We start from the raw sequence: 72,089 nt of genomic DNA, 5'->3' as shown, positions 1-72,089 counted from the left end.
ATGGGAAGCAGTTATAGGCACATTGGGGATGTGTTCACTGCAAGAGAACCAACAAAAGGCAAAATACCCTTGTGCCATAGGTACTGTATAAGAGAGGAATGCGGGCACTAAGCAATTATTAGATATTTGTTTCTTTTTTCCTCCTGGAAAAACATTTTTGACGGCATGATAGGCCATGTGAAATGAGGAGTAAATATATCATACATTGGTCTCAGTACATTTTACTTGTGTAATAAACAACCAGACAATCCTGTAGAAGGTGTGTATCAGGCATCCTGACTCCTTACTGAAATGTAACATAAGATATTGGACAATAAAACCTGAGTATGGATCAGCTACCTTTTTCTAATTCTTATCATGTGCATCCATTCCATCCTTCAGCTACCTAATAAACAAAGTACCACCAAAAGGCTAATTATGCAATTTAGCAGAACTTTATTTGCAAAATAAGTAATTAACCCAGGGCTAAGGTAGTGCTGTTTTTTTATTAAAAGAATTTAAACTAAAATTATTGGTTTAATTATTTAGAAAACTTGGCCTTGCTGGGAAATTGATTTTTACTTCCACACATATCAGATTTCTTCCACACATAATGAACCTTACACTGTTTTATATTTATAAAATGGTTGACTTACATAGCACTGACATCACAAAAGCATAGGCCATGCCACTATTATTGGCCTTGTCATCTAATGTGCCCTAGGCTAAATTCAGATTGATGATGGGTAGGACTTTCCATGGGGCTCTTTTGAAACTTGATGGATTGCTAGAAACAACCTCAAGCAGCTGCCAATAATTCAGATGACTTATTCTACATAAACATTTTAATGTTTAATTTTTTTTATTGTTTCCTGAACTATTACAGCTTGGTCACAGAAATCAGTACAGATGTATGACGTATAAGAGCTCTTAGCCGTTAGCCAATTAAATTTGCGTAGTAAGCATAAAGCTGACCAGCTGGTAGATTTAATACAGTCCACTGTAAGAGTTGTACATTGAATACAGTTCACTGTAAGAATTGTATATATTTGTTCCCTACACAACCCCCAATGTCAAAGCTGAAACACAGAAAGATTAACCATGAAAAATAAAGTGGGCCTCACGTGCAAGGCCTAGAGCAAGGTGCATAGCACCCTGTTTTATAATGTTATAATAAATAGAACAGCAAATCAATGTTTAAAGGGTTGGGCCAGCCCACTGGGAAACCAGGAAAAAACCCAGTGTGCCCCAGTCCTGCTGAGCCCTGGCCCCCAGGCTAGTTCTGAAGCCCATCCCTGCCACCAGTCATCCTTCTGGTGGCCTTGGTTTGTGCAGCAGCAGGGTGGTAGTGGAAGCTTGTGTGGGGGGTTAGGGCAATATTTTGCGGAGGTGGCATGGTAGCAGTGCCATAGAGGTCTACAGAACACCAGTCCAACATTGTGTTCACCTGAAAAGCCTGGGCTTCCAGGCATATCTAGGGGAACTAAAGGCTAACTAACTGGCTTTCAGACAAGTTCACCCAGTCACTGCTCTAAATTCTCAGTTTGGGATTGCCATAAAGAGTTAAAAATATGAAAATATTTCCTTCCAGTGCATACAGTACATTCTGTGTAACAAAACATGCTGATTGTACTTTGTTTGCAACCCCACCTTTTATCTATAACTATTATACAGTTGCATTGCTTCTTTTAGTTTCTGTAAAGGTGTTCGTGACTGTGTTGCACAACACGGCAATATCCAAGATTGCCAATGTTTTCCTTGTCTTCTCCCAAAGGCCTCCAATAATTTTTTTAACCTGCTTACAAGAAAATAAAAAGGTGCATGGCCTAGCGGCCATGATGCCAGTTATGGGGTGGCCAATAAAACATAGCTGAACATGAAATAATGAAATAATATAGTCTTTTTGTAGTCAAGTTTATAAAAAAATAGCATCAATGTAAGCAATATTATAACATTTAATCATGGTGGTACAGTGGTTAGCATTATTAACCTGCAGAGATGGGGATTATATGTTTAATTCCAACCACGGCATTATCAACAAGGAGTTTGTATGTTCTCCCCTTGCTTGTGTGATTTTCATAATTTTACTCTATGTTCTTCTCCAGGCCCGGATTTGTGAAACGATCTGTTCTAGGCCCGTTCTTCTCCAGGCCTAGGGTGGCAGGATTTCAGGAGGCAGCATGCTACCCAACCACACCCACACTGTTTCAGAAACACTGGGGATGCGCAGGAGAGACAATTGTTTTTTAAATTTCCCATGTGCCAATCGCCATTGCTCCCGTCCCGGTGAAAATTTGGCCGAATAAAGGGGAGGGGACATAGGGCGATGAACGGCACTGGGCCTAAAGGCGCCCACTATGTAAATTCGGCCCTGTTCTTCTCACACATACATGCAGTTAAGTGCCACTGGCATGTAATTATGTGAATGATGTATAATAAAATAATAATAATTATAGGAATATGATATATTAAATATTTCAGCTAGAACCTATGGTATTTAAAAATAAAAGCATTTATGATTACCAGAATCATTTAATGCATCAACATTTTATCAATTTTTAAAATAGATATGCCTGATTAGATTCTAATTATCTATACCATGACCTCCCCAGGGGGAAGCACAGATCCCAAGTTTTACCAGCCCCAGGGATCAAAATGTGCCACAGGATAAACGATTCAATCTTCCCCTACAGAAAACAATATAGCAATTCTGATGATGTTTGGGGAGGAAAGGGTTTACAAACAATAATGTTTGTTTCGTTTTTTTTTTAATTCCATTGCTTTGGCTGTCTTTTCAAATATGACTGACAAGATACTGTGGGCTGGTATAGTTGTGTTATTTTAGCGCAGATTTTCTACCGCATATATATACAGGACAGTACAGAACTTGTTTTTCAATTATTTAACATATTCCTTCACATATCTTACAATCTTGTATAATCATATTGCTCTTCCAAATACAGTTTAGCATGGTGTTGTGTACAGTATTTAAGTACATCAACAGTCTGCTTATCTCCTTCTGTAGATCTGTCAGCAGCAGATCGGCCACAACAGAACATACATACATAGTGGTCATTTATCAACACTGGTTAATGTGCCTGTGGCTCATGGCAACCAATCAAAATGTTGCATTCATTGTTCTACCTGCAGGTGGCTGAAAGAAGCCAAGCACTTATTGGTTGCAATGGCTTGCTGCCCGTGGGTAAATCTGCCCACTGTTGATAAATAAGTTCTAGAATCTCTTTAAACTATTTAAAGGTTAAAAAGCAGAAACTAAGAATACAAACAGTGCTTGGATTAAGTAAGTATATGCACACACAAACACACACACACACGTATAAACGCTTCATTTACACCAGCCAGGAAGTCCTTTTAAAAAAAAAAAAAAAGAGAGGCCTCACTAGGGAAAACACCCATACCTCATTACCAATAATATAATTATAAGGTTTCAAAATCCTGTTACCAATTAGCAGGGAATGTGAGTAAAACATATCAGGTAAGGGTTTGCCTCAGTACTCAACCTCCTGCCTATATACTCACAGGCACAATGTTATGGATCGCTTCCCAAGGATCAATGTGTGAAAATACAATAGATACAAGATACAAATTTTCATTAAAACTTTTACTGATGTATAAGTTGTAAAAACAGATGTATGCTCACAAAATGGATAAAAGTGCAAGCAGTAACAATATCAAACAAGAAGATGCTGGCCACTCCTGGCTTACAATGTATTTCGTGGGTTTCCACCTCCATTTTATCAGAAAATGTGACTGTCAGTGCATACAGCATCTTTAAAGTACAGATGGTTACCAGGAGTTGACCCCACCACCTGCTGAACAAGTACGTAACTACATCAATAAAAGTGCATGAAAAAAAATATCCTTAAAGGAAAACTATACCCACAAACAATATAGGTCTCTATACAAATATAATACACACATCAGCTAATATGAAAAACCCTGCTTTATGCAAATAAACCATTTTCATAATAATATACTTATTTACATGCCCTCCCTATTGGTGGGTTGAGGTCAGCCAGTAAGAGTTGACCCTGCCTTAAATAAGCTCAATCCTCTCAAATGTGGGGCCTGAGCCTTACTTAAAGAAACAGTAACAACAAAAAAATTAAGTGTTTTAAAGTAATGAAAATATCATGTACTGTTGCCCTACACTGGTGAAACTGATCTGTTTGCTTCAGAAACACTACTATAGTTCATATAAACAAGCTGCTGTGTAGCAATGGTGGAGATTGAAAAACGGCTATATGGCACAGGTTAACTATGCAAACACAGCAGTTTTACCAGTGCAGGGCAGCACTGCATTATATTTTTATTACTTTAAAACACTTTTATTTTTTTGACGTTACTGTTCTTTGAAGCACTGACCCTGATTCTTGTTACTTTCTCTGGCCTTCGTTTACTCCTTGCCTTGCCTAGTTTCTATCCTGTTCTCTGTTCTTCTGGTTCCTGCAACTAGTCCATGTCCTGTTCCTGTCTGTCCTGCCCCTGTCCTCCTTGTCACCCTTATCCTGACCTGGTTCTTCTCCCTGCTTCACTCCGTTCCTGATTCCGCCAATTTGCCCTCACCGTCCCGTATTTACTACAAATAGTTTATATAAACAAGCTGCTGTGTAGCCATCCGCACAATGTCGGACTGGGATGCCAGGGGCCCACCAGAAAACCTTAAACTGAGGGCCCACTTTACAAACTATTATTCCTCCTCTCCTCACTCAATCTCTTTATTCTCCTAGTCTTTTATCTCTACATACTATACTGTATTCTTCCATTATTAAGCCCCTTAAAGAAATACAGAAATAGTCATGAAATAAGCCAAATGTTTAGCAGCAGGAGGGCCCACTCACACCTGGGCCCACCGGGTTTTTTCCTGGTATCCCGGTGGGCCAGTCCGGACAGTCATTTAAAGCCAAAAAAGGAGAAAAGGCACAGGTTACACAGCAGATAACAGTTCACAATAATAGTATACAATGGGATTCTTCAGAACGAATCTGTTATCTACTGTGTGTCCTGTGCTGGAATGACTGCCCCCATGGCTACACAGCAGTTTATATTGTTTATAGTCATGTTTCTGAACCAAACACGCCAGTTTCACCGGTGCAGAGCAACACTATGTTATATTGTCATTCCATTAGAAAAAAAATTATTTTTTTGGTGTTTCTGTTCCTTAGTTATAGCTTAAGACCGCAGGGATGTTAAAGGAGAACTAAACCCTAGCCAAAAGTCCCCACTGGCCTCCAGTTCTGGTTCGTTACAACTGCGCATGTGCCGAAAGTAACGGAAATTGCCGAAGGGAAGGAAGAAGACCCAAAGAATACCACTGGAAGATGGTGCCCGTGACCTCCTCTGCGCTGACTCTGCATTTGCGGTCAGTATTTTTAGAGGGGACACAATTTAGGGGTAACACTGTGGAGGGGGGCAGTGGGGACTTTTGGCTAAAGGGAGGTTTAGTTCTTCTTTAAGGGGAAAAATTGCTTTCTGAGCACTCAAGTACTTTTGTGCAGTTGGCCAGTTTTACAGACATTTACAGGGATAACATTTTTTTAGTTAGCATCTTTGTTAGATAGTATTTTGTAAATTCTCTCTCATTAATTGCCAAAGGAATCCCTGACCTTGCTCATCATCAAACACACCCCCAGCAACACGGATTAATAGTATAATCCCAGATGCAATTGCTACTTCTGTACATGCAAATAGGTAAGAGGGGGGAAATATTAAAGTAGATATGCCTTACTAAAGAAGAGAAAATTGCAGATTGACAACTTGGATTTTATGTGACCTGATGGTATTTAGAACAATATTTAAAATGTACGTTATTGCCTTCCTAGGGTGAAAACACTGCATCTGTTCACTATGTCCCAGAATGCTTTGCACCCTATCTTAACCTTAACTCGAGGAAGAAAGTACATAATCTATGAGCTGAAATAAAATGAACAGATATCCAAATATTACATGACATAAATATGAATTGTATAATTGGATTTATAGAGCTACAGCTACTTTATATCATCCAATCTGAGACAGGCTTTCCTAAGGGCAACTGTTAAGCGCCACCAAGTGCCTGTACATGTAACTGATCACCAGGGTTTGCATTTATTTCACTCCATGAGTTTGTATATTTATGGTACATTCAGGGCCAGGCCTTTGCAGCGTTTCAAACAACTTAAATATAGCAGATTGTAATATGCTGGTTCTTCACCTGGAACAACATTTATAACACTCCATGTGACACTTTTTCACAAGTAGTCATAATATTGCCTAATCTGTATAACTATGGGGGGGGATTTCACAGAGAGCAATGTCCTAATGTCCCAATTGCTTTCACCAAGGGAAATTTACCTGTGCTGTTATTTTCCTGTCAATTTCCAGGTATGGAAGAGAACCTTCCTCATCTTAGAGGAACAGTAACACCAAAAAATTAAAGTGGTTTAAAGGAATGACAACATATTGTACTGTTGCCCTCCACTGGTAAAACTGGTGTGTTTGCTATAGAAACACAATTTCCATGGGGGCAGCCATTCAAGTACAGGATACACGGTAGATAACAGATAAGTTCTGAAAGGGATACTGTCATGGGAAAACATTTTTTCAAAATGCATCAGTTAATAGCACTGCTCCAGCAGAATTCTGCACTGAAATCCATTTTTCAAAAGAGCAAACATATTTTGTTATATTCAATTTTGAAATCTGACATGGGGCTGAACATATTGTCAATTTCCCAGCTGCCCCCAGTCATGTGACTTGTGCTCTGATAAACATCAATCACTCTTTACTGCTGTTACTGCAAGTTGGAGTGATATCACCCCCTCCATCAGCCTAACAACAGAACAATGGGAAGGTAACGAGATTGCAGCTCCCTAACACAAGATAACAGCTCCCTGGAAGATCTAAGAACAGCACTTAATAGTAAAAGCCAAGTCCCCCTGAGACTGATTCAGTTACATTAAGTAGGGGAAATAACAGCCTGGCAGAAAGTAGTTCCATCCTAAAGTGCAGGCACAAGTCACATGACTGGGGCAGCTGGGAAACTGACAAAATGTCTAGCCCCATGTCAGATTTCAAAATTGAATATAAAAAAATCTGTTTGCTCTTTTGAGAAATGGATTTCAGTGCAGAATTCTGCTGGAATAGCACTATTAACTGATGTGTTTTGGAAAAAACATGTTTTTCCATGACAGTATCCCTTGAAGAATCCCATTGTATACTATAGCATTTTCCTGATATCTGTTGTGTATCCTGTGCCCTTTCTCCTTTTTATAGCTTTGAATGATTGCCCCCATTGCTACACAGCATCTTGTTTTATAAACTATAGTAGAGTTTCCGAAGCAAACACACCAGTTTTACCAAGTGCAGGGACACAGTACATTAAATTTTAAATTTCTTTAGAACACTTTAATTTTTGATGTTACTGTTCTTTTGACTGTACATAGGAACGAGCGTTGTCGTATGGCTTTTTTTGAATAAGGCATTTTTCTGAGATCCCATAGCTGTGTTCAGCAGAGAATACCAAAGCTGATTTATTCATATGACAGTTTCAACAGATGTGCACCCAGCTTATTAATTGTAAGAAAGACCTTCCTAATGTACATGTACTTAAGTATTTACACAAATACAACTTTACACTCTGTTTCATAGTTAATATTTACTATATGGAACATTATTTGTTCACCACTTGCATTCTTATGCTTTTCCTTTAAAATCTCTAGAATTAATTGAATCTGCATAATTACAGAGAGAGCAGAGCAGCTCCCTGCTGTGGTAATTAACAAAGCCAGAATGATTTGCATCCCCATCAAACCTTCCACTCTCCTGCCTCTCATTTGTCCCAAGGTTTCAAACACTAATGGAGTCCAATGGGCAAAAGAGCAGGCCAAGTGGAAAGTCACATGTGTGAATGGCTTTTCCCTTCATGGTAAATTACTTCTGCTAAATCACCCTTGGCATTTAGCAGGTGCACCTTTATACCCCCTGAGGAATGTTTGGGCTTATAATTATCAGAGTCAAGAAACACCCCTTTTTGTTTCTTGCTAGTCTCAAGTGAGCCATCGCTGAGAATTTAGATGAAAGCCCAAAGCAAAATAAAATAGGACAGCTCATTCAGTCCCTGGAAAGTCATTGCAGTTTATTAACTCTGCCCGTTTGTGTTTCTTTTGTCTGGGATGTCATACAAGCAGTGATCCCATCAAGAAAATGGCATAGAGTATTTTTATCAAGATGACATAGTTTGCCTTGTTGTTCTGGGTGCAGTAATCTAGTAGATACATTTAATGTATGGTTTGCATGCTTGGTTGCTTACAAATAGATCTAATCCTAAACAAGCAATATCTTGAAATGTTCTTGAACAATCAAGTGAAACCAATGTGTGTGTGTGTGTGGGGGGGTATGTGAATGAAATTCCCATCTTGAATAGTCAAAGTTAGAAATTCAGCCCACACAAGATCATTGAATGCCAGTCTTGTGTTATATAAGGAGGATCTGAGGGCTCACTCAAATTGAAAGTTGTGATTAGGAAGAGGAAAGCTGCACCGAAGGAACTAGAACTGGGTGTTTCACTAGCTAGTGACGAAAGGAGTCAGCAACCAGAAGCCAAAAGCATATTTCTTTGATCTTTACTTGTCCTTTATGCTTATCTTCCTAGATCATTTATGAATGTTTAGTAGGAAAATGGTAAAAGCAAAAGGGGCTGGGCAGTTATAGTATTAGGTTTACTAATAATTAAAAAGTGTAAAGCAGGTCATCAACACTTGGGAGAGGGCACTCAACATATGGAGCTTTGCAAAATTTGGTCACACAGCTAGTGGCCTCGATCAGGATAATGTGAGTGTTTTGGCTTCTATAACAATATGAGCCTGTTTAGAAGGGGACCCGTCACCAAAAAAAATGATTCCAAATCCTATTTTATTATGTTAGTCACGCAAAATAAACTTTAATTACACTATATAAATTATTTGAATCTTGTTTACTTCGTTCTGGGAATTCATAATTATAGTAAGCAGGCAGGAGCCATTTTGTGGACACTGTTATTAAGACAAGCCTTGTATCATCTCAGAATCTTGTTTGTGCACCAGAATGGGGGACCTGATGTCCATCCCCATGCACTGGCTACACAATTAAATGGTAAAGAGAGAGGGGGAGAGCAATGACATTTATTAAGTGCTGAATGGAGGAGGAGCAGGCAATATTTGATTGAAAGCTGAGATTTTTAAATGAGTTTACAACAGCTATGAATGCTTTAATAATAAAAAAAAAGAATTTGGGTTTCATGTTTAATTTGAAAAGGACTTTTATTATAGCTTTTTATGCCTGGGTGACAGGTCCACTTTAATGCCACAATGTTATTGATGACCAACAGGATTTGCAAACCTGCCCAATAGAAAGTAGCCCATTCTCGGCACGTTATCAGTTAGATAGTCGTTTTGCCTTCTTATACAGTCCAGCAGTCTGTAAGCTATTGCGGAGTGAACCATTTTCTCAATAAACTTCTTTTGAAGTTCTGCTATCATTTTTGTAGTACCGAACAGAGAGTTTTTTTTTATTTTGCAAAAAATCATCATGAACACACAAAAAAAGCATTTATAGCTTCAATAACCTGCCTGTAAAATGAATATGGGGATGCTTCTTTGTCTCTGTGTTCAAAATATTTGCACTTCTGGTTCATGTAAAGAATGAATTATTAAAGTGTAAATGAACAAAAGAAATTATGATGAGAGAGGACTGGGGGGGGGGGGAGTTATCTTCCTTAGGGTGAATAGCATATTGTACCATATTAGTGAAGCTGTCACTACTAGAATGCCATTAGGGCACTATTAATTAGGCAGGAAAGAGGCAGGCTTATTTGCCGTATGTGCCTGACGGCAGATTGTTCTTTGGCATCTCGCCAGTGGAGCATCACAGAGACTTTGAAGAGCACTAGCAGAGGCAGCTAATCACTGCTCAACAGATGAACATGAAAGTCTCATTTCAAAGATTTTTGTCTATGCAATCAGTCACATCTCAAATCTTACTAGCATGAGATACAGAGCATTCAGGAATATTACTTACCCAACCTTCCTTAAATAAAACAACATTGACTTTTACCCAAAGGCTGCTTTGTTTGTCCACACAGGTATTGTTTGTGAATGTGAAATTGTGTGTGTGACTCTGTAGATGCATGTGCGTCACTGCAGCCATCAGGTTCAAGTGTCAGCCCTTAAGAAATATTGTGTTCATTAAGAGCTAAACGACACCGGAGATTTTAAGGGTCAGACTTTATCTGGCTTTTCATCTGACTTTACCCTGCCAGATAAAAACATGAAGATTTTTATATCACCTTATTATTATTTTTAGGCATATGCAACTACAGCCATCTGATCCAACTCCACACTACAAAATATGCGGTTTAGTTTAGCCCTAAGTGTATAACTCACTATAATAAAAATAAATCATTATAATAACAAGTAGGAGAGAGCTTGCTTCCACGGGCACTCTCTGAACTACTAAATTATGAGCACAGACACAAATGCTGTCATACTAAATTGATGCATACTGACACAATTCAGTGAAGGTACTTGCTACTTGCAATTAAAATTGTTCCTTACGCTTCGTTATAGTTTAATTCAGCACAAGTGTGTCTGCCTGCCTCCACTAAATTATACGGAGCTGCAACTTTTGCTGCAGGGGAACCACGTAGCTAGTGCAATCTTCAAACTGAAGGTATTTCCAGGGTTCCCTCTGTAGGCTGCATCAGTAGGTGCAGGAGATGTTCCACAATTGCTTTGTTTTTAATGTATTCGAGAAAGAAATCAGAAAGCATCCCGTCCGCCACAAGTTGTATAAAAGATGACTTTATTTCAGGAATTTAAAAACATCAAAGTCCTGATGCATTTTCGAATCAAAGATATGTAGTCCTAGGCATAACTTATATAGATGTCCAACGACTTTTTAAAGAATAATTCATGAAATTACATCATTAATCAATTAACCCCCCTTTAAAACATTAACTCTTTAACACAACAAAAAAGCTAAGAACTTGTTTTTTTTATACAAACCCATCTGAAATAAAGTCTAAATGAAAAAGCTTCATGTGTCTATAATTATTTATACAAAAAAGATTATAATTCAATGGCAAACTTTTTGCAACAAAAGTAATTTGTAGCTTCAAGTGCTCCCCCTACATTCATTGAAATGTTACTTATCTATTAAAAAATCTAAAATGCTTTGAGCATAGGGAATAATCTCATACAAAGTAAATAAATTCAGACAATCTCCATGTGAACTCATAATTTCTTTCATAAATATGACAGAATTTGTGATTAAGACAATTCATTGCACAGGTATAGACCCCACTTATAAACTCCAAACAAATAAAGCATCATATTATTATTTAAGATGTATGTACAAATCCCATAGGGAGCAACATGAATTATTGCCATTTCATTTATAAATTTTAAAAATTCATGACTAAACAAATGATTTTACAGACATGCACCACATTTATAAACAAATGGAGTCCAAACGAAATGTCTATAGACAAACGTTTAAAAGATTGAATTTCATTGTAGCGACCAGGTTCTTTATGAATGGATTGCTGAACTGAGCTGCACTGATCAATATTTATTGTTTTTAACGTTTTTAATGTATCACATGCAACTGGGAAGCTAAAAACCATAAGCGGAGACTCTGTATTGTGGACTCTTCTTCTCTCAAAGTATTATAAAGGTACCTGGATAAATGGTTTCTGGTTTAAGACAGCTCTGTTTATCGGTGACATTTTAAAAAAGCCTCTTGCCAGATCAGATACATCAAATTATATGTGATTAATATAATACTGAAATTGAATGCTTCTCCTTGGGTCCATCTAGTGGTAGGATGGTTTTCTACAATGGTGCTTTCTGCTGTGCTGAGTCCTTTAGAGCTAAACTACATAGGATATTTTGATTAGATTTTATGAGTCAGATTTCACCTGATCTTGTCATGCAACATCACACAACATGAGAACGGATGCTGCACAATCTGATCCCCAGAGCTGTAATGTTAATTCAGATCAGGTAAAGTCAGATGATGTGTTTTGTTCATGCATCTACATCTGACATTCAGTGTATTTCAATGGGCTAAACTACACAGGAGATTTTGTAGGATTCGGTTTGGCGAGTTGGATAGAGTGACGTGTCAAAATATAATGGAAATGATATAAAAATCCGATGTGTAAACTACATGGAAGATTTGCTGACAAATGCCAGATGTAGATGATTGGAGGGCAGATCTTCCATGTAATTTACACATCAGATTTTTTTGTATCAGTCAGTCTAATTATCTTTTGACCGATGTGACTATGTCCAACTTGTGGGATGTGTTCTGTCAGTCCGACACCATCTACAAAATCTCCTATGTAATTTATCCCTCGAGCTCTCACAATGGCATGCAGGAGCGCTCCTGAGAAACTTGCCCCGGGCAGCAGCTCCTCGCAGGTTACCAGGGGTGGCAAAAAGCCACTCCTCAAAACTTTAAGATATGAAATTCTGGATTCTAAAGCAGAATATTCCACATGCTCTCTGTTCTAGCAATGCACATTGTGTTATTGAAGGCTGAATCACCCCTGGTGGCATGTACTCTGTAAGGTTACATTCACAGTGCACTACTCCAGATTGCAAGGTACCATATACTAATGTTCACTGCTACATTGCATCACGTAGTGCACATATGATATAATCTCAGGCTTAGAGGAAGAGGGCCATATCAAAGGAATTTGGAAGGTAAATGGTGTGACACAGGAGTTCTCTACAAATATATTATTGGTTGGCATGGGTTGCTGTCTAGATGCAAATGTACCCAGTATTAGTATATGAGCCCAACTGCCCTTAAGCTGGCCATAGATGCAAAGATCCGATCGTTCGAATCCTCAAACAATCTGACTTCCCCATCCAAACCTGCCACTAACCATTCAGATCAAATAAAGTAGAACAGAACAGATCAGCCGATGTTCTGCCCCTGACAGCAATCGTACGAAAGTTATGTCCGACAAAAAGTTAGCGACAGTCTCCCACTGAAAATCAAACGATCGACAATACATGCAGAGAAATTATCAGCCGACAGAAATCTTTTAACCTGTCCAATCCACCAATCTCCGCCGGACGGAAAATGTCGGGACTCTCCACACACGGTCCGAAAATCGTACGAATCCTCGATTCGTACGATCGAATCCTCGATTCGTACGATCGAATCTTTGCGTCTATGGCCAGCTTTATGCCCTGCTCATCTGTCCTCCCCCCACTACATCTCTCACATACAGGTCTATCTATCAGGCCCATTTCCTCTCTCTTGTAATAAAAAATATTATTTTAGTGACTGTTAAACACTATGTTTGTAGATTAAGCACATATCTGATTGTGGTTTAAGACATATTAACTGAAAAGATTGCAAAATGCTGTTAGGAAAGACCATAAGGCAGGGGTGAGCATGGCAGGAGAGCCATGGCAGATTTAACAACTTAAGTCCATCAAGTTAAAGTATGTCTAATTCCTGCTAATTGAACTTACTGCTCCTAGCTTTCTGCATCTCACCATCCAACTCTGCTGCAAATCTTTGTACTACCATTGCCAATTATTCAATTGTGGGGTATGTCTAATTCCTGCTAATTGAACTTACTGCTCCTAGCTTTCTGCATCTCACCATCCAACTCTGCTGCAAATCTTTGTACTACCATTGCCAATTATTCAATTGTGGGGTATGTCTAATTCCTGCTAATTGAACTTACTGCTCCTAGCTTTCTGCATCTCACCATCCAACTCTGCTGCAAATCTTTGTACTACCATTGCCAATTATTCAATTGTGGGGTAGGTGTTAAAATGCATCAGTTAACATTTATCTAGCAATTTGTTGCTTGCTTTAGTGAATAGTTTGGTATGTCCATTTTATTGCTATCGATGTCTGTTAGATGACCAGACTCAGAGATTCTTCTGTCTTTAACTTGTCTTAATTAATCAATTGCTGGCCCTCACCCATGTGACCCTCTTGCTGTATATCAGGACATTCATTCTAGGGGAAGCATAGCAGGGGTGAGCATGGCAGGAGAGCCATGGCAGATTTAACAACTTAAGTCCATCAAGTTAAAGTACAGAAGTTTAAGTACAACATATAGAGTTAGACAGAGTTGGACAACAGTTGGATCAGAGTTGAATTGGAATCTCCAAGCAAACATTGGACATCACTGCTCATCAATTCTTCTATCAACAAGATAAGCCGGATTATACTGTCTAACTATGTTTAATTTGATTGCCTTCTTTTTCTCTCTCTCCTCTATACTTCTGCATATATCCTCTGCACTCCAACATCCATCAAACTATCCTGAAATTGAAATCTCCTCTTCACTGCTCCCATCACCCTCTCTCAATCTAAGCACACTATCTTGTATTGTTAAATCTATTATCCCCTCTCATTCCATCAAACAATACACTGCTCGCACTGTCAAATCTAGGTCACACCTTGTCTCACTCTCATTATTACTGTTACTTGCTGCTGGGGACGTCTCCCCAAACCCTGGTCCAACTCACTCATTTGTACCCTCACTTATTCCTACTCTCAGGCATTCAACAAGGTCTTTTCCAGTCTCTCAGACTTTACGTACTTCTAATATTGCAAACCTAATTCACATAAAACCAGCACCCTCCATACCTTTCTCATGTGCCCTCTGGAATGCACGGTCAATCTGCAATAAACTAACAGCAGTCCATGACCTCTTTATAGCTAAATCCCTTCACCTTCTTGCAATCACTGAAACATGGCTCTCACCCTCAGACACTGCTTCACCTGCTGCCCTCTGCTATGGAGGCTTCTCACTTACTCACACTCCTAGACCGGATAGCCGTCATGGCGGTGGGGTGGGATTTCTTCTCTCTCCCAAATGCAGGTTTCAAAATCTAACTACACCGTCTTCTCTCTCCTTCACTTCTTTTGAAGTCCACAGCATACGTTTGTTTTCTCCAATCTCTCTGCGTGTTGCTGTCATATATCGCCCCCCAGGTCCCTACTCCACCTTCTTGGATCACTTTGCTGCCTGGCTTCCATACTTTCTCTCCAGTGAGACACCTGCTCTCATTTTAGGGGACTTCAACATCCCCATTGACAACTCTGCTTCTGCTGCCACCTCTAAACTTCTCTCTCTAACAGCTTCATTTGGTCTCTCTCAGTGGACCGACTCACCTACCCACATCGAGGGTCATGCTCTTGACCTTATATTCTGCCACTCATGCTGCCCATCCAACTTAATAAACTCTCCCTACCCTCTGTCTGACCATCATCTACTCTCCTTTCAGATACTGCTTTCACCTGCACCTTCACAACCATCTCTCTCTACCCATACGTACAGAAACCTTAATGCTTTTGAACCACAACAATTATCAACAGTATCAGCACAATCCATATCTCATATTAATACTCTCTCCTGTCCCAATATGGCAGCTTCTCTCTACAACGATGCCCTTTCAACAGCACTTGACTCCCTTGCACCTTCTACCACCCGTCACAGCCGGCCAGCTAAACCCCAACCCTGGCACACTAGTGTAACACGGTACCTCAGAAGATGTAGTAGATCAGCTGAGCGACGATGGAGAAAGTCACGAACTGATCCTGATTTCATCCACTTCAAATTCATGCTCTCTTGCTATAACCGAGCTCTATCATTAGCCAAAGAACAATACTTCTCTTATCTAATATCTACTATGTCCTCCAAACCACAGCAGCTGTTTGCCACATTTAACTCACTCCTATGCCCCCCTCCACCTCCTCCACCTATTAATGTTACTGCCCAAGACCTTGCTCATTTCTTTAATGAAAAAATCGATCTCATTAGGCTGAGCATACCGTCCGACAACAATCTCAGACCAACGTGCAGTCCACTCACATCTACTTTGCACTCCTTCACCCCTGCAACTCTAGAGGAAGTCAGCAAACTTCTAGCCAGCTCAAAACCCACCACCTGCTCCCTTGACCCCATACCCTCTCGCCTTCTCCACCCAATCTCTGATACACTCTCTCCTGCACTTACCCACCTATTCAATCTTTCACTCTCTACTGGTACCTTTCCATCATTATACAAACAAGCACTAATCACTCCTATCCTCAAAAAACCTTCCCTTGATCCCAGCTCTCCCACTAACTATCGACCGGTCTCCCTTCTTCCATTCGCCTCCAAATTACTAGAAAGGCTTGTTTATAAACGCCTGATCCAGCATCTCACTCACAACTCCCTCCTCGACCCCTTGCAATCTGGCTTCCGCCCATCACACTCGACTGAAACTGCCCTCACCAAAGTAACCAATGATCTTCTATTGGCAAAGTCTAAAGGTCATTATTCCATTCTAATTCTACTAGATCTCTCTGCAGCCTTTGACACAGTTGACCACACACTCCTCCTTGACATTCTACACTCAGCTGGCATTCGGGACACTGCTCTTTCATGGTTTACATCTTATCTGTCTGACCGTTCCTTTAAAGTTTCCTTCTCTAACTCTACTTCTACTACTTTCCCACTCTCTGTTGGAGTTCCTCAAGGCTCTGTTCTTGGCCCCCTGCTGTTCTCGCTCTATACAACTTCACTAGGAAAACTCATTCAGTCATTTGGACTTCAGTATCACCTTTATGCTGATGACACCCAACTCTACTTGTCTACTCCTGATCTTTCTAATTCTGTCCTTTCCCAAGTCACAGACTGTCTTTCTGCTGTCTCCTCCTGGATGTCACAGCGCCACCTGAAACTGAACCTTTCTAAAACAGAACTCATCATATTTCCTCCAAGATCTTCCCCTGTCCCTCAGATATCACTCACCGTAAACAACACCACCTTTCATTCCACCACACAGGCACGCTGCCTAGGAGTTATCTTAGACTCTCATCTGTCTTTTTCACCACACATTCAAACACTTGCAAAATCTTGCCGTATTCAACTGCGCAACATTGCTCGAATACGATCCTATCTCAGTTCAGAATCAACTAAAACACTGATTCAGTCTCTCATCATCTCCCGCCTTGATTACTGCAACTTACTCCTCACAGGTATTCCAACAAGTCACCTTTCACAACTCCAATCTGTTCTAAACGCGGCCGCTAGACTCATTCATCTAGCTCGCCGCTCAACATCAGCTGCTCCCATTTGTATGTCCCTTCACTGGCTCCCAATCTCTTCTAGAATCAAATTCAAATTACTTACACTCACATTCAAGGCCCTTAATAATGAAACCCCTCCCTATATTTCATCTCTAATCTCCAAATACACTCCTTCACGAAACCTACGCTCTGCTTCTGATCTTCGCCTCACTTCTCCTCTGGTCACTTCTGCCCATTCTCGTCTACAAGACTTCTCTCGGGCTTCTGCTTTTCTCTGGAACTCTCTGCCACAAGCTGTCAGACTTTCTCCTTCCTTCCAAACTTTCAAGCGCTCCTTAAAGACCCATCTGTTTAAAGAGGCTTATTCGTTGTACCTTAATTAATCATTGCTGTATCAAAAATGACAAAGTGTTTATATAATCCTAATGTCTCAATTGTACCCTAACCTTTTAGTTTGTAAACCCCATTGTACTCTGTAATCCTTGTCTGTTAGCCACCATTTATTCCCTGTTTGCTATAACTGCAGTAAAGCACTGCGTATCTTGACAGCGCTATATAAATAAATGATGATGATGAAATGATGATGATGATAAGGCCATGGATGTGCCATTCTCCTGAGGCTTTTGCATGGGGCCAGAAAACACACTACATTAGAACATATCTAGTTTAAAGCATTCATATTGCTTGCTTGCGCTTTTGATTTTTAGTGGCCAAATATAGTTAAAGTGAATTTAAGATGATCAGTCACATCAAAGTAAGCCTGATTGGTATGTCCTACCATTAATAACGTGTCAAATGTAGCTTAAAACTGTACATCTCTAGGAAGCAATGGGACCTGTTATACAATGTAGTTACCTGAATACTCTTCCTCAGTTTAGGTGATTAGGAAGCCACCGGACCTTTGGACAGCCCTCCAGAATGTAACAAAGGAGTCCAAGAAATGGCCACCCCACCTCTGCAAACTTGCATATAAACATACATAGAGTTCTGGTAATTAAAATTCCCTGAACGGATTACTTGCAAAATAATTTTTGCACCTTTTCCTCCTACTGCCTTTGTCATCATCATAAATCATTTATATATAATACACAAAAGCCATGAATATCTTGTAAATGATATCCTTATAAACGGTGAGTTCTGATGTCATCAGTTATAAACGGTGAGTTCTGATGTCATTTCTGTCACACGACTCACTGAAATTTGTGTATAATAATAAAAAAAGTACCCCCAGTTGCAAAATAGGAGGATATTAGAAGTTACCTCGGAGTTCCATGACCTGTATAAAAACATATATATTTATATGGTCATGAAACTCCTCGGTAACTTATAATATCCTTATAATTTACAAGAGGGGGTTTTTTATTCCCTATATTATTGAGAACTTTATATTTATACGTTCACAAGGAGTCCTGTAACTTCAGTAATTGTCAGCACCTTGTATGGGAGTTCCAACTCTGCCCCCTGCTGGACTGATGACTCAACAAGCAGCTGTGAGATCACTCAGCAGACGCTATTAGTTAGATTGACCCTATAACTGGCTTTCTGGGAATTCACGGAAGCCGACGTGCCAAACTACAAAACGCGAACACAAGCCAAAAAGCGAGCCTCGTTATATATTCCATACAATACGGTGTCCTTGGGTTAGTGTGTGCCGCCGAGCGAGCCATGTTCTAATACGCGCTATTTCCTCTAATTGTACCATTTAAACGTTTAAATAGAACTAGCGGCCAATAGAACAGCAACGAGCTGTCATCGTTTACATTGTCACATATATGTTAACCAATCAGCGTCAGGAACGCTGAATCCTCAGTGTTTTGCTCTGTGACTGAATACGCGTGAGTCTTTCGCCCTTGCAGGTGACCAATGAGAAGGTAGAAACATTTGTGCTTGACCAATCACCGCTCGCCTTGCCACAGCGCGCGGCTGGTTTGATTGCTGTGTCTGAGAAGGAAGATGGCGGCGAGTTGAATGATGACGCTGTGATTGGATCCTATGGGTCTCCCGTGAGTCCAGTGTGCGGGCCACTGGCCATTACGCAGTTGACATGTCTCCTTCGCACAATGTTGTGCTGTTGGTGGACACTGCGGAGTCTTCAGACAAGAGCCGGCTCAGGCGGGTGTCGCTCAGGCTGCTTAATTTCCTAGCATGCCGTGCGGGCCTGGGTCAGGTCAGGTGGAGTTACCGCTTTCTAAACTCTTTGGGTGGTCGCTGCCGGCCTCCACGTCGCTCCGATTTGCGACAACTTGGCCCGCGAGGTTGGGAAGAGTTTGAAGATGAGCTGGAGTCATGCTGGGAGCGGGCGCAGAACTGCCGGTCATCCAGTACCAAGAGCTCGAGAGCACAGCTGATCCAGACTGCCCTCATGGAGACATTAGCAGATTTCCAGTGGGATCGGCCGGACATTACTTCTCCGACTAAACCCAATCTGCTGAGAAGTCGCAGGGGGCGAATTGTCGCGGCGGACGAACCCCTGAAGGCCGAGCCTCCAGATATTAGTAATCGGAACTGCAGAAACACCATATTCCTATTGTCGCCTTGTCCCCACTCCCGCACCGAGCTCGGGCAATTTGCAGCGAAAAGTGGCGACTTTGAAGCCCAGAAAGTGATGGACAAGCTCCTGCCCAAGAGCCTGCAGAAGATTGTCATCAGCAAGAGAGTCCGTGTGTATTGGCTGGACTGCTCGGATTGGACAGAGGTGATGAGTCGCACAAATATAAAATAGATTATCTAGGATTGACAAATAAATCGCTCCTGCGCAGTTTTATGGGTGTTAGTACTCTGCCTGCTCAGCAGCAGCTTTAACACTTGTCCAAAGCTTTACTCTGCATTGCAAACCCAAAAGTTAAATAGTTGCTGAATAATCATAAACCAGTCCTTAAGTCATTGGCCTTGCAAGTGAGCTTGTTCTATCTTGCACCAACACTGATCATTTCCAGTTTTACACATAACAAATGTTCAGTTGCCACTACAAGGACTTTTTGGACAATGACACCCTTAGCTACTTGTAGTCAGCGACTTGTTGCAGCTACAAAATAGACATAGTAATATTAGCTATGAAGATTTTCATTCACCCAGGTCATGGTGTATCTAAGTAATTATAAAACTGGAGTAATTATTGAAGACGTTTCACTACTCATCCGAGCAGCTTCTTCCATTCAACTGACTGGTGTGGGAAGTTCTCTGCATATAAACTCTTCCACTAATCCAATCACAACAGCACATTGTAGCTCTTCAAGGGATGACATCTGAAATTCACAGCGGTGTTGATTCTGTGTAATTACTGTGATAGGATTATCCAATGTGTCATGCAACTCCTAGAAACGGCTGTTACTTGTGAGAGTTGCAGGAATGGATGTGTGGTGTTCTGAAACCTCCGGGGTACAGATGTTAGAACAGCATTGTATGAAGCAGACAGGTGGTGTCGAAGGTCCCCGCCTCTGTTCAGGGATGGTTTCTCCACCTTGACATGAATCGCCTCTTTTACTCCTCGTTCAAACCAGCGGTCTTCTTTATCCAAGATTTGGACCTTCATATGTTCAAAGGAGTGTCCCTTGTCTTTTAGGTGTAGAAAGACAGCAGAGTCTTGTCCTGTAGAGTTTGCCCTCCTATGCTGAGCCATTTGCTTGGCGAGCAGTTGTTTTGTCTCCCCAATGTATAGATCAGTAGTGAGAAGTGCACAGATCTATACATTGGGGAGACAAAACAACTGCTCTACAGGACAAGACTCTGTCTTTCTACGTCTAAAATAAAAGGGACACTCCTTTGAAGATAGCAAGGTCCAAATCTTGGATAAAGAAGATCGCTGGTGTGAAAGAGGCAATTCGTATCAAGTTGGAGAAACCATCCCTGAAAAGAGGCGGGGGCCTCCGACACCACCTGTCTGCTACATACAATGCTGTTCTAATATCTGTACCCCGGTGGTTTCAGAACACTTCACACATCCATTCATGCAACTCTCACAAGTAACACCTGTTTCTAGGAGTTGCATGACACATTGGATAATCCTATCACAGTAACTACACAGAATCTACACCTCTGGATTTCAGATGTCACCTCTCTGAAGAGTTACAATGTGCCATTGTGATTGGATTAGTGGAAGAGTTTATATGCCGAGAACTTCCCACACCAGTCAGTTGAACTGAAGAAGCTGCTCGGATGAGTAGTGAAACATCTTCAATAATTACTCTGCAAGTCCAGTTGTTTTATAATTACTTATTAGATAGTAACATAGTAAGTTTGGTTGAGAAACGACACATGTACAACAAGTTCAACCCCCGGTTCGGCGAAAATATTTTTTACTTCATTGTTTTGTGACAAAACAGGATCCGGGCCGAATCCTGCTGAAAAAGGCAGAATCCAGAATCGAATCCTGGATTCTATGAATTTCTAGTTGCAATAGCAGACAAACTGTACACCTAAAATATACTCATTACAGAAACAATTCTGATTTGGTTCTTATAATTAGTAATTAGTGCCCATCTGCATGTGACATGGGTGCATAGAAGTAAAAATGTTTAACCAACCAGCAGATCATCATTTTATTGCATTGCAAGGACCAACCATCTGTAGCTTTCTGGCTCCTTGGGAATCACCTGTAATAGCCCTGTGCAATCGAATGCAAGCGAACATCCCTTGAAAATGCAGAACGCTGCTTTTTTTTAAGCAGTCCACTTGACTGCACCAAGTGCCAGTAGGGTTGCCACCTGGTCTGTATTTTACAAAAATTATGCTTGATGCCAATGTTATTAATAGGAAAAAACGCCAAGAATATAGGAAGTCTGTATTTTGTTCCAGAAAAGGTGGCAACCCTAGGTGGTAGCAGGCGAAGTGAATGAGGTGCAGTTTTGAGTGCTTTGTGCCCTGCCAATGGAACGAAAACGTTAAAGGGATACTGCCATGGGGAAAAAAATTTTTTTTCAAAATGAATCTGTTAATAGTGCTGTTCCAGCAGAATTCTGCGCTGAAATCCATTTCTCAAAAGAGCAAACAGATTTTTTTATATTTAATTTTAAAATCTGACATGGGGCTAGACATTTTGTCGATTTCCCAGCTGCCCCAAGTCATGTGACGTGTGCCTGCACTTCAAGCTTTCTGGCAAGCTGCTGTTTTTCCTTCTCAATGTAACTGAATGTGTCTCAGTGGGACATGGGTTTTTACTATTGAGTGCTGTTCTTAGATCTACCAGGCAGCTGTTATCTTGTGTTAGGGAGCTGCTATCTGGTTACCTTCCCATTGTTCTTTTGTTTGGCTGCAGGGGGGAAAAAGGGAGGGGGTGATATCACTCCAACTTGCAGTACAGCAGTAAAGAGTGATTGAAGTTTATCAGAGCACAAGTCACATGACTTGGGGCAGCTGGGAAATTGACAATATGTCTAGCCCCATGTCGGATTTCAAAACTGAATATAAAAAAATCTGTTTGCTCTTTTGAGAAATGGATTTCAGTGCAGAATTCTGCTGGAGCAGCACTATTAACTGATTCATTTTGAAATTTTTTTTTTTTCCCATGACAGTATCCCTTTAAAATTTCCCTCTGCCTTTAAAAGTGATGTAGTGGCAGCCTAATGTCCCTTAAAAGTGAATTATATGAAGTATACTCAAAGCTTAATTCTAACACACTCTCATATATGTATTAAGTATCGTTGTTGTTTTAAAAGGTGCATTTGTTTATCCCTTTTTGTTCTCTAGCTCATGTTCTCGAAACAAAGAAGCAGGAATCGGTTCTCCAATCCGCTGCTTCTGCTACATTGTTTCAGGAATTAGAACCAAGAGCGCAAAGAATGTAAACAGCCAAATAGATACTGCATACTTGTGAAAGTACATTTTTATTTAGTGATTTTGAATGAAGTTTGTATCTGTTGATTGGAGAAAAGCAACCCACTGCCTTTATATATAAACCCTTATCAATGATCTATATTGGAAAGGTGCTTAGAACTGCATTTATTTTTGTAAGTTATGCAAAGTAAACAAACATTAACTTTGAAGTAGGCAGCAAGACCCCCCCCAAATCTTTTAACCCTTTACCTGAAAGTATTTTGCTGGTTTTATCATTTTTTGGGAAAAGCTTTTTGTTAGATAATGTGTTTTCCAGTAGCTTAACAGTCAGCCTTAGCCTTGGCTGGTTACAAAATTGTGATTTGTTTCAAGTGGCATTGAATTTTGAAAAATAACACATTATAACAAGCTGTTTTCGGCTAGAAAAGTGACCTAAGTGTTTTCTTGACTAAATCCACCCCATGGGCACATTGACAGAATGCTGCCATTAACATTAGTTGCTACACGCAAACAAAAGTGAGTCATATTATCACTAAGGGGGCTATTTATCATGCTGTACAGAAAATGTGAAGTAAAACTTTACTGGTGATGTTGCCCATAGCAACCAATTGGCAATTCCATGCTCCCATGGGCAACTAAACACTGTGTGTGGCATTGCCCTTAGAAACTTTGTCCAATGTCACTTGCTATAATATATGTTAAAATATATCGAAACATTGTAAGCAAATGCAAACACTTTCTGTTTCAGTTTGGGAGTTCCTCTGATCATTCTGGTTATTGGACAATGGTGGAGTTGATGCATCTAGTAGAAGGAAGAATTTTGCCATCAGAATCTATACTAGGGTCTTCCTGCCAAAAAGCCAAGACACTTCCTTCATTCTCCGTATCACCAATAAATATCCCTTTCGAGTCTGTTTTGAATTATTTAATCTTCAGTGAAGCGGACTACCAGTTATGGTTTCCTCGGCGTGATGGCATATTATTCTTCACTGGAAAGGGTAATTATTTCTCTTTGTAAATGTTTTATAGATCGGCAGTTAAAATAATTTTTCATGAGAGCTTCTTATTGTGCTTTGGTGTTACAGTAGTATGTAACTGAATTAGGGTTATATCTATTTACATTACCTAGATGCAGAAACATGTGTTTTAAATTTTAAGCAAAAATAGGGATGTTTGCAAAAGGTTGCATATGAATGCTGAGCTAACTATGGGAATTACATTTTTAATCCGTTACAAAGTTTCCATTTGATGTGGGACATTTTCCTAATCTAAGACATGCTCAAATGAACTAGTAATGCAAGTAAAGTAGGCAGAGATGGAGTGTTCTCTGCAGTAATATGTGTAATAGTAAAGACTTCGTAATAGTAGAGACTTATAAATGCTTTGAAGATTACAGGGCACCCACAGTTAAAGGGGACCCGTCACCCACACCTGAAAATGTGTATAATAAAAGTCCTTTTAAAATAATCATAAAACCCAAATTCTTTTTTTTATTAAAACAACCATACTGGTTATAAACTCATTTAAAACTCTCAGATGTCAGTCATATATTGCCTGCCCCGCCTCTATGCCCTAGGCATAGCGGCGGGGCAGGCAATTACTTTCACTTTCTATTCTGCAATTTCTAGATGTCATTGCATTCCTTACATTTCCCCTCCTTCTCCAACATCCAATTTTGTAGCCAGTGCATGGGCATCAGGTGCCCCATTTTGGTGCATAAACAAGATTTTGGCATGATCTAATGCTTGTCTTAATAACTGTGAATTCCATGACTAAAAGAAACACGATTTAAATAATTTATTTAGTGTAAGTGAAGTTTATTTTGCTTGACTTAACATCATAAAAAATGATTTGGAATTATTGTTTATGGTGACAGGTCCCCTTTAAAGGAACAGTAACACCACAAAATGAAAGCATTTTAAAGTAAAGCTGGCCATAGACGTGCAGATTTTAGCCTTGTATCGGAAGTCCCAATATTTCTGACCTGCCACTAACCATTCAGATTAAATAAAGTAGTAAAAAGAACAATCATACGAAAGTTCTGTCTGGCAAATTCTACCGACAGTCACCCATTGATATCATCAGGCAATACATGCAGAGAAATTGTTAGCCGACAGAAATCTTTTAACCTGTCCGATCAACTAAACGAACAATCGTCACGGTACGAAAAATGTTGGGATGATCCATACGCGGTTTGAAAATTGTACGAAACTTTGAGTCGTACGACTATATCTTTGCTCTATGGCCAGCTTACTGAAAATAGAATGTACTTGTGTGTTTGCTTCAGAAACTCTTCTATAGTTTATATAAACAAGCTGCTGTGTAACCATGGGGGCAGCCATGTAAAGCTGAAAATGGAGAAAAGGCACAGGTTACACAACATATGTCAGATAAGCTCTGTAGTATACAATGGGATTCTTCAGTACTTTTCTGTTTTCTACTGTGTATCCTGTGCTTAAATGGCTGCCCCATGGTTACACAGCAGCTTATTTATATAAATTATAGTTGTTTCTGAAGCAAGCACACCAATTTGACCAGTGCAGGGCAATAGTGTATTATATTGTCATTCCTTTCAAACACTCACATTTTTTAGTGTTACAGTTTCTTTAAGGATTTAAATAAATCAGAGCCTTTTTCAGCAAAAGTAGAATTCTGCTGAATCGAATCTGAACCCTACATTGTTAAAAATTTGGCTTGTGTGCTTCAATGCATTTTTTATACATGCATGTCTGTTTGGGCAATGTCAATGTAGATATAGATAGATAGATAGATATATAGATATAGAGATAGAGATATAGAGATATATATATAAATAAATACAAGAGTCCTCTGCACTCAACCCATTATCAATATATTTAAGACAGAGACATTTTGTGCATACTACTACTGAAAAATGCCTTACCCTTTAAACAAAACGGGTTGTTTGTCCATATATTGCAGTATATTTAAGCTGGCCAACTACGTCAAAGTCATCCCATATCTGGCCAGTCCTATGCTAAATTTTCATCTGATTCATTAAGAATTCTGTTGCTTCATTATACATTTTACAAAGGGACTAAGTTTTACCTGCAACTTACTTGCTGCTTTCAAAGTAGAACTCCCAAACTTGGCTGCCCTTTTATTAGACACCAGTGGGATCACCTGACTATAGCTGGGAAGGGTGGGAGCTACAACATGGAGCTGGTCACTGCTCCTGTATAACTATAACAAACAAGGGAAAGTTGTGCTCACCACTAATTTTTAAAACCATTAGGCGGGGGTGCAATGAGGCTGTGACCACAAAATACATATAGACAAATATTATATATATATATATATATATATACATGTAGAACAGGACAGCTCCCACCTTCAGTTAAAGCTACCTCGTAGCTGCCCCTGTGCCCGGAGTAGAATATTGATACAAAACGAACAAAAAACCAGCACCAGGGGTCTTTGCAGTGAAAAAAAACTTGTATTGTCACATTAGTATGTACAACCGACGTTTCGGTCCCTCTTGGGACCTTTATCAAGGTGATATTACATACATAGAAAACCATTTAAATACCCTCCACCCACATCACGTGACTGTGCCTGCATTGGCTTGTGCAAAGTTAACTCTTTATGGCCTTATAAATAGCAGCAGTGAATCATCTTAAAACAATGATTAAAACAACTTCCAGTTTAATAAAATACATTGTGCCTAAAGCACTAGTGCATTAAAGTGCTGCGTGCTCAAATAGTGATTAGGCTAAAAAAGCTTAAAATCTCTAAAAACATATTGTAACGGCACTTGCAGGTTATTACAAACCATGTGTACTTCTAACCCATGTCTAGTTAGTAAAAAATCAAAAACTGTTGCTATGTTACATCTGTAACCAATATTCATATTAACTATTAGCTTGCAACATATAATACATATCTAGACAATGTTTCTAGTCCTAGCAGAGGTTAGAACGAGCAAAGTGATTGCTATATTGTTTCCTATTTTCTTTTTTCAAATACACATCAAGACTATCTCTTATCCAAAAAACTATTTAATTGGAGGGTAGAATTTAGCCCTTTTGGAGCAACACACCCTAGTTCAAATGTCCAGAATGCTTCCTTTTGTAGTAAGATCCGGTCAATATCACCACCCCTCCGTGGGCTTTTTACCATATCAATGGGCATGCATTTAAATGTAGATATGGGGTGATTCGCTTTAAACCAATGTTGGGCAATGGGTTGTTTGGATATGTCCTGTTTCACCTTTTTGCTGTCATAGTTAGTATCTAATGCCGCCCGTATCGTTGACCTATGCATGCTAATTCTGTCCCTTAGTTGTCTCATGGTCTTGCCGCAGTAAAGCAGGCCACACGGGCATTTTATGATATATATCACATTTTGTGATCGACAGGTTAATCTATGTTTTATGTGGTACGCTTTCCCACTGTGTGGATTAAAAAATTGATCCCCAAGTATTAATGTGTTGCACATCACACAGTTATTACATTTAAAAACTCCAGGTTTTAACGTAATGCCTCCTGTTGATTGTACATACTTCTTAGCCGGGTCTGCAGGTGTCAGTAGTTCCCTCAAGTTTCTATTGCGTTTAAAGCCAAAACGGAGCTTCTTGTTCACGAGTTTCGACATGTCAGGGTCGGTGCTGACCAAAGGCCAGTGCTGTAATAGAGATTTTTTGATTAGGGAAGAACATGGCCCATAGGTGTTCATATAGAACAGGTCATCCTGATTCCTATCTTGAGTCGAACTTTTGGCTCGCAATAAGGTCAATCTGTCCAAACTCAATGCCCACTCACTGGCTTGTGCAATAATTTCATAGGGGTATCCCCTTTCCAAAAAGCGTGCCGACATAGCCTGCAAGGCTTCCTTTCGTTCCCCAGGATCACTCGTGATTTTAACCACTCGCAACATCTGTGATCTTGGAAGAGAATTCACCAAATGCTTTGGATGACTGCTCCTGTAGTGAAGCAGCGTGTTCCTGTCTGTTAATTTTTGGTAAATTTTTGTCTGAAGTTTCTTATTAGGCACATCTTTATAAACCGTAACATCCAAATAGTGCATTGATATGTTATCATAACTCAGGGTTAATTTGACTGCAGATGGTAAAGAATTGAGATCATTAGTGAAGGAAATCAAATCCTCAGGGGTGCCGTACCAGATAAAAAACAAATCGTCGATGTAGCGCCTATAGTATGCCCCCAAAACGACGAAATAACGGGTGACACAACAAGTGCTCACTTTCGTATTGATACATGTATATATTGGCATACGTAGGCGCTACATTTGATCCCATTGCTGTCCCCGATAGTTGTATATAGAATTGGTCTTCAAATTTAAAGTAATTGTTAAAAAGAATATATTCCAATAATGATATTAAGAATTCAATGGGAGGGCCTTCATACCCATCACAATTACTTAGCAGATCTCTTACTGCTGCCAGACCTTGGGCATGGGGAATGCATGTATATAAACTTTTAACGTCCATAGTTACGAAATAAAAGTCAAATTTTTCACTTTGAATGCTATTGATTAGCTGTGAGAAGTCGTTAGTGTCACTCAGAAAGGTGCTTAACCCTCGCACCACGGGTTGTAGCCACTTATCCACAAACTTAGCAATGCACTCTCCTAGGGAACCTCTAGCCGAAATAATGGGCCTCCCTGGTGGATGGGTGAGGTTCTTATGTACCTTGGGTAGGGTATAAAATGCTGGCCTTACCGGGTGTTCCACATAAAGATAGTCTCTCGTTTCCTCCAGGATCCATCCGTGCGTCACTGCCATGTCCAGAAGTTTTTTTAACTGTAATTGAAATTTGGAGGTGGGGTCAAACATTACTGGTTGATAACATGAGGCATCAGACAATTGCTGTAAAATCTCCTGGCGATAATAAGCATAGTCCAACACAACTACTGCTCCGCCTTTATCAGCAGACTTAATAATAATGTCCTTATTATCGCACAGATCCTTCAGTGCTTTTCTCTCATCCTTGGATAAGTTATCTCTAAACTTGACCTGTTGCGTTGCTTTTTGTGTCTGGTCATTGATAACCCTGGTAAAGGCTTTGAGAGAAACATTATTAGTGATGGGATCAAAATTGCCTTTCAATTTGAACTTGTTACGCCCAGTATTCCCTTCCATCTGTGACTGCTTATTGTCTGATGCTGCAAAATGCTCTTTCAGTCTGAGCCTACGTGTGAATTTAAAGTTGTCGACCATGGTCTCAAATATACGTCCCCTGTTGGTCGGAACAAATGTGAGCCCCTTAGATAAAACTCTTACCTCCATGTCAGACAGTTGGTGTCCTGAGATGTTAATGATTATTTGTTCCGGGTTGCTCTCCCCCCCCGGCGAGGTGGCTTGCCCAGCGGCACTTTTGTGCTTATGTTTCCTACCCCCGCGTCGTTGTGCCCTCCAGGTTCTATGGCTGCGGCTTGGCCTTGCTCTAAAAAATTATCCGTGCGCTGTGTTGGAGCTGGCGTTGCTTCCGCGTCTCCCTCCGAGTCACCACTGCTGGATTGATACCCCGCAGGCTTCCGTAGTTTCCTGTATGCTGGCTTCCGTCTTTGCGCTCCAAAGGTTCCTCCGTGTCTCCAGCGGTACACGTTGTTCTCCCTGTAATCCTGTGTAACGCGCAGCAACTTGGATCTTTTAAAGGCGAGTATATCTGCTTTATACTGTGTAACCTGTTCCTGAAGGCGCTTGATCCAGTCAGTGTCTTTATCGTTCGCTATGGTGGCATAATTCAATGCTTCAAACTTGTGTATGTCTCCTCTCGTGATTTTTAGCTCACGTCCCGTCTCTTCTATAACTAATAGCATTAATTCCAGTGAGCAGCGATCTAGGGCTGCACACCATTTGTTGCAAAAGTCTGTGTTTGAGCGGCCCAAGGTGGGGACATTATTGATACGGAATCCCCTCGGGATCTTATTCTCCCGATAGTACTCAGAGAGTGAAACTCCGTGTAAGTGCAACTCTACCTCTCTCCTCTTTAAACGTAACAGTTCATGAAATGTTTCACGTGGGCCCAGGTTACCAAACGTTTCTTGAAACGTCTCAGGAAACAATATGCGATTCACTTCCTCAGAGGTATGTGGTCTGTATTCACCTGCAGTAGTCATCACAGGCTCCATGCTTGATGTAGATATTTGGTTCAAAAATACTTGCTTTTCAATTGGGTCAAATGTGAGGGGGTGCACGTCAAATTAGCATTCGTGTGCCAAAGATACATGTAGAACAGGACAGCTCCCACCTTCAGTTAAAGCTACCTCGTAGCTGCCCCTGTGCCCGGAGTAGAATATTGATACAAAACGAACAAAAAACCAGCACCAGGGGTCTTTGCAGTGAAAAAAAACTTGTATTGTCACATTAGTATGTACAACAGACGTTTCGGTCCCTCTTGGGACCTTTATCAAGGTGATATTACATACATAGAAAACCATTTAAATACCCTCCACCCACATCACGTGACTGTGCCTGCATTGGCTTGTGCAAAGTTAACTCTTTATGGCCTTATAAATAGCAGCAGTGAATCATCTTAAAACAATGATTAAAACAACTTATATATATATATATGATTAAAACAACTTATATATATATATATATATATATATATATATATATATATATATATATATATATATATATATATATATATATATATATATATATATATATAAAAACTATTGGAGGCCAGCACAACACGTAAGTAGGTAAATGTTGCCTGGGTGCGATAAGCCCAAAAAGTAGAACAGCAGCGTCGAGGAAGGTATGCACTCACAGGTCTTATGAAGAAAAAATGGTGTTTATTATTCAAAGCAAAGACTGACGTTTCGGCTAGCACTCTAGCCTTTCTCAAAGTGTTACAACAAACAATTACAGGCCCTAATAAACCCTAAAGTGGCGGGAGGGGAGGTAGTGACATCATCGGTGGGGGAAGTGTGGGGGATGTGCACACAATAGAGTGGAAAAAAACAATCAAAATACAGATAATATGTACAGGTTCACAATCCATATATATACACAACAGTCAATCCTGGAGATGAAAGGTTATTTCAATTAATATCAACAGTTTGGCCATTTAGTCCATAAATCACAAAATGTATCAAAACGCGGTTAATCCTATCGAGTGATATTATTAAAGGGAAATGCAGCAATTAATATCAAAAGTGTTGCCATTTAGTCCATAAATCACAAAATATATCAAGATGCAGTTAATCTTCTCGGACAATGTTGCCAAATGAAAATACAGCAGGTCCCAACATGCTGGAAGTCCTTGGAAGTTCGTTAAAAGAAATGGTAGGCGCTATACAATACCTATAGTAAGCGGTTCCTGGCTGAATGAAAACTGAGACGGGAGGTGGGGAGTAACATCACCGTTCTGTAGGGGTTCCATTGGAGTACGTCCATGATCAGTCCGGTCCTCACGTACTACCATTTTCCGCAAGGACACCGATAGAAATACCCTATTACATCATTCATCTTGCCATCCACCACACCTCCTAAGAAGCATCCCGTATTCACAAATGTTGCGGACGGTCAGAAACAACACAGATTCCACACAACTTCATCTTCAATTAGATGAACTCGTGGACCTCTTCCTCCATCGTGGATACCCACTACATGAACTCATGGACAGTTACTACAAAGCTACTCAATTCACACAAACTGAGTTGCTATACCCTATTCATGATTCTAATCCTGCATCTTTGGGAGTAAACAAGCAGGACCGTCTCACTTTTCTCACTACTTTCTCCCCCAACATAAAGTCCTTTACACAAGCAATACATGACCACTGGACACTTGTACAAAAAGATAAGTCTTTACCATCATCTTTTAAATCACCACCACGCGTTGCCTTTAGGAGGGGCAAGAATTTGAGGGACCAACTAGTAAAGACGGACCCTACACACTGCTACCAATTACCCACACCATCAACATGGCTCTCCAACTCCAAGCCCGGATGCTACCGCTGCACAGATTGCACTACCTGCAGGCAACTCTTGACAGGATCTACATTCTCCCATCCGCATTCGGGGAAACAGATCCAAATTGAACATCGACTTACATGTACCTCCAAATTTATTATCTATATACTAAAGTGCCCCTGTGGGTTGATGTATGTGGGCAAGACAATCACTAACTTTAGGGACAGAATGGCGAACCACAGATCCTCCATTCGAGCGGCATTGAATAAAGGGAGCGGTGACACACCAGTAGCGCAACACTTTGTCGAATGCAAACATACATTAGCATCACTCAGATGCATGATCATTGACCACGTCCCCATCCCTCCCCGCGGAGGTGACCAAGAGAGACTCCTACTACAGAAGGAACTGAAGTGGATCCACCGTTTGGACACCCTGAGCCCCAGAGGATTGAACGAACTTATCTCCTATAACCCTTTCTTTTGATTGACCTGTCGTAGTTATTTGTTGCTGCATTTTGATCACAGTTCCAGGCTGACCCTGAGGCTGAGTGTTCTCGATTTTCTTACTCTCTTTTTTCCCCTACTGTACCTCCCTGAGTCACTGGTGGCCTAAATTGGCCGGTTATGATCACCAATGTATAACCAGTCCTTTTTCCCAAGTAATTCAGCAACCACCTGAATCGGATTTCTAAGGGTCCTCATCTTAACACACAACATAGGATGGGCTGAGTGTCGCATCTCCCCTGGGTAACTAGGTGGCAGACCTCACCTACAACTCCAGTGTGTACCTCCGACTGCTTGGGCCTACGCAGATTTTGCGGCACCAAAAAGTAGCTACTTATTGCAGCCTGGAGCAATAGTGCGTATAGTACTGGGCCTTTCTTTCCCCTATCTCTGGCACTAGGGCGGTTACACAACTGCAGATCCGCCATTATTCAAGCAGTCCGCTATGAACTACATATTTTTATCACCAAGCAGACGGTACTACTGAGTGACTGGGATTTTGCCCCTCTCTTGTGCCCCTTTGTTCCCTCTCTTCTACATCTGACTCTATCTTTTCTGTCACTCTGTATATCATTGCTCTTACTTCAGAACCCTCAGATACCCAGGATGTCAAACTGATGCCAAAATCCTTTTTTATTTCCTTATAAGCAGCAGTAGCAACAACAGGTCACCAAGGTCTCAGTCCATAGCAACGGGACCTGGGGAACTCATGCCACCTACAGGAAGTTATGCGAAGGTGCACCACTACCACACTCAATCAGAGCTGTTCAATCAGCACCAAACACAAGGCGACTCAGAATTCGGTTTGACGTGAGGACCGGACTGATCATGGACGTACTCCAATGGAACCCCTACAGAACGGTGATGTTACTCCCCACCTCCCGTCTCAGTTTTCATTCAGCCAGGAACCGCTTACTATAGGTATTGTATAGCGCCTACCATTTCTTTTAACGAACTTCCAAGGACTTCCAGCATGTTGGGACCTGCTGTATTTTCATTTGGCAACATTGTCCGAGAAGATTAACTGCATCTTGATATATTTTGTGATTTATGGACTAAATGGCAACACTGTTGATATTAATTGCTGCATTTCCCTTTAATAATATCACTCGATAGGATTAACCGCGTTTTGATACATTTTGTGATTTATGGACTAAATGGCCAAACTGTTGATATTAATTGAAATAACCTTTCATCTCCAGGATTGACTGTTGTGTATATATATATGGATTGTGAACCTGTACATATTATCTGTATTTTGGTTGTTTTTTTCCACTCTATTGTGTGCACATCCCCCACACTTCCCCCACCGATGATGTCACTACCTCCCCTCCCGCCACTTTAGGGTTTATTAGGGCCTGTAATTGTTTGTTGTAACACTTTGAGAAAGGCTAGAGTGCTAGCCGAAACGTCAGTCTTTGCTTTGAATAATAAACACCATTTTTTCTTCATAAGACCTGTGAGTGCGTACCTTCCTCGACGCTGTTATATATATATATATATCTATATATATATATATATATATCTATATCTATATATATATATATATATATATATATATATATATATATATATATATATATATATATATATATATATATATATATATATATATATCTCAAACGACCGCACTCTGAAGACCGGACTTAGTTTACTCTTTGTGGGTGCAGGGTCCAAAAATTCATATAGAGGTTTGTTTGCAAGGATCCGCACACCAATGTTTTCATCAAAATAAGTGTTTTATTCGGTACATAGATCATAATATATATATATATATATATATATATATATATATATATATATATATATATATATATATACGACAAAAAAGCTGAAGCACACCAGGATTTTCTTCAAGAAATGTAAAACTGTTTATTCCATCAACGTTTCGGCTCTCGAGTGGAGCCTTTATCAAGATAAAGATTACAACAAAGTGAAAACTATTTAAAGACTCACCCAGCTCACTCCCACCTCCCAGTGACGCCCCCTTTCAGGTGTGAGGGATAATTAGAAAATTCATTAGTGTGACTGGTTCTTCCAATAGATACATTCTGTAGAAGCAAATACATATAAAACACAGAATGTGAAATACAGTGTATAACGTGCTATATATAAATATTAAATATTAAACATCAAAATAGAATTTATATATAAAAACACTTAAAAATCCACAAAAAGGATTACCAGTATCAAAACCTAAAAACAAACTGTTTGCAGAGATCGCTATATTATACTTGACAATCATTTTACAGAATCTACCCCTTTTATCTTTTATCCAAAAAAGGAGAAAAAGAGCAATATTCATTGAGACCGCGAGGGGCCACGGTGTCCAAAGTTTTAATCCAATAAACTTCTTTTTGCAAAAGTAACCGGTCCCAGTCACCCCCCCCTATTAGGTTCAGGTACCAAGTCAATCCCCATGAATCTCAAAGTGGGTAACCCATGTCCCTTTGCTAAAAAATGTTTGGGTAGTGGTAAATCCGATTTTCCCGATTCAAGTGCCCGTTTAATTGAGGATCTATGATTGCCCATTCTCTCCCGTAGATTGTTTTGAGTTTTCCCAACATATGTTAACCCACACGGACAAGTTATAATATAGATGACATGTGTTGTCGTGCAGGTAATACGATGTTTGATGGGTATTTCTTTCCCAGAATGGGGGTGTCTAAAAGAATTACCTGTCGTCATCTGTCTACAAGTAATGCACCCCGCACATTTAAAACACCCTTTCTTAAGTTTACTTGAGATGGCACTGCATGTATCATAACATTGAACAGGATCTGTTTTCATCAGTAAACTTCTCAGATTAGGGCCCCTTTTGAATCCCCATAGTGGTTTTTCCTTCACTTTATGGGCCAAACTTTTATCGCTTAATATGATGGGCCAGTGATTGTCTACAATATTTCTAATTGCTGGGGAACCTGTGGTATAAGTAGATGTTACAATGAAGCGGTTTCCTTCATTAGGTGTCTTCTTGCCCTGTCTCGCCCTCTCTTGTGCAATGTGTGCTCGTGCCTTAGTCAAGGCAGCCGATAAAGTATTCTGGTCATAGCCCCTTTGTACAAACCGGTCAAAAGTTTCTTGTAATTGTAACTCACAAATATCTTGTTCAGAATTGTTCCGCATAGTGCGTAAAAATTGAGAGAAGGGAACTGCATTTTTGGAACTTGGGGGATGAAAACTTGTGGCGTACAATAAAGTGTTCCTATCTGTGGGTTTACGATATAATTTGTACCCCAAGCTATTATCCCTTCTAAAAATTTCCACATCTAAAATTGAATTTGTTGCGGATGTATTGTAGCAGTAAACCTAACTGGACTATCCAGCTTGTTAAGGTCTTCGACCATCGCATTCAATGTTGCTTCGCTGCCTCGCCATACAATTAAAATATCGTCAATATAACGTAAATACAGTAACAGGGAATCACCGTATAAAGGGACAATATTATGCTGTTCGTACATGGCCATATAACAGTTGGCGTAGGCCGGAGCCATCGAGGCACCCATCGATGTGCCTGTCTTTTGAAGAAAAAAATGTTTTTCAAACCGAAAGTAGTTGCATTTCAATGTTAACTCCAATAATTGACAAATAAATTCGATTGGAGGGCCAGCGTACACAGCAGAATTTTGTAGTGCCCACCGAACTGATTTAATTCCTTCAGAGTGAGGGATAATAGTATATAAACTGCTTACATCGAGGGAAGCTAATAGTATGGGTTCGTTAGGTAATTTTAAATTTGACACAATTTCCAAAAGTTGTTGAGTATCTTTTAAATAGTAGGGGAGAGCTTGTACGGTACTTTGTAGACAATCATCTAAAAATAGGCCAATGGGATGTAACAAACTCCCACGAGAGGACACAATGGGCCTACCGGGTGGATTCTTCACATCTTTATGTACCTTGGGAAGACAATAAAGTACTGGACAAATAGGGTGTTCCTGAGTAAGGAAAATTCTTTCTCCCTCAGTAATCCACTTTTGGGTTACAGCATGTTTTAATACTAATTCTATGTCATCCTTAAATTTAGATACAGGATTAAAGGTTAACTTTTGATAAACCGCAACATTGTTAAGCTGATTACATACCTCATCACGATAGTCTTTATAATTCATTATAACGATACCCCCTCCTTTGTCTGCTGGTCGTATTACAATGGATTTATCGTTATTCAAAGACTTAAGAGCTCCTCTTTCATCAGCAGACAAATTAGGGTGTACCTTAAATGAAGATTCAGACAAGTTAGAAATTTCGTGAGAAACAGTCTGCAAAAACACCTTAATGTTAGTATTGCTAGAACTAGGGTCAAAGTCACTTTTCGTCTTCCATTTTAATTGAGTGTCGTCTTGTTTTTTGTCCCCATAATGTTCTAGTAAACGTAGTTTTCTGCCCATCTTATAACAATCCACCTCACAATTAAATTTGTTAAATGGTACTGTGGGGATAAAAGATGTACCTTTGCAAAGTAGTGATGACTCGGCTTGTGTCAGCGTGTGTTGCGACAAGTTATATATTGGAGTCAATGCGGGTATCTGGGAGGACGTCCTCCTCTGCTTCTTCCCCCTCCGGATGCGCCTCGGCCTGCTCTGCCTGCGCTCCTGGTATTCACTGGGGAAAATTCCTCTCTCGGTCCTCGGTCTGTGGGTAGGGTGTCCAGCTGAAAATGGATCGCTTTCTGGCTAGAAGAGGATGCGGCTGTGGCAGCGTGCTGTGTTACAGGAACGTCGCGTCCTGATGACGTAGTATCATCTTCGCCGGCTGATTCGCCAGAGCTGTCCACTGTACTGAGAGTACGGATGCGCTGTTTCCGCCATCTTGGTTGTCCTCTCCGCCATCCACCCGTTCCTCCTCCGCCTGCAAGCCACCTGTAAACGCGGTGTTGTTGGTAGTCTTCATCCACCTTGCGCAATTTCTCTCTTTTAAAGCGGAGTAAGTCATTTTTAAATGTGTCCACATTGTTTTTCAATTTAGTGTGGAATTCTGCAAATGTTGCCTCATGTATGGCAATCTGGTGTGTATTTTCTAGTGTGGCAATTTCTTTTCGCACTTTACTTAATTCACTGCTAACTTCTTCAATGACCAAAACCATGAGGTCAAGGGAACAGCGATTTAACACTCCAACCCACTTCCTGCATAGGTCGGGATTGTGTCTTCCAATAGTTGGAGCATTTTTAATGCGAAATCCACGTGGTATTCTCTTGGATCTAAAGTAGTCTGACAGAAATAGTCCGTGCAAGTCTAGATCTACTTCGCGTTTTTTAAGATGAAAAAGTTTGTTATATATATCTTTGGGGCAATCAATGCCGGGTTCTTCAGTATGTGTATTATGCCACAATACCTTTTCAATTTCAGATTCCGTGATGTGCCACGTCTCTGCATACAGAAGATTCTGTCCACTCTTTTCCATGAAATCCTCCATGGCCATGTGGTGAGTAGGATAGCTGTAAGTTACAAATGGTGGTGCTCCAAGCAAGAAAAATTCATACAGTGTAGAAGGCTTTAGCACACACTTCAGGAGTTAGGGACCTGGGTGCAATCCAGAAGTAAAATATCCACGACAAAAAAGCTGAAGCACACCAGGATTTTCTTCAAGAAATGTAAAACTGTTTATTCCATCAACGTTTCGGCTCTCGAGTGGAGCCTTTATCAAGATAAAGATTACAACAAAGTGAAAACTATTTAAAGACTCACCCAGCTCACTCCCACCTCCCAGTGACGCCCCCTTTCAGGTGTGAGGGATAATTAGAAAATTCATTAGTGTGACTGGTTCTTCCAATAGATACATTCTGTAGAAGCAAATACATATAAAACACAGAATGTGAAATACAGTGTATAACGTGCTATATATAAATATTAAATATTAAACATCAAAATAGAATTTATATATAAAAACACTTAAAAATCCACAAAAGGAGGAATTTTCCCCAGTGAATACCAGGAGCGCAGGCAGAGCAGGCCGAGGCGCATCCGGAGGGGGAAGAAGCAGAGGAGGACGTCCTCCCAGATACCCGCATTGACTCCAATATATAACTTGTCGCAACACACGCTGACACAAGCCGAGTCATCACTACTTTGCAAAGGTACATCTTTTATCCCCACAGTACCATTTAACAAATTTAATTGTGAGGTGGATTGTTATAAGATGGGCAGAAAACTACGTTTACTAGAACATTATGGGGACAAAAAACAAGACGACACTCAATTAAAATGGAAGACGAAAAGTGACTTTGACCCTAGTTCTAGCAATACTAACATTAAGGTGTTTTTGCAGACTGTTTCTCACGAAATTTCTAACTTGTCTGAATCTTCATTTAAGGTACACCCTAATTTGTCTGCTGATGAAAGAGGAGCTCTTAAGTCTTTGAATAACGATAAATCCATTGTAATACGACCAGCAGACAAAGGAGGGGGTATCGTTATAATGAATTATAAAGACTATCGTGATGAGGTATGTAATCAGCTTAACAATGTTGCGGTTTATCAAAAGTTAACCTTTAATCCTGTATCTAAATTTAAGGATGACATAGAATTAGTATTAAAACATGCTGTAACCCAAAAGTGGATTACTGAGGGAGAAAGAATTTTCCTTACTCAGGAACACCCTATTTGTCCAGTACTTTATTGTCTTCCCAAGGTACATAAAGATGTGAAGAATCCACCCGGTAGGCCCATTGTGTCCTCTCGTGGGAGTTTGTTACATCCCATTGGCCTATTTTTAGATGATTGTCTACAAAGTACCGTACAAGCTCTCCCCTACTATTTAAAAGATACTCAACAACTTTTGGAAATTGTGTCAAATTTAAAATTACCTAACGAACCCATACTATTAGCTTCCCTCGATGTAAGCAGTTTATATACTATTATCCCTCACTCTGAAGGAATTAAATCAGTTCGGTGGGCACTACAAAATTCTGCTGTGTACGCTGGCCCTCCAATCGAATTTATTTGTCAATTATTGGAGTTAACATTGAAATGCAACTACTTTCGGTTTGAAAAACATTTTTTTCTTCAAAAGACAGGCACATCGATGGGTGCCTCGATGGCTCCGGCCTACGCCAACTGTTATATGGCCATGTACGAACAGCATAATATTGTCCCTTTATACGGTGATTCCCTGTTACTGTATTTACGTTATATTGACGATATTTTAATTGTATGGCGAGGCAGCGAAGCAACATTGAATGCGATGGTCGAAGACCTTAACAAGCTGGATAGTCCAGTTAGGTTTACTGCTACAATACATCCGCAACAAATTCAATTTTTAGATGTGGAAATTTTTAGAAGGGATAATAGCTTGGGGTACAAATTATATCGTAAACCCACAGATAGGAACACTTTATTGTACGCCACAAGTTTTCATCCCCCAAGTTCCAAAAATGCAGTTCCCTTCTCTCAATTTTTACGCACTATGCGGAACAATTCTGAACAAGATATTTGTGAGTTACAATTACAAGAAACTTTTGACCGGTTTGTACAAAGGGGCTATGACCAGAATACTTTATCGGCTGCCTTGACTAAGGCACGAGCACACATTGCACAAGAGAGGGCGAGACAGGGCAAGAAGACACCTAATGAAGGAAACCGCTTCATTGTAACATCTACTTATACCACAGGTTCCCCAGCAATTAGAAATATTGTAGACAATCACTGGCCCATCATATTAAGCGATAAAAGTTTGGCCCATAAAGTGAAGGAAAAACCACTATGGGGATTCAAAAGGGGCCCTAATCTGAGAAGTTTACTGATGAAAACAGATCCTGTTCAATGTTATGATACATGCAGTGCCATCTCAAGTAAACTTAAGAAAGGGTGTTTTAAATGTGCGGGGTGCATTACTTGTAGACAGATGACGACAGGTAATTCTTTTAGACACCCCCATTCTGGGAAAGAAATACCCATCAAACATCGTATTACCTGCACGACAACACATGTCATCTATATTATAACTTGTCCGTGTGGGTTAACATATGTTGGGAAAACTCAAAACAATCTACGGGAGAGAATGGGCAATCATAGATCCTCAATTAAACGGGCACTTGAATCGGGAAAATCGGATTTACCACTACCCAAACATTTTTTAGCAAAGGGACATGGGTTACCCACTTTGAGATTCATGGGGATTGACTTGGTACCTGAACCTAATAGGGGGGGTGACTGGGACCGGTTACTTTTGCAAAAAGAAGTTTATTGGATTAAAACTTTGGACACCGTGGCCCCTCGCGGTCTCAATGAATATTGCTCTTTTTCTCCTTTTTTGGATAAAAGATAAAAGGGGTAGATTCTGTAAAATGATTGTCAAGTATAATATAGCGATCTCTGCAAACAGTTTGTTTTTAGGTTTTGATACTGGTAATCCTTTTTGTGGATTTTTAAGTGTTTTTATATATAAATTCTATTTTGATGTTTAATATTTAATATTTATATATAGCACGTTATACACTGTATTTCACATTCTGTGTTTTATATGTATTTGCTTCTACAGAATGTATCTATTGGAAGAACCAGTCACACTAATGAATTTTCTAATTATCCCTCACACCTGAAAGGGGGCGTCACTGGGAGGTGGGAGTGAGCTGGGTGAGTCTTTAAATAGTTTTCACTTTGTTGTAATCTTTATCTTGATAAAGGCTCCACTCGAGAGCCGAAACGTTGATGGAATAAACAGTTTTACATTTCTTGAAGAAAATCCTGGTGTGCTTCAGCTTTTTTGTCGTGGATATTTTACTTCTGGATTGCACCCAGGTCCCTAACTCCTGAAGTGTGTGCTAAAGCCTTCTACACTGTATATATATATATATATATATATATATATATATATAATTTATTTTACAATTGAATACAGGCAGATGCTGCCAATTTGCATTTTTTTTTAATCTGTTTTCATTTTAATTAATTGCAGATGGGACACAACAGTGGAATTGTGCTGTTTCTTTAGATCCTGTTTCAGTGAGTCGGAAACTGTCAACAAGTTTAATGACCATTGAATTAAAAGGAACTGTGCAAAACTGCAACCTGCACCAAGCAGGTTTAAGATTGGAGACCTGGCTGCTTCATAATTCAGATTGTGTCCAGCTTCAGAAATTGGCAAAGGAACTCATGTTAAAAGAGCTACATATGGTAAAAACTGTCTTATTCAATTGATTTAAAATTATCCAAAACCTAATTTTATCCCTATCAAAGTTAAAGGAACAGTAACACAAAAAAGTGTTTTAAAGTAATGAAAATATAATGTACTATTGCCCTGCACTGGTAAAACTGATCTGTTCTCTACTATAGTTCATATAAACAAGCTGTTGTGTATCAATGGTAGAAATTGAAAAAAGCTATATAGCACAGGTTGAATAGTGGATAACAGCCCCATTATGTTCTACAGAGCTTATCTGCTGTGTAACCTGAACCTTTTCTCCTTTGAATGGCTGCCCCCATTGCTACACAGCAGCTCATTTATGTAAACAATAGTAGTGTTTCTGAATACACATCGTTTTTACCAGTGCAGAGCAACACTGCATTAAATTTGTTTTACTTTACTTTAAAACATTCATTTTTGATACTACTGTTCCTTTAAATTGTTAGCTTAATTTACTTTACATACAACTGCTTTTATGCCTCCATAAGCATTTGAATAGTTTAATTTCCTATTTTCCTACCACTTTTTCAGTGCATTGTGAGCAATAATCAACCTCTTCATTGCTTCTAAATAAATCATACAGTCATATGAAAACGTCTGGGAACCCCTTTCAGCCTGCATAATAATTTACTCCACTTTCAACAAAAAAGATAACGGTGGTATGTCTTTCATTTCCCAGGAACATCTGAGTACTGCAGTGTTTTCTGAACAAAGATTTTTAGTGAAGCAGTATTCAGTTGTATGAAATTAAATCAAATGTGAAAAACTGTCTGTGCAAAAATTTGAGTACCCATGTAAATTTGATAATTTGAATGCATGTAACTGCTCAATACTGATTACTGGCAACACCAAATTGGTTGGATCAGCTCATTAAGCCTTGAACTTCATAGGCAGGTGTGTCCAACCATGAGAAAAGGTATTTGAGGTGCCAATTGCAAGTTGTGCTTCTGTTGACTCTGTGACTCTCCTCTGAAGAGTGACAGCATTGGATTTTCAAAGCAACTCTCAAAAGATCTGAAAACAAAGATTGTTCAGTATCATGGTTTAGGAGAAGGCTACAAAAAGCTATCTCAGTATCATGGTTTATGGGAAGGCTACAAAAAGCTATCTCAGAGGTTTAAACTGTCAGTTTCTACTGTACGGAATGCAATCAGAAAATGGAAGGCCACAGTCGTTGTAAAACCCAGGTCTGGCAGGCCAAGAAAAATACAGGAGCAGCATATGTGGATGATTGTGAGAATGGTTACAGACAACCCAAATATTTTCTGTTAATCCAATGAACTTTGTCACTATTGAAATACTACTGTTTCCTTAAGGCATGTTATATATTAAAAGGAAGTTGCTACTTTGAAAGCTCAGCCAATGATGAACAAAACTCCAAAGAGTTAAGACAAGAGGCGTTCCCAAACTGTTTCATATGACTGCATCTTTAGCAGAATTATGTTTGCTATATTATGTAGCTTTCATGACTATGTTAACTTTATGGCATCACGCAGTAACTGGAAAATGCAACCTCACCAACATGTATGTGTGCACCTTTATCCTTGATATGCAGGTATAGTAACTAAGCCAAAATGCTCTTAACTGCTTTCACGATTCTATTATTTAAATGCCTGATGAGCCTATGATTAAGTGTCCTGTGTGGACACGAAACGCGTCAGGCTTTTGTTTTTTATACAAGATGCAATAAAACTTTTTGTATTTCTTTATTAATATTTTGTGACTCCTGGATTCCATTTGATTAGATTATATTTTTGGGATACCGGAATAGTGCCATCTCTATTTTTCGTGTTTGCCTACATTTTTCCCCCTTGCTGAGGGTTTGGAGTATGAGCACCCGGATCCTACATGGAAAGCGGTAAGCTTCCTTATTCATATTTTTCCTAATGTCCTTAGCTTTTTATTTAGTTTTTTCTTTGGTATAGTAACTAAGCCAAAATGCTCTTAACTGCTTTCACGATTCTATTATTTAGATGCTGAGGTCTTTTTGTAATGCCTTCTTGGTTATGCAGATTTCAGTTTATCTGGCTGAGAACAATGTTCTATTGTGGCAGTTAAACGTTATTTTATAGTTTCCCTATTTTCCTTTAACAGATTGCAACTGTAACCTTAGAGGATAATGTGTTGCCCAGGACTGGAATACTCTCCCCACTTTCAGAAACCGCTACAGTGCTTAATGTGATATGTAGTGAAAGAACTCTGGGACTAGATAGACTGCATGGACAATGCTCAGCTAATGAAACCGATAAGCAAACCTTCTCTGACCTGCCAGATATTGTAATGAGTGTACTAAATCATGTATACAGCTCTGAAGATAACACATTAGCACTTGGTAAGTGAAAACAGCAGAACCTTTGTTTATGATGAATATATATTTTCTGTTTGATATATTGCTTGCACATTTGTTATGCTTTGTAAGTTATAGTCATGATATATCAGCATATATATTTTTAAATGTGGGCAAACGTTCCTCTGCTGCAAGATCTAAAACCTTTGAAGCAAATGAAGAAGCTCTCAGAGAGCTGAAAAGCAGAAAGTGTTCTGCAGAAAGACATCCAGTCACTCCAGCCTTTATAGATTTCATTTTTGGCTAACTATATTAGAAACAATTTTTTATTTTGCACAGCTTATCTATTTACCCGTATTTTATTTTTACACTGAACTGTGCCACTTGCCTTAGTTGCATGATTTGCTTTGACTTCAAAGCATCCTTACAAGATTTATGGCTTAACATAGATAACACTGTACATAGTTACATAGTTACATAGTTAAATTGGGTTGAAAAAAGACAAAGTCCATCAAGTTCAACCCCTCCAAATGAAAACCCAGCATCCATACACACACCCCTCCCTACTTTTAATTAAAATTCTATATACCCATACCTATACTAACTATAGAGTTTAGTATCACAGTAGCCTTTGATATTATGTCTGTCCAAAAAATCATCCAAGTCATTCTTAAAGGCATTAACTGAATCAGCCATCACAACATCACCCGGCAGTGCATTCCACAACCTCACTGTCCTGACTGTGAAGAACCCTCTACGTTGCTTCAAATGAAAGTTCTTTTCTTCTAGTCTAAAGGGGTGGCCTCTGGTACGGTGATCCACTTTATGGGTAAAAAGGTCCCCTGCTATTTGTCTATAATGTCCTCTAATGTACTTGTAAAGTGTAATCATGTCCCCTCGCAAGCGCCTTTTTTCCAGAGAAAACAACCCCAACCTTGACAGTCTACCCTCATAATTTAAGTCTTCCGTCCCTCTGTAGATAACATATAAGCTGTATAAAATGCATTTTAGTCCATTATCTAATTATTTTTATAGTTACGAAATAAATTCCTGATGTTTTTCCTGTGTGATCAAATATAACTTTTAACAGACCAAAATAATATTTCAATAAGTATATAAAGGCTGTTTTTGCGTATTGTCAATTTTTAATCAATATTATAATGTGGTTTAATGCACCACTTAACCCTTGCGTCATAGATTGCTCCTATACAAAAGGTTTTTAAAAGTGTTTTCTTTTTTTTTTCTTTCATAAGAAACTATAGGCTCTGTTTTGTTTTTGTTTTCTTCAGATTTTTCAGTTCCAGAGTGGATTAAACAAGAACTGTCCCAAAGCAGTAAGTGGACGTCTTCTGTCACTGAAAGATGGTACCCTTTATCTGGAGTCTCTGGTGCTAGCTGCAACCTAATGGAATCTTTCAGGTAAACTGCATTCTAATGAGCTGTTTATGTTTTCCAGACTTCTTTCTATTCCAAAGCAAATTCACCCAGAACCTATTCTGCATATTCGATAAAACCCCACTTTAGCAAGATACCTTTGAAAATGGAAAGCAACACTTTAGAGACAGAAAATTGCAAATAACATGGTGTAAATGTATGTTAGTACAGTTAAACCTAAAATATTTCAGTTCTGGAAATTTGGACATAAATCCCATATACTGAAGTATGGGTTTTATTTCTATTTTAATTTGTACCCCAATCATCTGCATGTTCACAATTATGATAGGAAAGGAAGATGATATTGTGCTTGCCTGAGTTACAGTATTGTCCGTGCTGGTGTTTTGATTTTTGTGGGGGGTTTTTTGTGGTAATGTTTTGCACATGTCTCATGTCTTTGACATTGAAATTCACTGGGATTAGTTAAATTCCTGCTCTCTTGAGAAGGGGAATTATTAAAACGGAAAGGAACGGATAGGAAGATGATATTGTGCTTGCCTGAGTTACAGTATTGTCCGTGCTGGTGTTTTGATTTTTGTGGGGGTTTTTTTGTGGTAATGTTTTGCACATGTCTTTGACATTGAAATTCACTGGGATTAGTTAAATTCCTGCTCTCTTGAGAAGGGGAATTATTAAAACGCCAACATCTATCTGTCCCATGAAAAGATTTCTTGGTGTGTGTGTGTGTGTGTGTGTGTGTCAGCACCCACATCAAAAAAAAATATATATATATATTTCCTTGCAGTGTCAAGATAGAATAATAAACTAATGAAGTTGAACTGCTCTCACAGGTCTTATAAAAAACAAGAGTGTTTATTCAAAAATGGACTAAAGTTTCGGCTAGCAATCTAGGTCTTTCTCAAAGTGACAAATGATAAACCAATAAATCCAAATAAACCCCAAGTGCTTTCTAAGCAGGAAAGACGTGGGAGCGATGTAGTGAAGGCATTGAGACAAAACTTGCATCATTAAGTGCAAACACAATATAAACAAAAACATACAAAAGACATGGGGCCAAAAAAACGAAGTAAACCCCCAAGATTAAAAAACCATAAAGTATCAAAATGATACTGTGTATATATATATATATATATAACTATTACGAGTCAAACGAATGGTTTCAGAGGAGGAAAATCTCACTGAACGCCTGACGGAGATGACAACCAAATTTACACAGAGAGGGTACCCGAGTGCAATGCTTAATCAGGAAGTAGCATGGGTTAGAGAGCTACATCGAGATTCCATTATACAGGAAAAGGTGCCAGAGGTGTCGCAAAAAAGACGTATACCGTTTGTGCATACTTACCACCCTAGTACACGTAAGATTCATCAAATCATTTACAAACACTGGCCTCTATTGCAAAAAGCCTATCCTGATATTCTGGATTTTAAAGCACCCCCCCCCCCCATGTCATATAAGCGCCCGAGGAGTCTGAGGGACAGACTAGTTAAGGCAGATTTAGGTTCAGCACGGATCAGCCCACAGAGGATCTTGGCACCTTTGAGAAATGGCATGTACCCTTGTGGTAGATGTAATCAGTGTTCTAGTGCCATACGCACAAATGTCTTTACACATCCCCACACAGGGCGGCAATTCGAGATACAAGACCATTACACATGCGACACTGAGTACGTGGTATATATGCTGAAATGTCCCTGTGGGCTGGCCTACATAGGGGAAACCATTCAACCTATACGTGACAGGATTAGCCAGCACAAATCGACCATTAGAAAGGAGGTACTGAAATTACCGGTTCCGGCGCACTTCCATGCAGCACGACATTCAGTAGCAGCCTTGAGGTTTCTTGTGCTGGAGTCTGTTGCCGGGGGGGGGGCAACAGACTCCTGCAACTCCAGAAAAGGGAGAAGTTTTGGATCCATACATTACAAACGTTACATCCAAAGGGACTCAATAGAGAATATGATCTGTATGCCTTTATATGAGTATGATACATTTTGTCAAGTGTGAAGGGGTAACTTTGGGGCTGATTGATATTACATATCCTATATGTTACATTGTTTCTTTAGTCTGAGTGAAAACTATTATATGATGTTGTTACTGAATTGTTACAATTTTTTCTTGATGCATAACCTGATGTTTATAAGAATTATGCTAGCAATGTTTAATTTCACTAATCCTGTGTGATACCATGTGATACCATGGGGTTGTGCATAATTTATTCATTATGTGCATGTGGGCGGAACCTATGCCAATGACCTTAAATACGATGTGATGTCATTGTAACCATTTATGCTTGATAAAGAAGCGGGAGCTTCGAAACGCTTGGTAAAAACCTTTTTTGTTCCATTTAGCAAGTTGTCTGGACTTTTTTGTTTGATATATATATAATTTGTCCTATTTTGGACTAAGTCACGGACTGGGTCTGCACTCCACTTTGTACAAATATATATATATATATATATATATATATATATATATATATATAAAATTGTGGAAGGGACCATCACTCCGTTTTCCAAAAAAATCAATGATTTATTCAAAACTCACAGTGTCTCCAACGTTTTGGCCCTCTTTGGGGCCTTTATCAAGGACCGAAACGTTGGAGACACTGTGAGTTTTGAATAAATCATTGATTTTTTTGGAAAACGGAGTGCTGGTCCTTTCCACAATTTTATATACCTAATTTTGACCAAGCACCCGGCAAAAACGAGATGTGAAGGAGTGCGGGTATCATCTGCGATTTCATTATATATATATATATATATATATATATATTATATTCCTTTCAATATATATATGTATATATATATATATATATATATATAGTATATTCCTTTCAATATATATATATATATTTTTTTTTTACACCCCAAAATTTATATATAATTTTTTTTTTTTTGCAGCTTAATAAATGCTGCATCTTCTAACTGTGACGAACACCTAAAGTTTGACCAAGAGCTAACCAATCATTTGTCTGAGTTTTATCAGAAAAAGTCTGTTGAAGGCGCTGGACTTGGAGTACATGGAGAAAACCAAAAGAAACGTAAGTTACCTACAGACAACTCCATATGGATTTGTACATGTTCATGTGGTGGGCAGCATGTTGCATTTCAGATGCCCGTGAAGCATCTGGCTTGGTTATATATAGTGCCTTTTTTCTTTAATGTGGGTTTTCCTGTTTACTGACCGAGCAATTTTCAGTGCCAGCATTCTGTCTGTGCTGTCCATTGCCGCAACATCATTTTGAGCCATCCGGTGCAATGGAATTTATGGTTTGCTACTGATCTTGGGTGGAAATCTTTGAGCCATGCCTATTTCTTCAGGCACTGTCATGGTTTGGGGCCAGTTAGACAAACTCTTGGCAGAATCCTTTATGGCTATAACCTTCTGGAGGCACACATTATTAGCAGAGACATTCTTTCTTGGAAAGTACAGGTTGCTTTCTGGGGGAATCTCTGAGCTGCCAGTCTTAATTGCTGGTTTTGGGTCAGAGCTGAAGGTTTTTTTTTTTTTTGCTTTTAAACTGATTCTGCATAGTTTGCACCAGTTGACACACACCTTCCCTCAGAATGCTGTGGTTTTTAAAGTGTAGCTTGCTTTATATTGCTAGCCTTATAAAGCCTGTTTTGTGTTAATGCAAGAAAGTGTAATTCTAAGTCATTTTCAAATACAGTGGTGCTTGAAAGTTTGTGAACCCTTTAACATTTTCTATATTTTTATATGAATATGACTTAAAACAAGTCAATTCCTCCATACAGCTGTTCATATAAAAATATAGAATATTTTAAAGTGTTCACAAACATTCACACACCACTGTATGCATTAATTAGACATTAGCATTGGTTGTAACAACATTGGTTGTAAAGTCATTTGTAGATGTAACTGCTGCTGAAATCTGCATTTGTTCTTTTTATCTGACTGCATGGTAGTATCCTGCTCACAGACCTGGAGGAGAACTGACTTCTGTTACATGGTTTTCAGAATTTTCAGAATTCTATTTAAGCCTTATAGCAGGGGTCCCCAATCTTTTTTTACTTGTGAGGCACATTTAAATGTAAAAAGAGTGGAAAGCAACACAAGCATGAGAAACTCCATGGGGATGTCAAATAAGGGCTTTCATTGGCTATTTGGTAGCCCCTAAATGGACTGGTAGCCTACAGGAGGCTCTGTTTGGCAGTACACCTGGTTTTTATGCAACTAAAACTTGCCTCCAAGGCTGGAATTGAAAAATAAGCACCTGCTTTGAGGCCACTGAGAGCAACATCCAAGGGATTGGTGAGCAACATGTTGCTCGCGAGCTACTGGTTGGGGACAACTGCCTTCTAGAATAAAATCTAAGCCATTGGGGAGTCTCGTTTTTTTGACAAAAACAAAACCAAAATGTTTCCTCTTAAACACATTATAATGTTTTTACAATAATTCATGAAATATTTCTTTAAATGAAGGTGGTCTCCCTCGTACTCCAGTGAGACAAAAGATGAAAACCATGCCTCGGGCCCTACAAATGCTAAATGCTGCCAGGTTAAATGTAAAGGTTAAGAAGGCACAACCCGATAGTATTTTGCCAGTACCTAATGAGAAGAATTCACAGATGAAGAGAAGGTCATCGGGAAAGCAGGACGACAAACAAAAGCAATTGAAGTCTACTGGTAGGGTTTTCTTATGGATTGTTTCCTTTGTATTGAGCTGGTTTGCTGTTAATTTTCATTAGAGCAATGACACAGTTTAAAGGAAAACTATACCCCCAAAATGAACACTTAAGCAACAGATCATATTAAGTGGCATATTAAAAAATCTTACCAAACTGGAATATATATTTAAGTACATCTTGCCCTTTTACATTGCTTGCCTTGAACCACCATTTCTTGATGCCTCAGAGATCATCTGACCAGAAATTCTACAACTCTAACTGTAACAGGGATTAGTGTGGAAGCAAATGACACAACTCTGTCTGTTAATTGGCTCATGTGACCTAACATGTATGGTTTGTTGGTATGTTTGTGTGCACAGTGAATCGTACGATCCCAGGGGGCGGCCCTTATTTTTTAAAATGGCAATTTTCTATTTATGATTACCCAATGGCACATACTACTAGAAAAGTATATTATTATGAAAATGGTTTATTTACATGAAGCAGGGTTTTACATATACCGGTAAGCTGCTTTATGCAATATCTGTTTATAGAGACCTACATTGTTTGGGGGGTATAGTTTTCCTTTAATGCACGATTCTGCCAGATATTTTGCTGGGGCTATAGTGTTGGCTTAGTGTATATTGCTATACATGACTTGAGCTGCCTATTTAATCTGACTGCTGTACAAAAGATTATTGGCTCCTTCGGGAAAATAGGGTGGGGCAAATTGTCAAATAAAGGTCCATTTATGATTGTAAATGAATTACACAACTTAGATGTATCTGGCAGATGACCTGTATTTTCGTTCCACCTCTGAGCATATACAGTACATGATAATATATTATTTGGTCAAAAGAATTTATGTCCAGTGTTTCAAACATGGATGTTTGTATGTATAGTCAAAAACCCTTCTTTATCTGCCATTTTGCAACCAGCTTGAAACTAGCAATTGTGGTTATTTGGTGTTGAATAATCTTACCTTGCAATGAGTGCTCTGTGATCAATTTTGTGTGTGTGTTATTTATAGGACACTGTTCTAATATTAGATTTCTTATGGGTATCTGAATTTTTACTTTTAGGGTTTAAGTCTGAACATGATCTGGCTTCCTACATAAAAGAAAACTATGAAAAAGCTGTGTCTTTAATAGATGATTCAACAATGACATGGGCCAGGGATACGTTGGCAACCATAAAATCTTACATGAAAACCATTGGCAGCGAGCAGATTGAGGTGATGGAATGAATAGTTTATTTTTCTTTCTCTCTGTACTCTGAAAGCCATAAGTTTGACTCCCCACTTTACAGTCAATATGTGACCGTGTTTTTGTTTATTTAATTGTTTTGTGTTTTCCCTACAGACTGATGCTATGGATAAAGCCAGACTTCTCTTCAAGACCAGCAAAGTTATCAGGCAAAGTTATGGAAATAACCAGGACAAAGAAGTTAAACTTAAAGAGTATGTAGTCTGCTTTGCTTTCCATGTAGACCTGATAAAAAATTACAAGCATACAAACATTTAACAATGCTAAAATTTAACAAAAGAAATGCAACTGAAAGTCTTCTGAACTGAAAACTGTATTTTCTGGTATGTAATTGTCCTTAATGTTTCATTTAGATGCCAGTTGCAAGTATTTTTGAGACTAGAGTTGTTTGTGCAATGTCCAGTAATACAAACAGACACCGATGAACTGGAGCTGATTGTTGAAGAGGTAATTTTTTTTATCAAGAAATATAACAATGCATGTTGAAAATAAAAGCTTGTTTGGGTAAAAATTTGTTTTACAAAGAGTTAAGTTAATCTGATTACCTTGCAAGGACGAAACATGGAGATGTTTAATAATATACAATATAACAATAGGCAAAAAGTATCTTCAGCTAGCCCTATTCATTGCACTCATGTTATAAAGGGGATATTAGTGGAGTAGTTCACATTTAACTTAAAGGAATACTATACCCCCAAAATGAATATTTAAGCAACAGATAGTTTATATCAAATTAAAGGGGACCCATCGGCCAAAAAAATTATTCAAAATCCTGTTTTATCACATTAGTTAAGCAAAATGAACTTTAATTACACTATATAAACTATTTGAATCGTGTTTCTTCAGTCTGGGAACTTATAATTATAGCAGGCAGTCAGGAGCCATTTTGTGGACACTGTTATTAATGTAAGCCTTGCATCATCTCAGAATCTTGTTTGTGAACCAGAATGGGGGACCTGATGTCCATCCCCATGTCCTAACTACACAATTAAACAGTGAAGAGTATGGGGGAAAGTGAAAGTAATTGTCTGCCCCACCATTATGCCTAAGGAGGAGCAGGTGATATTTTATTGACAGCTGAGATATTTAAATGAGCTTACAACAGCTATGTGTCTGGGTGACAGGTCCACTTTAAGTGACATTAAAGAATCTTACCATACTGGTATATATATGTAAGTAAATATTGCCCTTTTACATCTCTTGCCTTAAACCACCATTTCGTGATGGTCTGTGTGCTGCCTCAGAGATCACCTGACCAGAAATACTGCAACTCTTAACTGTAACAGGAAGAAGTGTGGAAACAAACACAGAACTCTGTCTGTTAATTGGCTCATGTGACGTAACATGTGGTTTGTCTGTGTGCACCTTATTTTTTAAAATGGCAATTTTCTACTTATGATTACCCAATAGCACATACTACTAAAAAAGTATATTATTATGAAAATGGTTTATTTACATGAATCAGGGTTTTACACATGAGCTGTTTTACTCAAAATCTTTTTATAGAGACCTACATTGTTTGGGGGGGATATTTTTCCTTTAACCTTTAGTAGGATGTAAACCGTAATATTGTGAGACAATTTGCAAATGGTCTGTTTTTTTTGTTTTGTGGCTGGGTTTTTTTTTTGTAATATTTAGATTTTTGTTCTGCATCTGGTTACTTGGATTCAATTTACCCTAGCAGTGTGAATGAGAGAGGAATATCATATCAAGGGGAAGTAAAATCTAAAATGGCTTGAAATGCTGTATTTTGTATACTAAACATGAACATGAACTTACTGCACCACAAGCCTAATCAAACAAGTTATTTATGCTTTCAAGTGGCCACAGGGGGGGTCACCATCTTGTAACTTTGTTAAACATCTTTGCAAGGCTAAGACCATGCACATGCTCAATGTGGTCTGGGCTGCTTAGAGATCGTCATAAATTATCAAAATGGCCCAAGTCAAATAATATCTGCCAGAAGCCGATACAGCAAGACTGATTAATAATCAGAATATACAGACTGCACTGGGTCCTGTGTTGTCATGTAATCTAATGTGGATTTTATAGTTTTTGTATTACAAACTTTCTCAAACTCTGCAGAACCAGTGGCTGCAGCAAAATAATCCTCCAAATAGCCCTGATTATCTGTTTAAATCTGGCTCCATGATCTTTGTCCCTGCAGCTGGAGTTGGAAACCGTAAAAGGCAAAAATAAAATCCAGTACAAATCCAGCCGACTGCTCGGCTGTGAAGTAAGGCGGGGGCTCCCCCTGCTGTTCATAAGTATGATTGTTTCCCTGCCCAGCAGTTAGGGACCGTCTGACAATTCCTAGCAGTAAATGAAGGGGGAATTTCACTGCATACAGTCAGGTTTCTTATAAAAACGGTACACATTTTTAAATTAAAGTATATTGGAGATATCTAGTATAGATAAATCTAAAAAAAGACGTTTCACTACTCATCCAAGCAGCTTCTTCAGTTCAACTGGTGTGGGAAGTTCTCAGCATATAAACTCTTCCACGAATCCAATCACAATGGCACATTGTAACTCTTCAAAGAGGTGACATCTGAAGAAATTCACTGAGGTGTAGATTCTGTGTAGTTACCGTATATACTCGAGTATAAGCCGAGTTTTTCAGCCCCCAAAATATGCTGAAATACTCTACCTCGGCTTATACTCGGGTCAAGCGCAAAAAACGGTCCAGGAATAGTCGCCAGCGTCCAAGAATAGTCTCCAAGAATATTTGCCGGCGTCCAAGAATGGTCGCCGGCATCCAAAAACGCGACGCCGGCACCTCCAATGGGAGCAGAAACCCTCAATTTTTTGATTGAAACTTACCAGAAGCTGCTGCATTTCTCACACTCGGCTTATACTCGAGTCAATAAGCTTTCCCAGTTTTTGGAGGTAAAATTAGGTACCTCGGCTTATACTCGGGACGGCTTATACTCGAGTATATACGGTACTGTGATAGTATTCTGAGAAAATTTAACAAGCATAAATATATATGAATGCTTCTGAAATTATGTTGCTAAAAGGAAAACTGTAAATAAATATTTGGGTAATATCCTTAGTACTATTTTTTGTGCCTTCCAAAAAGAGCTAAATGCATATGCAGATATGGGTCAAATGCATGTTTCCACCTAGGAAATTGAAGTGCTTTTCCTCCCCTGGTTAAATTTGCATTTAGGCATCATTGAACCAGGTAGAGGTAAAGTGTGCATATGTGAAGACTGAGAAGGTGGCCATACATGTATAATCTCCACACATTTAGTATCCTGTACTACCTGTGGTGCTGATCAGATACAACAGAGGACCTCCTTTCACTGAGCTAACTGTTAGTGGTGGGGATGATAATTTGATTTTATTCGTCTCTTTTTGTGCCTGCCATGCCTGTAACTTACTTAATGTTTTCCAGATTGCAGATATACTACGCATTGTATCTTTAACCGAAGATCCATTGTTTCTAACAAAGTTTCTGGAAGAACATGTCCTTACACAGTATGTTGTGGGGTGTTTTTTGGGAGGAGGGTGTAACGGAAAAATTCTTCGTGCTTTTAATAATTGTTTAAATAGGATTCATTGTCATTTGTTTTCTTATGGTTTCACTAACAGTGATTAGTGACCTGAATAACAAGAAAAAAATTCCAATTGCAACAGTATGTTAAGCAAATTTCAAATTAGCTTTGAATAACACAAAACTTGGTTGTATCACCTTATTCAACTACACAATACTTCTTCTTCTGCTGCAAATTATCTTTTAGCAATTAGAACTCCAGAAAAAAAATATTACCTACAGTACAGTAAAAAAGAATGATATCTTTAAACATTTAAGAAAAATATAATGTAGTGTGAACAGTGTCTTAGACACTAGCTAAATGAAATGGCATTTAAATGATCCCTAATATTTTAATTTCAAAGCACCAAAAATCTTAATTTGTTAGTGATTTTTTTTTATGAAAATATTTGAAATATGTTTGCATGATGCATTTACACCAATAACTTTTACTTTTGTATACCACTTTGCTCCAGGTTTTTTTTTTGCTTAGTCAGATGACCCAGGTTTACCTCATTTTAAATTGTGTCTAAAATAGAATAGAGTTCAGTGTGTATTTCTAGATTATTAGTTTGGTTATTGATTGTATAAGCATTTTTATCTTCATTCTGTTCTTTCTAATTGATAGATACATTGCATCTGTACCAAAAATCCTGGCAGACATATACTTCAGCCTTGGAAGTCAGATCCCTGAAGAACTTGCTGTGGTTCTTCCTTCTGACGGTGATGACTCCATAATGAATGAAGAGAAATCTGTAAAGTCTCAGCCATCCATCTCCAGAGTCCCAAGTGTGGCTCCAATAGGTGCAGAGACGGATCAACTTGAGGATCTACGTACCCGATCTGCTAAAAAAAGAAGGTATGCTGTTAATCACACACACAAAATTATATACATGTTCTATCCACTGTTTGTCTTCTGAGTGCTACATGTTGTGCAGCATAAAGACTAAAATCTTTTTTTTTTTTCTTTTTTTTTTTTTTTTTTGAAGGTCAACTGCCTTGGCAAGGCACAGGAGTGTAGCAGAAAGCTCTCAAGGTTTCCGTCAGATTGAAATGCCAAAGAAACAACTGAATAAAGTAAGTATTGGTGTAGGAACTGCATGGTATAAAATGCAAGTCTTATAGCACATATTATCTCAGAGGAATAATTATTATTTTTTTTTTAAATGGACAGCATACATCTTAAAACGACTTTGTTAAAGACTAACACATAAATAGGACTTGTGTTAAAATTACATTAGGGTGGTGACACATGGGGAGATGAGTGATAAATCTTGGCTACTACGGGTTACTAATCTCCCCGACATGACTTCCCACCAGCAACAATGTAAATCACAGGTGCAATGGCATGCGTGTTGCTTCGGTTTTTCAAAATCGCCGGAAGTTTCCCTTGTGAAGCAACTTTGGGCGATTTTGGAAAAGGAAGCTACACGCATGCCATTCCACTGGGGATTCACATCCTTGCCGGTGGGAAAGCATTTCGGGGATATTAGTTGCCCACAGTAACTAAGATTTATCGATTGGTGACTAATCTCCCCGTATGCCACCAACTTTAAGCCTGGTTTAATTTAAAAAAATCAATATTTACCCTATTTTCTGGCAATTATAAAGCACTAATTTGCAAGTTGGACTATTTGCATTGACCCTGCCCTCCCCATTGGCAAGGCAGTTTGTTTAGAGTGCCTACCCTTGAACAAACCTCTCCATTGAGCAACTCATTATCAGATGCTACAAAGCCTTTTACTTTGTAGATTTTGCATTTTGATCCTTCGTGGATGCAAACCAGTTTAATTGAACTTCTTCAAAATGTTAGCCCATTTTCTCTGTTGTCTCAGGGGGACACAGGGACTCTTGGGGTTAAGCTCCACCCTCTAGGAGGCAGGACACTTAGAACAATTTGAAGGGGGCTTTTTCGGGACTCCGACTTAATCCCACACTGCCATAATCCCTCAGTTTTTAAGTGTCCTGCTTACTAGAAGGACAAACAACCCTTTGTCCCCTGAGACAAACTTTTTATAGACTATAATTCATCACAGCATCAAGATGGGGTGTCTCAGTGTCAGGGCTACCTGCTCCATTCAGGGTATCACCTCCTTCGAGGGACAGCACCGGGGTCTTAACCTAGCCTCTTGGGCTATACTGACCATTGGACAATGCCTGCTCCCCGTCCATAGGGGTGACGAAGGGTCCTGCCGGTTGCACAGTGCTTGTGAGTATTGCCAGTGCGCATTCACATACAGCTTTATCTTCCCCTCCCTTATCCCTGACCTTAGTTAAAATGGGGTGATTGAGCCGCAGGAGGGGACAACGCAAGACAGCTGCGTTTTCCTAGACTTTTCCTCTCTACCTTCCAGAAAATTCATCATGTCCCGGGTCCCTTCCAACCCCAAAAAGGCCCAAGCCTTTTACAACTGCATCGCCAACATGGAACAAAACGGGGTGATTGTACCAGTACCTCCGTCAGAGACATTCTCGGGGTTTTACTCCAATCTGTTTCTAGTTCCCAAGACGGACGGATCATTCAGACCAGCACTGGACCTCAAATTCCTCAACAAACACATTCGGTCTGTACGATTCAAGATGGAAACACTGCGGTCAGTGATCCGGGGATGGACCAGGGCTCCTTTTGATGTCCCTGGACATCAAGGATGCTTATCTTCACGTATCGATATGGCCACCCCATTACCGCTTCTTGAGGTTTGCCTTCAGGAATCAGCACTACCAATTTGTAGCGTTACCGTTTGGCCTGTCCTCAGCTCCAAGAGTCTTCACCAAATTGTCTGTCACAGCAGCAACAATGAGACTTCAAGGTGTTTCGGTGACACCGTACCTGGACGATCTCCTTCTAAAGGCCAGAACAGAAGAACAGAGCAGATAGAGCCTACAGCAGGCAATAAATCTACTTCAGAGTTTCGGCTGGACCCTCAATTGGGAAAAATCCAACCTGCGACCCAACCACCAGGTGATTTTTCTGGGTTTCGAGTTCAACACTCTAACACAACGGGTAAGCTTACCCCGGGACAAGCAGATGAGGATCAACAGATCATCCTCCTACTCTCTAACCGGCGTTCCACTGTCCATCTAGCAATGAGAGTCCTGGGACTGATGGTGTCTTCCATCGAAGTGGTACCCTTTGCACAGATTCACCTTTAACCTCTACAATCCAACATCCTATCAGGATGGAAGGGAGGATCTCTATCACAAAGGTTCGCTCTCCTAAACACAACAAGAGAGTCCCTCTCCTGGTGGCAAAGACAAGAAAATTTATCGACGGGCCAGTCCTGGGCGATGCCAGACTGGACCATAATCACGACAAAGGCAAGCCTGTTAGGTTGGGGGGCAACTTGGAACAACCTATCTGTACAAGGTCCATGGTCCTCCGAAGAGGCCAAGTTATCCATAAACATTCTAGAACTTCGAGTGGTACGACTAGCCCTCGACCACTGGTCTCGCCATCTTCAGACCAGGTCGGTCTGAGTACAAAGCGACAACTCCACCACTGTTGCGTACATCAACAGACAAGGAAGAACCCGCAGCAAGGCAGCTCTAGCGGAAGTACAGCAAATTCTAACTTGGGTGTTGATCAGCTCAGTCAGACTATCCGCCATCTACATTCCAGGGGTATCCAAGACAAAAGCGTATTTCCTCAGTCGCAACCAGCTGGATCCGAGTGAATGGGAATTCCATCCGGAGCTGGTGAAGATATGGGGTCTTCTAATGGCATCCAGAACCAACAGCAAAGTAACCAAATTCTTTGCTCGCTATCGGGATCCGCTGGCAATGGGGGTGGACGCCATGACTCAACCCTCGCGATTCCAACTGGCCTATATCTTCCCCCCCTCTGCCCATGCTACCTCGGCAATATGTCTAGCCCCATGTCAGATTTCAAAATTGAATATAAAAAAATCTGTTTGCTCTGTTGAGAAATGGATTTCAGTGCAGAATTCTGCTGGATCAGCACTATTAATGGATTCATTTTGGAAATTTTTTTTTCCGATGACAGGATCCCTTTCACGTTAGATCTCACTATGAAATGTACATGTTAATAAACTTTAACACTTTTTTTAATCTTCAGGAAAACTTGAAATCCAAAGCTATTGTAGTAATTGAAAATGTACCTCTCCCAGCTCAACCACAGAAAGATGCTGAAGGTATTGTTTGTTTTTGTTATATTGTGTAAGTCAATAAGGAATTTATACAGAGATGTGTATGTCTGGATAAGAGCTCAGTGCTTCTTTCAGTGTTGAATTTGAATACCATTTTACTGAGCCAGGGTACCCTGTAGTCTCCATATTAACGAACATCTTTTTATTGAAATACATGGGGCTAGATGAGTTGGATTTGATAGTATCTAGTCAACATTGTGTTTTGACTCTACCTAGCCATCTAGCCTTGTGGCTACCTGCTGGATTCTCTTTTTGTCATCAGACAAATACATACAGGATCTAAAACGGTTTCCTCTTGACAATTTGAAAGTAGAGTTTCTGCCAGAAAACTGCTTTTGGGGAAAGACAATAACTAAGTTGTTGAGATTTCTGTGCAATAGTAAGAGCTAAAAGCCCCTAAAATTAGAAGAGCAGCTAGGTTTGTCCTAATATGTGACACTGCCTTTTTCAGAGGTAGAGATTTTCCATTGTGCAATCAGAGACACTAAAGGTTTTATGTTTTTTAAGGGAACTTGTCTTAAGGGCAGGTAATAATATCAGAATAATATCCTTTCCTATATCCTTTGCAGTGATAATAAAGTTGAGCTTAGCTGAGTTTTCCCAGCTGCTAAATGTAAAAGGCTCTGCAACAAGAAGTGATAGCCATCAATATTTTGCTTTTGTTGATCTCAGAGCTTATTGCCTTAACCCATGCTCACTGCTTATGTAAGCCCAAGGCCTGTCTACATTTTTTTTCCTAACATGAGCATTATTTGCATTTCTGTATGTTTTGTAGTCCTTAACATGTTACTCTTGTCTCTGGACTTGTAATCAAACCATTGTTTTCCTATAAAGCAAAAGTAAGAAGAAACTTGTTTGTTCAAGAGCCCCGTTCACCAAACAAAACAAAAAGATGCAGTAAAATGCCAAGAAGCCAGTCTGTATCTGCAGTAGAGGGTCTGAAGCGGAAACGCAGCAAATCTCATGATAGCTCTAAAGGTAACCATTAATGTGACCATTATCTTTTAACTGGATAGAATTTTTTTAGTATTATAATATTCAACATTTCTTTGAATATGAGATTCCCTTTCTCTCAGTTCTTGCCATGGAAACTGGCACTAAAAAAAAATCCTGCATCATTTTCTATACATGTAATTGCATGGTGGTTGTTTTATTTTAGATCACTACAAGTTGTTGACGAAAAAAGTATCTGAGACCCCTCTTCACAAACAGACTGCAAACAGGCTTCTTCAAAGGCAGATCAAAGGACGGTGAGCTGCTTTACAAAATGTCACTTTTTAGACTTTAATCCCACTATAAGCAAATAGAGAAAAATATATAGTAGTGGTGCACCTACACTCCTCAACAAAATGTTGCCTTATACTGCATATAAATTTCCCATATAGATTTCCTTACAATACAGGTGAGATTAGATTATTTTTTTTTTATACAAATTCTTATACAAAGACTCAATTGCCCCCAAAATCTTTGTTTGCAATATTTTAGGTCAGGCAATATGACATAGATGTTTCTATTTCAGGCCTTCTGAGTCAAACTCCAACATCAGCATTGTTGAAGAATCTCCAGCAAAAGAAATCAGAGGTAAGAGAAATAAAAAGAAGTAGTAGTATCATTTGCAACAATGGAAAATTGGTATCATTTGCCACAACCCCTACATCTTGTAGATCTTTCTTTTTCCCCGTTGCTATGGTCATTGTTTCCCCAATTTATAACATAGGACATTGATTTAATAAGGAGTACACAAATCCTGTTCTCTCTTCAGGGTGAGATGCCAGTTGTTCACTGTTACTTATTCAATTTTCTTTTTTTACATTTTTAAATCATGCAGGCATCACTATTTAGAAATCCATCTTGCTTTTTTCTAACCATTTTTGGTTGCTTTGCATTATGAAAAAGAAAAGTTGTACACAGTAGTAAGAAGAGGCAGGAGTTGCCTGCTTATAATTGTATAACTTTGTATAATCCATGAAAACAATCCATGAAACAGTTCAGTTTAGCATGAGTTCAGTAACAGTCAGCAATCATCAGTTAGTTTTAATGTTTACTGCAGGTTAGAAACTAAAAGCAAAACCATTTCTTGCTATAGGCACTTGCAAAAAAGAAATAACACATAGGAGGACGAATAGCATTATTTGAATGATAAAATGGCAGAAAATGAAATGAGATCCTTCCTCTAAATGACAATTCCTTTGTAACAAATAATGGATACAATAAAGCATGGATTAATATAAACTGAAATACGGGTATAGAATCCATTATTCGGAAACCCGTTATCCAGAAAGCTCTGAATAGACTCCATTTTATCCAAATAATCCACATTTTAAAAAAGTATTTCCTTTTTCTCTCTAATAATAAAACAGTACCTTGTACTTGATCCAACTAAAATATAATTAATCCTTATTGGAAGCAAAGCAATTATTTTGGGTAGGGATGCACCGAATCCAGAGTTCAGTTTCAGATTCGGCCTTTTTCAGCAGGATTCGGATTTGGGCGAATCCTTCTGCCTGGCCGAACCAAAACAGAATCCTAATTTGCATATGCAAATTAGGGGCAGGGAGGGGGGATCACTTAACTTTTTGTCACAAAACAAGGAATGTAGATTTCAGTGGACTTCACTCCAAAAATAGATGCAAATTAAAAAAGTTTTATTTATACAAAAAGGAACATCTCAGAGGGAGGCCTTACGCGTTAGTTAGTCATAGGCCAGGGATACTCAGTACAACCAGTGATATTTAAATGAAAAAAATAATTGAATTCGTATTATTAGGACAGAGAAGATGTTTTATCATCTTCTCTGTCCTAATAATAAGAATACAAGTGTCACCTTAGCTATATTATAACACTGTATTATACATTTTTTTACTACAAAAAGTATTTCCTCATGGTATAAATACATATTTCTGCTTTGTAAATATGTAATTTTATCTATTTTTACTTGCTAATTTCCGTGTGTACTTGTATTTATTTCTTCTGGATAAGCCAGTCACAAATGTTCTATGCATTCTGATTGGTTAACCAGATCACTTCTCTGATTGGTGTTTTCATTTAAATATCACTGGTTGTACTGAGTATCCCTAGCCTGTGACTAAGTGCTCAGAAGGCGTAAGGCCTCCCTCTGAGATGTTCCTTTTTGTATAAATAAAACTTTTTTAATTTGCATCTATTTTTGGAGAGAAGTCCAGTTTGTGCCAGTCTACCACTGAAATCTACATGTCTAGCATAGCCTCCCCGAGCTGAAGGTCTGGGGCTTGAGTGCCTGAACCCCCTGATGTTATTGGTGAGTTTACCTTACTGCCTACATTTTTTGTCACACTGGAACTCTTTTCCTCTTTACCTATCCCATTACCCTTGTTAAACTTTTGTTACAAAACAAGGAAGTAAAAAATGTTTTCCCCTTCCCACACCTAATTTGCAAATTAGAATTCAGGTTCGGTATTCGGCCGAATCTTTCGCGAAGGATTCCGGGGTTCGGCCCTAATTTTGGGTTTATATGATTTTCTAGTAGACTTAAGGTATGAATATCCAAATTACAGAAAGATCCCTTATCTGGAAAACCCCAGCTCCCGACCATTCTGGATATTAGGATCCATACCTGTATATTCTGTGACGAAAATGAAGAGTTTAGTCTGGCAACTCTGGCTTAGTGATGCCATTGTACTACTTTGTCTTGGGCAAGTTACATACACAGGCATTGTGCAGGAGAATTATTTCCCATTTAATTTGAAGGATTTGCATGCAAGGCAAAGACAAATAAATATTAGGAGAAATATAAGAAGAATTTGATCTCTATAGGCATCCATGCAAAGTCCAGCTGTTGAATACTAAGCAGTTTGGGCAAATAAATGTCATCCATTCATTTGAACAGACTGACTGGTCTGTTGAAACTGATCATCTGTAAGAGTACCTATACATGCCAAGATGTACAGGAAATGAGGTTAAATTGCCCAAGTTGTCCAACTAAATCTGTCCACCTTGTTTTAAAAAAAATTACTATCCATTTGATTGCAGTTAATACTTCAAACAGCTGCAGTACTGCAGGTACAGTGCAGTGTACTAGTCAGTTTTGGGAAAATGTTAACTTTTCCTGGATATTTATATAAACGTAATTACTTGTACACATAATTTTTTTTTGTTGCCCTATTATAGATATTGATTTACGAAGAAGCCCACGCATTAAGCAGCTATCTTTAACAAGGAGGAACTCCTCGACTTTTTATGCTTCCCAGCCCAAATCCCGTAATCTGGAAAGGGTGAATTCTGCAACACGGTCTCAATTGTCTAGAGATCAAACAGGTATTCTTATGAAATAGAAATGTTGCCAATTGTACTCTGCGTTCAATTACTTAAGATTGCATTTGAATTTCAAAAAGCTGCCTATATATTAAATAATACTGGGTTTATTAAGTGCATCTTGTTTTGAATAGTAATTACTATTAAGCTTGTAATACTTTATTGTATTAATTTGTAGGCAATTCCTCCATTTCTGAGGTCAAAACACCTAAAAGGCTCCTTTTTGGGGAAGTCTTCGATATGATTAGTCCTCCAACAACCAAAAGATCTAGAAGAATTCTGGACACTATTAATCCTGTTTATAAGGTCAATATAATGTTCCCATAGAACAATACAGTTTCTTCACAATTCTAGCAATAAATACCCGAAAAAGTTTTAATTTTCTTCCTCCTTTTCTTTAAGACTCCAGGAAAAACTCCTAGGAAAACTCCAAGCAAAAACATTCCTAATTTAAAAGACCAGCCAGAAAAGATTCACACTAAATCCCCTTGCTCACCACGTACACCACATACTCCAGCCAGAACACCCAAAAGGTTAAAAACCCCTTCCAAAGGTTCTTCAGAAAGGAAAAAAGCTGCTAAAAACCTAGGGAAATTATTCTCTCCATCTAAAACAGAGGAGAAATCTCCTTTGAATCTTTTGGGAAGGAGAAGTAAGAGACTAGCACAAAGGACTCCTGAAAAAGATGGTTCACCAAACAAGCAATCTATTTGCCAAACTTTACTGGAAGTAAAAACGCCTCAAAAGTTGCAAAGACTGGAAAGTAAGGATTTCAGATCACCTTCAAGGACTCCTAAGAGAAGTAATAGCACTACTCCTACAAAACAAAGTATGCAGATCTCAAACACCCCAAGGAAATCCGATCCTAAACACCCCCAAGAGTGTGAATCTCCTGGACGATCAGGATATAACCTTCAGACACCACAGAAGCATATTTTGGCTTCTGTTCCCAATACACCTATTCTGCAGACACCACAGAAACCTATTTTGGCTTCAGTTCCGAGAACACCTGTGTGTCACACCCCACAGAAGTCTATGTGGCCTTCTGTTACTAATACACCTGTCTGTCAGACACCACAGAAAGCAATTTTGACTTCTGTTATGAGTACACCTGTTTTTCAGACACCGCAGAAACCTATTTTGGCTTCTGTTCCAAATACACCTATCCTTAAAACACCACAGAGATCTGCTTTGACTTCTGTTTCTCATACACCATCACCAAAAACATACATTATGAAGGAACTAAATGTTGCATTAACTCGTATGCGACAATGCACTCCTGAAAAAGTCCTTGGTTCAGATTTATCATCATCAGTTACTTCCTCATCTGCACTCAAGTCCTTTTGTTCAGAAAAAGCAACATCCATTTGTCAGAAACCCAAGAAATCATCTATTGCATTGATAAATCATTGTTATTTGCAAGAGTCTGGTGCACCTGCACCTCTGACAGATTCACTTCAGAATAATAATGATGGTACAAAAGCAGAGACTACTTACACTGTGCCTGCACATATTCCTACGCAAATGCAGAATGTCATATTTGCTGGCGAGTGTACTGATTCTCTTTCTCCGACGTTTGTTTCATCATCAAGTATTCCTTTTAAAGATAAAAGTTTGTCACCTGATCTGGAAGATGCTTTATCCGATGTTACATCATCAAAAGCTGAAGAGGTTACTATAGTAAGTGAAAAACTTGACTCCTCTTCTTTGGACAGCCAGGGAGCTACAGATTCTTTTATTAACAGTTCCCAAACAGAGGAAAGTATTGATATTTCAGAAGCTCGAGTTGTGTCAACAGAAGCATCTGAGCTGAAGATGAAAGTCCTCATTACACGAAAACCTTCTGGCTCAGGCCTAAGTTATCTGCCAACCACTCCAAAGTCTTTGGGAAATGTGTTTTCGACCTCAACATATGGTTTACGATGCACTCCCGACAGAAGACAGAGAGAAGCTGCTGCACGACTTGGAACTCCCGAGATTCCTGCAAAGTTCTCAACGCCAAAGAGTCATCTCAAAATGATTCCTCAGTCAACGTATGAAGTTGAGCTTGAAATGCAGGAGTCTGGTTTGCCGAAACTTCGATTCAAGCGAACAGACTCAAATTCAACAATTGATATGGATTTTAACAAAACACCAAAGATTTCCAGGAAAAGAAAAGGGAATGAAAGTCCTTTTAATGAGAAGTGGTGTAGCAAACATGTAGTAAGGACTGAATCTGCTTGTGTTTCCCCTTCCTGTGTGCGGACTTCTCATTATACACCAGGGAAAAGTGGAATCCAAACTTTTATTTGTCAGTCTTACACACCTAACAGATGTGCTTCGGCTGCTGCTTCTCCATCCCAGTCACATACAGGAGTTCCTTGGACACCATCTCCAAAACATAAAGAAAAACTTAGCACAGATGTCATTAATAGCTGGCCTAGGAAGAAAAAAGCAACAGCTCTATGTTCAAATCTTTTAAAATGTGATAAGATTCCAGAATATCCAGAAGAAGATGGAGGTGATTTTGAGCTTGAAGGAGTCTCTAAACTTTTGGAGAAGTCTCCAGTTATTGGACAGCAACGTAAAGTTGATGGAGGGACGTTTGGACTTGGGTCTCGCAAGCGAGTTTTCAGTCTTGTGTCCCCCACCAAGGAAACAACAAATCATGTCAAAAGACTGTGTACGTTTAATAGACATGAGGATAGCAGCATGGTCACACACCAAACCAAAGAAGAAATGGAAATCTTCTCTTCAGACCAAAGTCTGTCCTCTTATTTAAACTCTTCACAACAAAGCATCTGTGATGATGTTTTTAATATGACAGGTAATACTTTCAAGTTTACTTTTATGAATGTGTATAATTTTATGGGCACATTTTTGCTGGTGAACATTTGTCTGTACATTTTCGCCAATATCTGTGTTCTCCAACCTAACTTGATGCATCTCTGCTCCTTACAGCCTGCTGCTATTCTGTTTCCGCAGAGCCTTGTCTTGCCTGCCTCTTCCCTCCTGTCAAATTTTGCAAGAAAGTAACCAATTACTTTTTCTTTTTACAGTTTTTACAGCTTGTTAAATATGATGTCTTTTCATTCATATATTGTTTTTCATTTCTAGGTTTTACCCCACCCAGCAAGGTACTGAAAAATCCTTTATCTGCCAGTGGTCTTCTGTCCCTTACTCAATCTCCTTTGTTATATAAAGGAAAAACTCCCTCATCCAAGAGAAAAAAAACAATTCAAGGTACTTCTTTAAATAAATTCAGTCATTATCATGTGATAGTATGAAAGGACAGTTAAAATTGGTTCTGCTATTTCCAACCATGCAATAATCCTGGCAGAACACCTACAAATAATGTGCATGGAAAGAAGTTGTACCTGTGCATTCGATCTGAGGGAGTCCATTCCAAGTCCGGACTGAGAATTAAAATAGGCCCTGGCATTTCAGGTACATAGAGGCCCAAACAGCCCCCACCAGCCCACTAAATAGTGACTTTCTATGGGACCTTATAGCAGCCCCTCTGGCATTTGCCAGAACCCACAGATTGCCAGTCCAGGCCTGGTCTGTTCTGTGTACTGAAACCATGAGGAAACAATATTTCGCTTCTCCTATTGCCAGGTAATGTTTGCAGCCTATGCCAATTGCTTGAGTTATTACTACTCCTAGATGCCTTTGCTCCCTATGGCAATCGCTCTGGTAAAAGACATAATCATGCGTCGCGGTATAATGCGATAGGGCAATTTTACCAGCAGCAACCGACATAGGCTGCGTTTTAAATGTTTGCTAAATAGCATGGGTGACTAAAACACCCTGTGTGGCCTTGCCCTTATTGAGTGTTTCTGTATTCCTTGGCATAGTAGAGATAAACAAATATAGTCTGCTAGGATTCTACTTCATTTTTAATGTCATGCGGTAGAGGAGGTTTTCAATTACAAACCTCCAAGTCTCTCGTTTATTAGACAAGAACAAGTGCGTCAGAGCCGTTTGCCGAGTTGCTATGAACAAAGCAAAGATAAATAATGTTTTTTTTTTTCTTGTTACAGATGTGTTTTCTGATGTTGACAGTGACCAAGGAACACCGACACGGAAAAGACAAGTAAATCCAGCAGCTGTTTCCGATGACTCTCCCCTCGGCAAAGCCAATGTATTGAGTTCTATCGGCAAAACACCTAGCCGGAAAAAGCTCATTACATAATGTGTGGGCTTAGTTGCTGCTTATAGGCTCTTTATGAAGTTTACATTTCTTGCCACTTGCAATGACATGAAGTCCATGGTGAGTCCTGTATTGAGCAACCGTGCATTAAAATAGCCAAAGATTTTCACACACAAGTAAGGAAGCTTGTGTGTGATAATGCATAAAATGAATGAATTTGCTTCTCGGGTCTCTATGGTTTTCATCATCCTTGGGCTTTTGCTGATTAAGCCTGTTTCTTGTAAATGATTGTAAATATCTAAATGTTTTTTCCCATAGTGTATATTTAAATTAAACTTGTTTTTTATACGGATCTGTATTTTTCAGTTTCCAAAGAGAAATGCAGACCTATGTATATATGATGCAGATATGAAAATATTTTATTGGGCAATTCTGTAATAATAAACAGTCATTTGAATAGACTGTGTTTGTGTATACAGTACACTCTATCCATACTACATATGCAGGGCCGCTCCTGCCATGAGGCAACGTGAGAATCTCGCCTCAGGCGGCATGGAGCGGGCAGTTACCAGGGGCAGCAAAAGGCGCGACTGGTTACTTTACGAATTTTACAGTTTTTTAAAACGGAAATTCGGCTCAATACACTAGCGATGCGCCCCTCTGCACCCGCTAAAAGCGTTAAAAGCACAGAGTCGGAGGGGGGCAGCATGGGGCCTCTGCCTCAGGCGGCATCAGCCCCTGAAGCGCCACTGTATGTATGGTTAATATCTCTGGAACGGTAGTGCTAGCAATGTACATTTTATTGAATTCCCATGTGAAGGGTTAAATAGAAATTAGCTGAAGGTGCAATTGGTCAATATCTTTGTTTAAACTCTAAAAAAACTGAGATTCCTTCTATATAAATTAAAACGGGTACCATCCATTGATTTCTGCTGTTCTAAAATGCCAAAAGTTCAGGTGAGTGCTGGTGTGTTTCACTTGTAAGTGTTACACTTATCTTGTCTTCCCTCCAGGAGAATGGGCCTTATAATGCTGGGGAGATTTGCATTTCACAACTAGCAGAACAATATAACAAAAGGTGCAAAGTTTGATCAAGTCTAGTCAACCAAAGAAAGATCATATTTTAAACGGGTGGCCAGTAATGCTAGCTGCTGATTGGTTGGACTGGGTGAGTAGCCATGTTTCACACTTAGCAGCTTTTATTAGATTTCCCCCTTAGTGTTTTTTTCCCCAAATATTATTTTAAATTATCCCTTAGGACAGTGAATTAGTTAAAGGGATCCTGTCATCGGAAAACATGTTTTTTTCAAAACACATCAGTTAATAGTGCTACTCCAGCAGAATTCTGCACTGAAATCCATTTCTCAAAAGAGCAAACAGATTTTTTTATATTCAATTTTGAAATCTGACATGTGGCTAGACATTTTGTCAATTTCCCAGCTGCCCCCAGTCATGTGACTTGTGCCTGCACTTTAGGAGAGAAATGCTTTCTGGCAGGCTGCTGTTTTTCCTTCTCAATGTAACTGAATGTGTCTCAGTGAGACATGGGTTTTTACTATTGAGTGTTGTTCTTAGATCTACCAGGCAGCTGTTATCTTGTGTTAGGGAGCTGTTATCTGGTTACCTTCCCATTGTTCTTTTGTTTGGCTGCTGGGGGTGATATCACTCCAACTTGCAGTACAGCAGTAAAGAGTGATCGAAGTTTATCAGAGCACAAGTCACGTGACATGGGGCAGCTGGGAAATTGACAATATGTCTAGCCCCATGTCAGATTTCAAAATTGAATATAAAAAAATCTGTTTGCTCTTTTGAGAAATGGATTTCAGTGCAGAATTCTGCTGGAGCAGCACTATTAACTGATTCATTTTGAAAAAATGTTTTTTTCCCATGACAGTATCCCTTTAAGACTAATGGCAATAAGGAGACTTGCAGTCTCATTGAACTTTTGTCGCATGCACATTTTTGCAGTGTTTTCGTGAAACAGGTGGCGAAATTCGCATAGAATCCATGCCTGTGAATAAATTCCCCCATCACTAAAAACAAGTAACACATTTAGCTCAATGTGTCTTACATAAAGTAGAAAATAGTCCAAAGCTACCTCTTAATTTCTCCTTCCTTCCACAATGCTAGCATGCTTGAGTGCTCTCTCCTCAAATAATAAACATATTCACTTTGTGGGGAACATTGTTTCTATATTTTGCCATTTATATTAAGATTTTTACATTCAAATCTTGATTCATTGCTCATAAAAGTGAAACCTAAGCAATACCAAGTAAACTGACTCATAGCCAGAGAATATGCCATTAGTGACTGCCAACCTGACCCCTGCACCAGTGTTCCACCTACAGTAATACAAAAGAATCTTGTGCAGCAACTGTGGGGGTGAACTAATCAAGCGCGCCATTATCGGTGCCCTGCTTAATTACTTAAAGGACACCTGCTGGGTAAAAATGTTATCGCCAACCAATGGTGCTGGCTAATAAAGTGCTTGCGGGGGCATATTTTTTAAAAAAACTACGGTTATCCCCAACTGGAATGTGGGCTCTATTAGCCCCCACCTTTGGTTGGGGATAACATTTTTACCCAACAGGTCCTCTTTAATTCATTCATAACAAACGCAGTGTTGTGTTAAAGTAGAACTAAACCTGCTCCACTGTGGCAGGGACTGATGGGAATGATACTCTCTGTAAGGTGCTGCAGAATAGGTTAGTGCAATTAAAGACTAATAATGTCTATGGTGGTTGAATAATAAGTATAATCTGTGGATATTTCTCTAATTTTAAGACTTGATAAGAAGCAGATGATCAATGTTTATGTTTGAATATATAAAACCACCAATTTGAAATGAGGGGCTACTTTTCCGCCCTGCTGTATGTGAAACATGGAGCTTGCTTTCCAAGACACACGTTTGATGGCTGTAATGGAAACGTGATGTAAAATTCCAATTATTGTGCACGTGCTGAGGCTGCAAGCTTTACATAAGGGGTTTTTATACAGTTCTAAGCCTCATTCATTGCTTTGCTACCCACCAATCTGCCCTAATTCTGTCCCGGTATTTCGGGGCCCAGTTAAGAGCTGGATTTATGTCTATGGGTTGGATGGCGTCCGTGCATCACATGTTTCTCTTTGCATACATTGAGTCTTGGCTCTTGCAGGCAGATGTTGTGATTCCAAACACAGACATATTTAACCAGGGGCTTTTTTTTTATACACGTTGTCAAACATTCTCAATGAATATATCTTATAAACCATGCCAACTCGTCTGAATGTGCAGAACTAAGGACATAGTTGGGGTTTCCTTCAGGAGCCAACTTAACCAGCCCTGAAGAACTCTTTGTAATTTCTTTTGAAAGACCATCCTGTTCCTTACCTACTAATGTGTATGGATAAATATGATTTGACTAGTACATACATTTTCCTTAGGCCAACAGCTTTGGCTTTCTCAATAGAAGTCTTGTTGCAAATCAGAAGCTGTGTTTCTGTGCCACTGGAGGGCACTGTGAGACATCATTAAGCTTAAAATTTCTGATTAAATCATTTTCTGTAAAACAAAAAATAATCTGATCATCTACTGACTCAGGATAGGTCTTTTGTGTCAGATGATCTGTATGTGCGAGTGTGGCTAATTTTGTACATGAGCCATTCGAAATCATGCGGCCCCATACAAAAAAAATCATTGGTGGTCTGCCAGGGCCCCCTTACTAGTGATCCAATGAGACATTCACAGGATCAGAGTGTAACTTCCCATATGTTTTAGTGTTACTTAATTGGTTTATAATCTCATTATGACAGTCCTAATCCAAAAGGACAATACCCCCTCCTTTGTCGACGGGTCGCATGATAATGTCATGATCCTGTTTGAGAGTGGAGATAGCTTTACGTTCTTCTTTACTTAAATTAATATGTCCCTTAGTTTTTTTTTACTCAGTGTCCTATTGATCTCATAAGTGCTTGCCTGCATAAAAGATTTAATGCTGGCATTATTAGAAGTAGGGTCATAGTTGCTCTTCAGTTTCCATTTATTTATGTTCGTCAAACTTAACAGAAGGAACAAAACTGTCACCTTTGGATAACAAAAGAGACTCACCGTCAGTTAGTTTGTGGTGCGAGAGGTTAAATATGGAAATCAACGCTGGCTGCGCGGAGGTCGTCCTCTTATGGGTTTTCCCCCGACGTGTGCATCTCTTGGTCCTGCGGGGTTGAAGATAGTTGCCAGTAAAGGGGGTACGTAGGAAAAAGAGCCGCAAAGTCTGTTGGCTATCGGCTCATGCGCAGCTCTGGACTAATTGGCTTTATGTTGGACACCTGATGGTAGCACCTGTCTGGGGGGAGTGAACCTATGAGGTTATAAATTTGTAATTTTGTCTTGTTTTCTGTTATCTTGACAAAGACCCCATTGAGGGTCGAAACTTCGATTCTAATAAAGTTTTTTCTGCAAAAGTCAGCTCATGATCCAAAGCATACCACATCTCTATAAAACATTTGGGAGGCAGTGTGATGGCTTGGGTGTGCATGGCTGCCAGTGGCACTGGGACACTAGTGTTTATCCATGATGTGACACAGGACAGAAGCAGCCAAATGAATTCTGAGGTGTTCAGAGACACTGTCTGCTCAAATCTGCTAAATGCAGTCAAATTGATTGGGAGGTGTTTCATAATGACCAAAAACATACAGCCAAAGCAACCCAGGAGTTCATTAAAGCAAAGAAGTGGAATATTCTTGAATGGCCAAGTCAGTCACCTGATCTGAACCCAATTGAGCTGCATTTCACTTGTTGAAGACTAAACTTTGGACAGAAAAGCCCACAAACAAACAGCAACTGAAAGCCGCTGCAGTAAAGGCCTGGCAGAGCATTAAAAAGGTGGAAACCCAGAATCTGGTGATGTCCATGAGTTCAAGACTTCAGTCTGTCATTACCAGCAAAGGGGTTTCAACCAAGTATTAGAAATGAACATTTTATTTTCATTTTTTTAATTTGTCCAATTGCTTTTGAGCCCCTGAAATGA

General features: G+C 39.3%; 3 protein-coding genes across 6 annotated transcripts; 1 reads left to right on the top strand and 2 right to left on the bottom strand.

Annotated features, from left to right (window-relative positions):
• Positions 1–18,739: 18,739 nt before the first annotated feature.
• On the top strand, positions 18,740–67,544 carry ticrr.S (TOPBP1-interacting checkpoint and replication regulator S homeolog). Of its 4 annotated transcripts, XR_005966615.1 has the most exons (23): positions 18,741–19,768; positions 23,594–23,843; positions 41,152–41,369; positions 43,474–43,711; positions 44,956–45,085; positions 47,966–48,105; positions 49,508–49,711; positions 50,775–50,926; positions 51,054–51,151; positions 51,311–51,404; positions 54,358–54,440; positions 55,124–55,354; positions 55,485–55,572; positions 58,571–58,646; positions 59,496–59,639; positions 59,821–59,911; positions 60,181–60,242; positions 62,808–62,954; positions 63,130–63,257; positions 63,354–65,757; positions 65,892–65,962; positions 66,048–66,173; positions 66,974–67,106. XR_005966615.1 is itself a non-coding variant. In XM_018255324.2 (22 exons), exons 1-22 carry the CDS (start codon positions 19,118–19,120, stop codon positions 67,123–67,125), a joined length of 6,063 nt encoding a protein of 2,020 aa, XP_018110813.1. In that variant the 5' UTR covers positions 18,740–19,117; the 3' UTR covers positions 67,126–67,544. The 4 variants fall into 4 exon arrangements, 3 of the variants coding, with proteins under 3 accessions (XP_018110813.1, XP_018110815.1, XP_041444167.1); XM_018255324.2 differs by having other exon boundaries at positions 18,740–19,768; positions 65,892–66,173; positions 66,974–67,544; XM_018255326.2 differs by lacking the exon at positions 65,892–65,962 and having other exon boundaries at positions 18,746–19,768; positions 66,974–67,544.
• LOC121402150 lies at positions 26,772–29,110 on the bottom strand. The gene is made up of 2 exons (XM_041588234.1): positions 28,544–29,110; positions 26,772–27,486 (listed from the first exon to the last, which is right to left on the bottom strand). The coding sequence occupies exons 1-2, from the start codon at positions 29,108–29,110 to the stop codon at positions 26,839–26,841; spliced, it is 1,215 nt and encodes a 404-aa protein (XP_041444168.1). The 3' UTR covers positions 26,772–26,838.
• Positions 34,084–37,709, bottom strand: LOC121402151. Its single transcript, XM_041588235.1, has 2 exons — positions 36,709–37,709; positions 34,084–34,306 (listed from the first exon to the last, which is right to left on the bottom strand). The coding sequence occupies exon 1, from the start codon at positions 37,675–37,677 to the stop codon at positions 36,772–36,774; it is 906 nt and encodes a 301-aa protein (XP_041444169.1). The 5' UTR covers positions 37,678–37,709; the 3' UTR covers positions 34,084–34,306; positions 36,709–36,771.
• Positions 67,545–72,089: the final 4,545 nt, after the last annotated feature.

Source organism: Xenopus laevis, chromosome 3S (assembly GCF_017654675.1).
Source record: "Xenopus laevis strain J_2021 chromosome 3S, Xenopus_laevis_v10.1, whole genome shotgun sequence".
Lineage (NCBI taxonomy): Eukaryota > Metazoa > Chordata > Amphibia > Anura > Pipidae > Xenopus > Xenopus laevis.
This window is presented reverse-complemented; position numbering and strand designations above follow the sequence as displayed.

Excerpts from the sequence above, each read along its gene's own strand:
- ticrr.S (XM_018255324.2), top strand. The coding sequence starts at position 19,118 with ATGTCTCCTTCGCACAATGTTGTGCTGTTGGTGGACACTGCGGAGTCT. Across the intron at positions 54,441-55,123 it reads GAAGAACATGTCCTTACACA|ATACATTGCATCTGTACCAA; the intron begins GTATGTTGTGGG and ends TCTAATTGATAG. Across the intron at positions 66,174-66,973 it reads GAGAAAAAAAACAATTCAAG|ATGTGTTTTCTGATGTTGAC; the intron begins GTACTTCTTTAA and ends TTCTTGTTACAG.
- LOC121402150 (XM_041588234.1), bottom strand. The coding sequence starts at position 29,110 with ATGGAGGTAAGAGTTTTATCTAAGGGGCTCACATTTGTTCCGACCAAC. Across the intron at positions 27,487-28,543 it reads ATCTTTATGTGGAACACCCG|CACTGGCCTTTGGTCAGCAC; the intron begins GTAAGGCCAGCA and ends TCTCTATTACAG.
- LOC121402151 (XM_041588235.1), bottom strand. The coding sequence starts at position 37,677 with ATGGCCATGGAGGATTTCATGGAAAAGAGTGGACAGAATCTTCTGTAT.